The 71,565-nt window shown below is 45.5% G+C and overlaps 2 protein-coding genes and 1 pseudogene across 2 annotated transcripts; all 3 read left to right on the forward strand.

Annotated features, from left to right (window-relative positions):
- Nucleotides 1-6: 6 nt before the first annotated feature.
- On the forward strand, nt 7-7,485 carry LOC144252615 (calcium-binding protein 5-like; the record flags this gene model as incomplete). The annotated part of the gene is made up of 6 exons (XM_077794831.1): nt 7-33; nt 1,334-1,364; nt 1,832-1,975; nt 3,994-4,103; nt 5,549-5,696; nt 7,460-7,485. Coding segments are annotated over 6 exons (486 nt in total), but the record flags the coding sequence as incomplete, so codon positions are not given.
- Nucleotides 7,486-38,053: 30,568 nt separating this feature from the next.
- On the forward strand, nt 38,054-48,566 carry LOC113177326 (sulfotransferase 2A1-like). Its single transcript, XM_077794829.1, has 6 exons — nt 38,054-38,223; nt 39,271-39,479; nt 40,971-41,097; nt 44,370-44,464; nt 46,212-46,389; nt 48,266-48,566. The coding sequence occupies exons 1-6, from the start codon at nt 38,088-38,090 to the stop codon at nt 48,376-48,378; spliced, it is 858 nt and encodes a 285-aa protein (XP_077650955.1). The 5' UTR covers nt 38,054-38,087; the 3' UTR covers nt 48,379-48,566.
- A 13,309-nt stretch (nt 48,567-61,875) lies between these two features.
- LOC144252611 (protein-L-isoaspartate O-methyltransferase domain-containing protein 1 pseudogene) lies at nt 61,876-63,055 on the forward strand (annotated as a pseudogene).
- Nucleotides 63,056-71,565: the final 8,510 nt, after the last annotated feature.

Below are 71,565 nucleotides of genomic sequence, written 5' to 3' on the forward strand. Positions count from 1 at the left end.
TTCCTGAGGAAGGGCATCGCTGAGAAGCAGCGGGTGAGGCCGGGCGACTGGCAGGGCGGGCAGGGAGGTGTGGGGCAGGGGGAGAAGGGGCAGGTGGGCGGCAGGAACCAGGAAGCTCAGAACACAGGAGGGGGCTCTGGGTTCCCGGGGGCCACGGGATGAAGGGGGACAGTAAACTCAGGAGGGGGGCGTTGTGAGGAGAATAAACGGGGGCTGGGATGGTGTCCCTTTCTCTGCTCTGGACACAAGAGGCCGGTGATGGTGACAATGGCAATTTTGGACACTTACCAAGTCCCTGCTGTGTGGCCAGCTCTGTGCAAAGGTCTGCACATTCCTGATGTCATTTAACTCCCAGAACAACTCCGAGGTCCCCGAGACTCTCACTCCCGTGTTACAGGTGAAGAAACCGAGGCGCTGAGACAGGAGTCCTTTGCCATAAGCCCCCAGGGAGGAGGTGGCAGGGCAGGCGGGTCCATTCCTGTGCTTGCGACTGTCAGGAAGGGAAGGAAGGACAGGGCGGACAGAGATGAGACTGCACAGAGGACAGCAAGAGAGACACTGGGGGATGGCCAGGGAGCTAGAGGGTGGAGGCCAGGCTGGTGGAGCCTCTAGGCTCTCTGCAGGTGTCCAGGCCACGTCCAGCAGCCGGTCGGGCAGTGAAGGGCAGACGCTCGCAGAGGTGCAGGCCCTGGTCCTGCTGGCACTCAGTGGCCCTCCTGAACACCACTGAGCTCTGGTCCCACCCCAAGGGACTCTCCCTCTTGGGAGGCAGGGGAGGCAGGTGGGGACAGCAGTGGGATGCCCTGGAAAGACTTCTGACCTGGAGTCGGGAGCCCTGGACTCGAGCCCTGGTGCTGGAGTCTAGTGCCACACGACTTCAAGGGTAACTTCCCCTCCCCTGGTCGGGGACCTGCTGTTTCAGAGCTGTGTGACCTTCAACAGCTTCCTCGACCTCCCTGTTCTTGAGCGTCTTCATGGGTAAGATGGGAATGATACCTGGTCTCCCTCCCAGAGTCGTCCTGAGGTTTCAATGCAAGGAGCCCCAGCAGAGCCAGCCTCTGACACCTGGGCTGGGACAGCAAATCCCACCCTGTCCATCTGGGGAGGCTCGGACTCCACGTGCCATGGAATGTGTGTCTGGGAAAGAGCAGATCCAGGTTCAAGTACAGGACAGAGGAGTGAGGGGATGGGAAGGAGGCAGAGCAGAAGCTGAGGAATGGGAGTTGGGGAGGGAGGAGGAGAGGAGAAGGGAACAGGGGCGTGGAGGACGGGGCCTGCTTGAGGAGCGCAGGACCCTGAAGTCTCTCCACCTTCCCTCCCTGCATTCCCTCAGGAGAGACCCCTGGGGCAGGACGAGATCGAAGGTAACAGCTGCCCCCAATGCCCTCACGCCCCTAGGGACCTGCTCTCAGCTCTGTCTGTGTCACCTCCTCCCCTGCACACCTCACAGCCCTTCCTGTCCCCTCCACTGCACACTGAGGCCTCCCCAGGACAGCTAAGTGCGGGGAGTCCTTAGCGACATGCCCGGCCCACGTCTCAGAAACCCGGGATGAGAGGAGACGGGAGCCTTAAAATGAGGCCAAAGCTGTGGGTCCTTCTCCTGGGGTTCTGAGGGCTCTCCACTGACCCTGAGGATTGGGGGCTCAGTGAGCAGCTCGGAGCCGTCCCCCCTGCGGGCGCCTTTCCCACTCACTGCTGTTCCGCGGTGCTGGGTTTTATGGTGTATTCCCCTTGAGTCTCTGTCACGGCCTCAGCCACAGTTTCAAGGAATGCCACTCTTCCCCCCCGGCTGTTTCAAGTTCCTCCAAAGTTCTTCTCTCTTCACTTTCAGAGCTCCGGGAAGCATTCCTTGAGTTTGACAAGGACAGAGATGGGTTTATCTCCCATAAGGATTTGGGGAATCTCATGAGGACAATGGGTTACATGCCCACGGAGATGGAATTGACCGAACTGGGCCAGCAAGTCCGCATGAACTGTGAGACCCGGGGAGGAAGGCAGGGTTGGGCTCTGCTGAGGGAGAGACTGGGGAGCAGGTGGAGGGGGAGTCTGTGGGGATACAGGGGGCTACGAGGATTGGGGTGTAGAAAAGAGCATCCAGACTGCTCCAGGGAGGTGGCTTTTGAAGTAGTTGGAGGGGCCTTGGAGAGACAGGTCTGGGTGCAAGTCCCAGTTCTATGATTTGTCAATGAAAGTCATTCTGAAAAGTGAAGTTATCTTGGGTCTCAGGTCCCTGGTCTCTGAGAGAAGGCAGGACACTCCTTACCTCATGGTGCCATGGGAAGGAGGGGATGAGGGTACTCAGTCAGGCCAAGTTGTAGTCCCCACAACTTCTGATTAAGTGTGGTTTATCACTGTCACCACTAAAGGTCTATCCGGGGAGTGTGAGGTTGGAGCCTTGCTGGATGTCAGCAATGAGCTTGGATTTGGACCTAATGGTGGTGAATAGAGTTGGAAAAAGAATGATTTGGGGGGCTGCTCTTGGGGATTGAACTCGGGGATCCTCAACCACTGAGCACATCCCAGCCCTAAACTATATTTTATTGAGAGACAGGGTCTCACTGAGTTGCTTAGTGCCTTGCTTTTGCTGTGGCTGGCTTTGAGCTCACCCATCCTCCTGCCTCAGCTTCCCGAGTTGAAAAGGATCAATTTTTAAATGGAGACCAGAGGTGACTTTGAGACTGAAACTGAAGTAAAATTGCTACTGGTTTGCTTCTGGGCATGTAACTGAGTTAAGGTGGAATTCAAAGTGATAATGGTGTGCTCAGCCCTCTGTGTATCTGCAGATTCAAGCAAGTGCAGATGGAAAACATTTGGGAAATAATTGTGTGTGTACTAAACATGTTCAGGCTATTTTTTTCTTGTCATTGTGCCCTGAACAACACAGTATAACACTCAGAGAGCATTTCCACTGTGTCGGGGCCTCTGAGACATGCCCCGCCCACGTCTCAGAAACCTGGGAGTGAGACAGGAGCCAAAGCTGTGGGTCCTTCTCCTGGGGTTCTGAGGACTCTCCACCAACCCTGAGGATTGGGGGCTCTCAGTGAGCAGCTCGGAGCTTAGAGATGAGGTACAGCATATGAGAGGTTTGCGTAGGTTACATGCAAATACCATGACGTTTTGGAGATGGGACTTGACCGTCTGCAGATTTTGGCATCCATGGGGGTTCCTGGAACCACCCCCCAGTGGATGCCAAGGCACGACTGTATTCGTATCTGGAAGAGCCTCAGGTGCACATGTCGCTCACTCCCTCTTTACAGATCCACAGAGGAGGGAACAGGGGTCCTGACCATGCTCAAGGTTGTGCAGTCAGTCAGTCCTGTCCCCATACGTGCCTTGTCCACCAGGTTCAGGTTCGAGGGACACAGGGCTTGAGCTGAGTGAGTGAAAGATAAGGGGGTTCACCCAGCCACAAAGAAGAATGAGACTCGTGCATCTGCTGGTAAATGGATGAACTGGGGAACACCGCGCTCAGTGACAGAAGCCAGACTCGGAAGTCCAGGGGAGAACGTGTTCTCTCACAGGGGAATGTGTGGGGAGGGGATCCCATGAAACAGAGGGGACATCAGTGGGGTAGGGGGTGGAGGGAGGGAGGAGGGACAGGAACAGGGAAGAACCGAGGAATGAAATGACCAGATGATGCGTATGTGCACATCCCACTCTGAACTCCACCTTTATGTGCACCCGTAGAGCACCCACCTAAAAGTCAATAAGCAGAAGGATCCAGGAGAGGAAGGGACCCGGAGGAGGGAGGAGGGCAGGTAGAGAGGAAGCACTGGGGACCGAAAAGGAGCAAACTACAGTCCAGGCATGAGCATGTCGAAACTAACCCACGAGTGTGTGTGGCTGCCATGCACTAATAAAAGTGCAGAACAGAAACCCGTGGACGGCGGGGACCTGGGAGCCGCTCTCTTTCTGCAACTGACTGGAAGGGAGAAGCCAGGGATTGGAAGGTCAGGGCATGGAGTCCCACTAACCCCTCCCTTTCTGCCTCAGTGGGGGGCCGTGTGGACTTTGACGACTTCGTGGAGCTGATGACCCCCAAGTTGCTTGCAGAAACGGCTGGGATGATTGGTGTCCAGGAGATGCGAGACGCCTTCAAGGAGGTCAGTGAAGGGGTCCATGGGGCTGGGGGTGGTCTAGGGACTGTTCACGTCAGCACCATGGACAGGGCCCACCAGAGGGCCACCCCCTGCCTCCTTGTTTTGGCCCAGCCCTAGTGGGATGGAGAGGGCCAGGGCCTCCCGCTTGCTAGGCCTCCACCATGAGCTGCCCCCCAGCCCCTCACCTTTTCTTTAATGTAGCTACTAGGAAACCCAGAATCCCTGAGAGGCTCCCGATGCACTTCCCCCTGGACAGAACTGCTCCAGGAAAGTCCCATCCCAGGAGAGGACACTGCACACACCAGGAGGCAGGACACTGTGTCTGAGGAAGGGTGACAAAAGGGTGACAGCGAGAGCTGGAAAGAGCATAGATGGATGTGGTGGAGACTCAGAGTTGTGGAGGGCAGGGCCCATCACCTGTCGTGGACTGGACAGGAAGCCACCAGGGGGAGTGACAGGATCTGACTTGTCCCCTATGTGACTGTGAACACGGAGCCTGACCTGCAGAGGGGAGACCCTGGCAGAAGCAGGATGGCAGCCAGGGACCCCTGCAGGCTGCCTGGGGAGTGCAGGCCAGAGGGGCCGTGGCTGGAGCCAGGTCAGCAGAGCTGAGGAGCATCCCTGGCCCCTCTGTGTGCGCTGAGGAGAGGGCATAGTAGGCTTTCTGGGAGGTGGTGAAGGAGCAGGGAGAAGTTCTGGAGGTCACTGATTAATTGGGAAACATGTGTCAAGGGCCTGGCCTGTGAACATGCTGGTCCTTGTGTGCCTGGACTATTTCACCAGCATGACGTCCTCTCGGTTCATCCAGGAGACTGCATTTCAGGATTTCCTTCTTAAGGCAGAACCACATTCCACCGTAGTGTGCAGCACACAGGAGAGGTGCACAGGAGTCCAGGAACAGAAGGCCTCCAGAAAAACTCATAGGCACAGACTGCAGCCAGCTGGCTGCCAGGACCTGGGCAGAGGGGCAGGCGGGCTGTCCTTTCATGGGTCTCAAAGTTTCAGTTATGGAGATGACTGAGTTCCACTCACCTACAGACTAACGGTCTGTATTGGGCATCAAAAACTTAATAGAGCAGATCTCATGTTCCACATCCAACAAACTGAAATCTGAGGGGACAGGGAATGCCTTGGAGGCAAGGTGACACATGTTGTGCTGATTGGTGTGGTTTCATGAGGGCATGCCTCTGTCCAACTCATCAGAGGGCACGGGTTAAGCCTGCTTAGCTATCTGCACATCAATTATATCCCAATAATGCTGTCTAAACAGAGGGAGAGGGGTGTGCAAACCTGGGAGGAACCCTTGACCTTGAGGTGCTGATATTCTCCAGTAAGATGTGCCTGAAGCCCTTGGCCTGGCTCTAGTGATCCATGGACACTGTCACCCTGTCACCTTTGCTCTCAAGGTCGGTGCTGCTCATCCAGCCCCCTCTGCTTCTGTTCATCAGTTCGACACCAATGGAGACGGGGAGATCACACTGGCGGAGCTGCAGCAGGCCATGCAGAGGCTTCTGGGAGAGAGGCTCACCCCCCGGGAGATCTCTGAGGTTGTCCACGAGGCCGATGTCAATGGAGACGGCACGGTTGACTTTGAAGGTGACGTACAGGGGTGGGCTCGGCAGGGATCCGTTTCCCGCTCCCCGTGTGGCCTTCCAAGTTGGCCATACTTACACTCCTCTCCGGTGTGGGCTTGGAAGTTTTGCTTGGCTTTGGAACTATTCATTCCATCCCTCTCTGACCACGTCACTCTGAAGTGCCCAATGTCTGTCACTCCTGAGGCTCTGCGAAACCTCTTGTCCAGAGGCCCTTCCCACCATGCTCAGGATTTGCTGCCACCTCTCCTGTTCCTCCCTGGCTCCCTGAGCACCTTGTGGCATGGGGAGGAGGAGGGGCTAGCTGGTAGCAGATACTCCCGGCTCAGACCATGAAATTCAAATTCAGAGTCATGTTTACATCTGGCCTTATCTGGTCTCTGTGCATTTTCACATGTGCAAAATGAAGACGAAAAATCGCTTTCCCTCAAAGTTTTGGAGAAAACCAAAAGAAATCATGCACAAAATGCCACAGTTTTTTTAAAAAAACAATTATTCTGCTTGTCCATCATTGCTCACGCCATTCTTTCTGCCCAGAGCACCACCTCCTCTGTCCCGTGGCTAACTCAGAATTAGGTCCCTGAAAGGTGCCTCCACCTGTCTTGCTGGGCTCAGTGTCCCCCCTCATGCCCCCTCCCGTCACATAGGGTGTAGCCCTCTGTGGTAGCACTGACCCATGACACCTCCGTAGCTCAAGGGAAGTCTCTCCATCTCCTCCTGGGACCGTGCACTAGATCTCTTATGGTTAGCGCCTCAGCTGGTGGCAGGGAGCACAACCTTGTGTCTTGTCATCTGGTAGGTGAGAAGGATCTGAGCCTCACCTGGCTGGGAGGGGACCCTTTCTGTGGAGGGCACCTGGGCTCTGAGTTGGAACAGAAACAATCCCTGGTCCTCAGAGCTCAGAGTCTGTGGGAGAGTCACGTGTCGCTCGCCCCACCCTCCAGCAGCATCCTCCCCACCCACGCTCTGTGCTCTGGAGCAGGTGCAACACCTGTGCTGTGTGCCCGGCTTCTGCTCCTGCGCAGCTGATGCTCCGCCCACGGGCCACACTGTAGTCTCTGTCCCTCTCTGTGGAAGCGCTCATGGTTTCCTTCCGGGCTGTGTTTGCCTCCCTCCAGGAGCCGTGTGTGTGTGTGTGTGTGTGTGTGTGTGGTGGGTGTTGGGTGCTTTTCCCCTCCCCAACTCCGCTCTGTGAGTCTCCAAATGGAAACGTGGTAGATGACATTGAACACCTGCTGGCTCCAAAGAGCCTCGGCGTGCAGCGGACATCAGTAAAAACTGGCACAGGTGGAGGGCGAGGGTGGGAAGCAGATCTGCTGGCCAACTGCAGGCCAACCCCAGGCCAGAGGACAGGGGGACCTCAAAGCAGGGCGGGGCCAGCAAGTTCTGGTGTAGAGTCACAGCGAGGTCACGTGCAAAGGGTGTCCTGTCCAGGGTTCACCAGTCACTGTCCAGCTGACTCAGGCTCAGGGGCTACCTTCACGGCCCAGACTCCTGACCTGTGAAGAGGAATCCCCCTGAGACGGTGGAGAGGGTGACATCAGACCCTAACATCGGCCATTCATGGAACACTGTGTCCCACAAGCCCTGTGTCGTTTAACCATCTTAAAAGCACAGGGGAAAGAGTGAGCCTACGACTCCCGTCTTACAGATGAAAACACGGAGGGTAGAGGGTTAGGTAATTTCTCTAAGGTCAACATAGGAAGTACTCAAAACACTACCGTGGTTTTTTACAATGAGGCACCTCACCTCCCCATTTCCTTGCAGAGTTTGTGAGGATGATATCTCGCTGAAGATGCTCCCCACCTGGTCAACATGGATCCCTTGCTTGCTGAGGACCCAATCCCCATGACCCCTTGAAGGATGGAGTGGGGGGAAGGAGGGTAGTCAATGGCTTTGCAGCTGCATGGATTGAAGTTAGACTGAAAGCAGCAGCTTTGCCAGATGGGGATGGAGTGGGGTGCTTAAGGAATGAGATTCAGGAGGTGTGGAAATGGGAGTGGGACTAAGATCCAGTTGCCATTCCAGAAATTCCAGAGGTTAATGACATCTTTTTCTTACACATAGTCCTAAACCCCTGTGACCTGCCAAAATCTCTTCCCCAGCTAATAGTCTTCTCTCCTGATAGATTGTCACAAAGTCCCACCCCGCCCACCCTCCCCCCCCTCCCTCCCGCCCTTCGGACTTCAATCTCAGACACCCTGGTTCTGTGAGAGGGAGACGCGCCAACCCCATCACGGGGCTAGAAACTGCTCCTAGATGAGGCTGGGCGTGGGCGCCACCCGTGAGGAGCCATTGGGGGTGAATTCCTGATTTCCTGGAAGCCCAGCCTGTGTTTCCCCCTCTGATCGCCCACGTTCCTCTCCTGGTGTAAGATACTCAGGGGAACTGAATTAAATCACAAATCGGGATTATCGGGTTTAGGCAAGCTGATCCCTGGGGAATTAATCCCCCACCAAATATCGAGAGAGAGAGAGGATCCCCCAAATCCCCAGCTCAGCAGGTGACTGCAAAGCCATCCCTGGAAGGCCCCTGCCTCCACGCCGGTTGGCCCAGGCCACTTCCGGAGAATCTCCCTGGTGGGTGGGAGTTGTGCTCCGTCCTGCAAACCCAGCATCCGTCTGTCTGTGACACTGAGAATGTGGTTCCTTCACCTCCCCCGGGGACAGCACGCCTCAGCAGCACAGAGGTCCTCAAAATAAAATGTCACCTCCAGGATTTTCTCTCTTTGTGGTCTGTTGAGCAGATGCATGGAATGGGCTGTTTACAGGCCTCCACTGGCCCATTAAGGAGAAAGCAGAGCCGGTGCTGCTCCCTGCCCCTTACCTGTGCCCTGCCCACCCTCCTGGGCCACGTGACTGTGAAGCCTTCCCCTCTCACTGTCCTTCCCCTGCCCACCCTCCTCCTTTCCTTCCCCCGTCCTTCACTTGGACAGCAGTGTCATCGGTGCTTGCTGTGTGCAGGCTGCCCGTCTAGGCAGGTGGCTAGAGCCGTCGATAAACCAGACACATCTCCACCCCCAGGAGCTCGCCTCATGATGGGAGGAAACAGCCATGCAGAGGGGAGGGCCACCATTTTCTTTGGGGACCTTGGGGCATTCGCTGAGCATAAGGGACATGTCTGAGGGAAGAGTGTTGAAGACACAGTGTGTGGCACAGGCAAAGGCCCGAGGTGGGAACACACTGGAGTGTTGAGGAGCAGCAAGGAGACGAGGGTGACCGCAGGGGTGGGCAGGAAGGGGTCGGAGTGTCAGGGTTAAGTCATGCAAGGGTGCCCCTGGAGACCGCTGTAAGGATCTGGAGTGACAGGACCCTGCTCACCTCCTTCCTCAGCTCCTCCGTCTTCCATTGATACATCCACTCACCTCTCCCTGTTCTAGAAAGGTTTGCTGAGTCCCTCTGTGCCCCCCATTGTCCCTGGTGATGGGATCGGAACAATGACAGGGCTTTGACCCCAGGGGCTTATACCTAGAGGTGTGCAGTGCAACAGGGGCTTCTGCCATGATGGCCATGCTCCAGACCTGCCCCGTCTGTCATGGTGGCCACTAGCCACGTGTGGACACTGAGATTTAAGTGTGGGGCATGAGGCTGAAGAACTGAGTTTCACTTCAGATTTATTTTATTAAGTAAATGCAATTTCATTAATAAATAATTGACCTTATTACTTAATCTTAATCTAAGTAGCCCCCCGTGGCTAGTGGCTAGTCACTGGAAGCTCAGCTTCACGCACTTAGCCTGCATTATTCTTAGGTCCTGGGAAGACCCGAGGACAAGAGCTTTGCTTTCTTGGGGAGTGACATTCCAGTTTGTGGGGAAAAGAAAAAATTAAGTCACTTAAGAGAAGCTCGTGCCTGGACGCACCCTTCCAGGAAGATGGGGGTCGGATATAAGGAGCGTTTGGGGAGGGGAGAGAGTGGCTCAGCGCGGCCAGAAGGGCACGTCTTGGAGACGAGGTGTTTCTAGATGGTTTCCGGGGCTCTCTCCCTGACTGGGGGAGGGTCAGCTGAAGCTCCCTTAGGGGTCTCCTGGGGATCAGCACTGGGAAGGGAAGGGCAGGCGCTCGGGTGGACAGAGGAGAGCTGAGCTTCCGTGCAGGTCCTCAGCTCGGGAGCCACGGGAGCTCTGGACACAGCTCTGCCACGTCTTCACCCCTGGCCTCAGCCACGCTACGGACTGCCCAGGGAAAGGCCTGTCCCTGGATGCGGGGGTCACTTAGAAGCTGAGGACAGCTGATCTGGACTGACATCAAGACTGCACTCCCCAGGGCTGGGCAGAGGTCCTCTCTTAAGAGGGACATGGCCCACCCACCTCCTTCCCCATCACAGAGAGGTTGAAACCAGGACAGGACGCAGCAGGGAGGAGGCTGCGGAAAACCAGGGCAGAGCAGTCCAGCACATGCAAAGGTCCAGAGGCCGGGTGAGCTTGGTGTGTCCAGGAACAGAGGCAGGAAGGAGGGAGGGAAGGACTTAAGGGAGGGCCATGTGGAACCAGGAACAGGAGAAGAGCGCTTACTAAGTTATTCCTTGTGCGGTCAGTGAAGACTTGCCCTCTGCTTGCTCTTGAGAAAGAGAAACAGATCTACCTTTCAATCTGCAGGCTTCTTGTCTGTCTGTGCAAACCACTGTTATCTGAAATCAAATCCGCAGAAAAGGGACTGAACAGCAAAAATGTATCCCTGAAGCCCGGGTACAGTGGGGGGTAGTGGCAGCAGTTGCTCAGGGTACTCTATTTAGAAGGTGGGGAAGAAAGAAGGAGAGGGAGGAGGAAGAGAAGAACAAAAATATTCATTTGCATCTGGGCGTAGAGGGATTTATCCAGATTCTGCAATCTATTTTTTTTAATTTATTTTTTAGTTGTAGTTGGACATAATACGTTTATTTTATTTATTTATATGTGGTGCTAAGGAGCCAACCCAGGGCCTCACACATGCTAGGCAAGCGCTCTACCAGTGATCCACAGCCCCAGCTCTGCAATCAATTATTGATGTCTGCCATGGGCATGGGGAAGGAATAGCAGAGGCATCTGCAATGAAATTCCTTCCCTTTGAACTGAGTCATAGTCTGGTAGGGAGGGGGAGCATGGGAGGAATAGAGGAACAGGCAGAGGGGTGGGAGGGGAAAGAAGGGGGTAGGGGTTAGAAATGATGGTGGAATGTGGTGAACATCATTATCCAAAGCACATTTATGAAGACACAAATTGCTGTGAATATACTTTATATTCAAGCAGAGATATGAAAAAATGTGCTCTATCTGTGTGATATGAATTGTAATGCATTTCGCTGTCATATATATATATATATATATATATATATATATATATATACCAATAAGAAAAAAATTCCTTCCCTTGGTTTACTAGTTTATTTATTAATAATTTAATAAGTGCCTGCAAATGCTGTGCCTAAATCTGTGACTTCTCAGAAAGGGGGAGAAGGCCACAGGTACTTTTAAGGGTCCCTGGACAGAGGATCTGATTCCCCACCAGTGAGATTCACCAACCTCGCCATCAGCTTTTCCTTCCATCAAATTCTCTCATTGAGAAATCAGGAAAGAGAGTCCCCAGGGAGATGCAGGTCCCCTCCTGGGTGGGCTAGGCCACATTTTTCCTCTGTTCTTCATGAAGAGCATGTGATTTAGCAGGATAATGAAGAGGCTGTTGCTAAGGGTGATTATCTAGGTTTGAAAGATGCAGTGGGGAAAAAATGAAGCAGGTTCCAGCCTCAGTGTGGAGTCTGCTTCTGAAGATGCTCTTTGTCTGCTTAAAAATGAAATCAAAGCTTTCCTTTTTTTAAATTAATTAATTAATTAATTAATTTATTTTTGTGGTGATGCTGGGGATTTAACCCAGGGCCTTGTGCATGCAAGACAAGCACTCTACCAACTGAGCTATATGGAGTTGTGGCTCAGTGGTAGAGTACTCCCCTGGCATGCCCAAGGCACTGGGTTTGACTCTCAGCACTACATAAAAATAAAGATATTGTGTCCACTAAAACTAAAACATAAATATTACCAAAAAAATGGCATCAAAGGACCAAGTTCAAGGGATAAGTATGCATTTCAGAAGTAGGTCATGAATAAAAAATGACTTTGCACTGATTTTTTTTGGGGGGTGGGAATACCAGGGATGGAATCCAGGGTGGTTAACCACTGAGCCATATTCCCAACACTTTTTAATATTTTGAGACAGGGTCTCACTGAATTGTTTAGGGCCCTGCAGAGTTGCTGAGGCTGGCTTTGAACTCAAGATCCTCCAGCCTCAGCCTCCTGAGCTGCTGGGATTGCATTGATTTTAAGACTTAGGAAGAAATAAGCATCTTTCAGGCATGAATTACAGTGCTGTTTGTTGTGAGTTCAATGTGAACAATACATATACTAAATAAGGTGTATTCCATCAGCCATACACAGAAACCAAGGTGATGCACTAACTGGTTTAAAAAGTGTTGTAACCAGAGGCCTTCAGGAATCTGACCCTCTGGTGTCCGCTGGGAGCTGTGATCCGGTATTTGCTAATTCAGTGTTCGCGGTGACTATACAACATGACCACAGTGAATAAGGAGATTCAGCCCTGCGAACCACTCTCACTTCTAGGTGACTCACCACCAGAGGGCCACCGTCCACTCACCATGCAAGGCCCTGGACAGGGCTAGGAGACTTGGATAACTTATAAAGACATGGAGGTATAAAGGGAGAGAGCCTTGTTGATAAACAACGTGCTACCCCAGAGGAACCGGAGGACCATGACCAAAACAGAGTGGTGTAGACGCGTCATCAGGTTTCTTATTCTTGGTTTTTTCCCTGATCACCTCATCAAGTTCTGGTTGGCTCTTTCATTATTAAAAAAAAATTAAAAAAAAGTAATTCAAAACTTGAAATAAGGCCAAAATATTGCCACATGGTCTTTGAATGGCAGCCCGGGACATTGTCCAACAAGCCCCTGGGGGTCATCTGATATTCTAGCTCATAGTGGGCAAGCTTTTTCTAGAAGTTCTGGAATTCCTGCAGCATGCCGTTTCTGTCACAAACTGGAAAGCAGCCTCAGCCCATCAGGGAGTAGGTGGGCTGTGTTCCAGGAAAACTTTGCACATGGACCCTGGGAATGGAATTCCAGATCATCCCACCTGTGACAAATATTTGCCTTTTGATTTTTCTTCCCAACCTTACAAAAATGTTAAACACTTCTCTCCGCCTGGGGGCTGCACAAATAGGCCTTAGTCCAGCTCGCTCACAGATAGGATGGGGGTAGTGGACGCTGCCCTGGGAATACAACTGTAAGTGACTCTGTGCTGCTGATTGGAGGCCCAGGCCCAGCGACAACTGGGTGTGACTGGTAGAAGATTCCCAGGTCGTGAATGACTTCTATGCGATAGATGTGAATAATTTCCACTTGGTGTGTGAGGTGCTCTCGAGAGCTTGACTGCCCTTTAGCTGTTCATGGGTTTGTGTGGAACTGAGCAGCTGCGCAGCCAGCCCTCTTCCCCCGGCCCCCCGCCATGTTTGATGGGAGAGAGGCCTTTAACACTCCCAGATCTCAGAGCCTGCTGCAGTCGCACTGCTGGGCCATGTGTTCACCACCAGGAGGGCAGGACCCCGTCCTTCTCACTCACCAATCACCTTTCCCCAGGCCCAGCTCAGAGCCTGGTGTGCACTGGGCTTTCCCAGGGGTCTGCTGAGGCGGTGAATGCAGGACCCACCTCCGCCACCCTGGCCCTTCCCCAGGTGACCACTGTCCACACAGAGGCCCCACCTCCCGTCCTTGTCCAGGTCCCCCGTGGTCGGGCACCAGAGCTCCTGTTCTCACCCTCCAGGCATCGAGACCACGTTATTTCTGCAGACGGAGGGAAGGGGCAGGGCTTGCTGAAGGAACTGCCCCCATACCCTGAAAACCGTCACAGAAAGGCGACCAGTCAAGAAGAGATAACTTGATAAATGACCCATGAAGTGAAGATAAACAGGTTTCTTTAATGACAGACTCAGGGATCAGCTAGTATACAAATGAGCAATGATGGACATGAGGAATGAAGTTGTCCTATTTCCCACCACTCAGTCACCCCTGAGATCAGTGATCCAGAAACACGTGTTAAGAAACGCTGTTCCACAGCTGGGAGCTCAGCCCTACCTCCCAGAGGCTTGGGAGACTGAGGCAGGTGGATTGAAAGTTTGAGGCCAACCTCAGTAACTTAGTGAGTCCCTAAGCAATTTAGTGAGACTCTGTGTCAAAATAAACAATGAAAAGGGCTGGGGATGGGGCTCAGTGGTAAGCACCCTGGGTTCAAACCCTGGTACCAAAAAAAAAAAAAAAAAAAGAAAAAAGAAAAAAGAAAAAAAGAAAAAAGAAAAAAAGAAATGCTCTTCTGGCCCCAAGTCCTCATTCCAAGGAGACCCACCCCCATAAGATGAAGCGAAGTCCTTTCCTGGAGAGGAGCAAGGTCCCAGCTTCTGTTCCACCCGGCCAGGACCTCAGCTTCCTTCTTCCCTCATCCCCTTTATTCTCCTCCTTTCTCTCTCCCTCCAAGACACCCAGGGCACTTCATGAGTAGGATCCCCAATAAGAGATCTGTGCCCGTGGAAATGGTGTTGCCACTCTTGGCTCAAAACAAGTCCCAAGCAACACAACCCTCTGTGTGTGTGTGTGTCTGTGTTATGTATCTGTGTGTGTATGTATCTGTGTGTATCTCTGTGTGTGTATCTGTGTGTGTGTCTATGTGTGTGTGTGTGTGTCTGTGTGTGTGTGTGTGTGTGTGTCTGTGTTTCTGTGTATGTGTCTATGTGTGTGTGTATCTGTGTGTGTCTCGGTGTGTGTGTACCTGTGAGTATATGTATGTGTGTGTGTCTGCGTGTGTATCTGTCTGTGTATCTGTGTGTGTATCTGTGTGTGTATATGTGTATATATGTGTATCTGTGTGTGTGTATCTGTGTTTCTGTGTGTGTGTCTATGTGTGTGTGTATCTGTATGTGTGTATCTGTGTGTGTGTCTGTGTGTAAGTATCTCTGTGTGTATATATCTGTGTGTGTGTATGTGTGTGTGTATCTGTGTGTGTCTGTGTATCTGTGTTGTGTCTGTGTATCTGTGTGTGTGTATCTGTGTTTCTGTATATGTGTCTGTGTGTGTGTGTCTCGGTGTGTGTGTACCTCTGAGTATATGTATGTGTGTGTCTGTGTGTGTATCTGTGTGTGTATATGTGTATCTGTGTGTGTATCTGTGTGTTTCTGTGTTTCTGTGTGTCTATGTGTGTGTCTATCTGTGTGTGTATCTGTGTGTGTGTGCACCTGTGTGTATATGTATGTGTGTGTATCTGTGTGTGTGTGTGTGTGTGTGGTGCTGGGGACTGAACCCAGGGCCTTGTGTGTGCCAGGCCAGCACCCTACCCACTGAGCTACGGCCCAGGCCTCCTCTGTGCTATCTTCTGCCCCTGGATATGAAGCCTGGTTCTCAGGAGAGAAGGAGGCATCAAGGACCCCCCCCCCGGGGTGTCAGAAATGCCTGAAGATGCCTTTGGTGGCACTGGTGTGGACAAGGCTGGAGGCCCCATCTCTGGAGCCTACCAGGCAGAGGACAGAGGTGTTGCTCAAGGGGACAGGGAGCTCTGAGGTCCTGGGGGGTGTGGGGACACACAGAGCAGAAGGGCCTGCTCTCTGCTCCCAGCAAAATGAAGTTTCCCGCTGATGGTTCACGTGGAGGGTTAGAGGGCTGACATGAATCTCTGTCTGTTAAGCCACCAACGTGGTGCATGGTTGTTAGGCAGTTAGCCCTTGGCCACACAGGGGGACAGGACAGTCTCTGCCTCCAGGCCCCCAATCCAGGGCCCATCCCCTGTTCTGGGTCAGATTCTTCCCCTGCAGAAGCTGATGCTGGCCATGCTGGGGATGAGCCTGGGGCTGGCAGAGGGTCAGGGGTGGACTTCCACCCTGCAGCCCCCGCAGGTGGATGGGGGATGGGCGGGTGACTTAGGTCCTGAGCAACACTGCGTTTCCTGCCTCCAAAAAAACGCTGGGTCTCAGCTTAGTGAAGTGTGAGCCAGTTCAAATCTGGACAGCGCTTAGAGAGCACCTGGTGCGTGCCTGTCGATTAATAAGTGGTAGCTGTCACCCCCGAGGACACTGTCATCGTCATGGTCAGGATCATCCTTGTCATCACGGGGGCTTTTCCACAATCCTGTGCTCCCCTGGGTACATGGACACTGTGGCGAGGGGCAGGGCAGAGGCCCCTGGGTGGGGAATTAAGGTTCTCCCTGGGAGCTGTGAGTAAGACTCACCATAATGAGTACTATTAGCCCTCTGCAGAGAAACCCCACAGATGGCCTGGCCTTCTTAGCTGGGTTTCAATCCTCCATAATCCAGCCTCTGGACCAGCCTGTTCTCACTCCCTGATTAACATCTCTGTGTCCTCACCCCAGGCACTGTCTCCTCTAGGGCTTCAGCTCCTGCCCACCCAGAGTGCCCTCCCCCACCCCAGGCCCTTCCTCTCCTGCTGTCCTCACTCCCTGTCCCCAGCCTGAGGACCTGGTGCCCTCTGAGCCAAGCCTCCTCCCCAGGCTGCAGCCCTCAGAGCCAAGCTCAGTCCTTGCACTTACTCTCCAGGCAGCTCTCTGTGTCCTGCCTTCCCACTCCCTGCAGCTCTCTGAGCAGATGCCCCGTGTGATTACAGTTGGGTTCCTGGTCTCTGACAGGGTGCCTGGGACCTAGGGGTCACTTAATAAATGTGGACTGAATAAACTTGTCTGTCAATATGTGCAGAAGCAACTTGGGGATGCAGAACTTCCCCCCAGAACTTAACCTCTTGGGGATTTTATTCTTTTGAGAACAGAGAACATCTCTCTAGGAAAATACTCACATGCTCTTATGCTTGGGAAGGCTCTGAGTTCACCCAAATAAATTTCTTTTTCTTGTCAAGTGCCCTACTAGAACGTATTTCCCAGAGTTGCTTGGACCTGAACAGCACATGCTTTCTGGCCAGCAGAAGAGAGAGGAAATAATGGACGTCACTTCCTAGCCTGGCCAGAAACCAAAGACAACAACAAAAATACCTCTCCTCCAAGAACCTTGACTCCCTTGACCGTTACTGCCTAGTTAAGAACAAAGGAGCCTCAGAGGACCCAAAAGCCCCCCATTGGGAGGAACTTGGACCCCTGAGCAACTGTGTGGAACATGGCCTGCTGACCAGGGGCACCCTCGTTGGACTTCGCAAGAATCTTAGAAGGTTTTTCGTTGCTATAACAAATAGCTGAGATAATCAACTTACTAAGAGAAAAAGTTTGGCTCATAGTTTCAGAGGTTCCACTACCATTGGGCCTGTTGTGAGGCCGCCCATCCTGGCAGGAGCACAAGGCAGAGCAGAGCCACTTACCTTAGGGCCAGGAAGCAAGAGAGAGGGAAGGGCTGAGGTCCTGGGATAACCCTATGGGCCACCCACCATGCCCCACCCCTGACCTGAGGACCGCCCACTGGGCTCCACCTCTCAGAGGCTCCACTGCCTCCCAGTAGCACCCCAGGCTGGAGACCAAGCCTTTATGGAATGGAACCTAAGGTCCAAACTATAACAGGGAGCCAGAAAAAAAATGCTTGGTGTCAAGGTGATAATTTTGAATTTGTGTGTTACAATAACTATCTTCACTATCCTGATAAATACACACATTCAAAAAGACTCATCCAGTGACCCCCAGGTTAGGCACCTCTGGAATAAAAATGTGACCCTTAAATAATCAAAGAGCATGAACAGGCGGTGCTTCCTGAGCCTTGTCCAGGGGAGAAGGACGTGCAGGCAGAGGAGAGTCTCACCGTGGAGAACCTTCAACTGAGCAGACAGTCAGAACCAGGTCTCTCTTTCCTCCGTATTCATGCCTACTCTATAGTATTTTGGTGACTAATTTAGAGCCCTAAAGATGCACTGAGTATAATTAGGGTGTCCAGGTTGGGGTCTGAGGGCTGAATTCATTGCAATAACACAGCCTCTTTTATAAATCAACATATTCACGATCTCCCTGCCATATGCTGAGCATTGTGAGAGACTCTTGTGTTGGTAATTTTATTTAGTCTTCAGTACAACTCCGAGAGATAAATGCTGTTATTTATATTTCACAAGGTGAAAACTGACTTCAAAAAGGTGGCACTGCTTGGCCAAGGTCACAGAGGAAAAGTAGAAGATCTTGGGTCTCAACCCAGGGTCCGTCTGAGATTTCCATTAAGCCATTCCCTCCCTATGTAGACCCAGGAATCCCGACTTTGGCCCATCCAATATTTCCCAGTTCTAAATCCTCTCCAGCATTTCCCAGTGTATTCACATCCACTTGTCTCAGGAATAGAGAAGGAAGGTTGAGCATCCAAATGGGTAACTGGACCATTGATTCATCATGGCTGACCTCTTGTCTCTGAACTGAAAGAAGACAGAAATTATTTGCTCCCACAGGTCTCCGTTCTTTTACAACTAACTTTGAGTTTTGATGTCATGTATGCCATTTTTCTTTCCATCCCCAAATAGTAACATATAATTTATTTTTGGAGGAAAAAAGAATACTGCCATTATGAGAGGAGTATATGATAGAAAGAAGAAATTACCATTGATAGACCCAACCTGATCTTTTCTTAAAATTGGGAGCCATCTCGCCACAAAGCCATGAAAAGATAATTTTAGCTTTACTATAAATTACTGCAAATTCTGAACCTGCTTGGAATGCCTGCCCGTGCCTTGAACTCACCCCTGCCTGGCTCTCTGACCAGACAGCAGCCTTCTCTGAAACTTTAGTGATGCCTCACAAATCTTGGCCTTCCCTGGCCAGATAACGGCCCTCTCTGAGGCTCTAATAACCTTCATAAATCCTGATGTTGGGGCCAGCAAAAATGTAAACTACCATTTGTGTCATGTTCCTCAGAGTTCTGTTATCTGTAACCCCCCTTTGTGTAACTTTCTGTGCTATAAAGCTGGGCTGCGGGAAAGCTGCAGCTGCTGTCTTGTTCCCACGGTTTTGGGTGGGAGAGGCAGCCTGGCCGGTGGAAATAATAAGCTTGCTTCAATTTGATTTTAATTGGATTCAGTGGTCTTTTCTTGCGTCCTGGTCTATCATTTTGGAGGCCCCAGTGAGATGATCCTGCCAGACCAGGCCGCAAGACCAGACTGCTAGAAATTCCAAAGCTGGCCTTTGCTCCAGGGCTCCGGGCTGGAGAGCCACTCTAGGGGGTGCGCACCTTGAGACGTCCCAAGGCCTCGGAGTGAGCCCCAGTCCCTGGAGCACTGCAGTGAACTGCTGCACTAAAACTATTAGCAAGCACCTGGTGGAGGAGGCCTCCATAGGTAAGTGGCGCCTTTATAACATCTGATATCCGGTTAAGGAAGATCTCTTCTGAAGACAGAGAGGTGGCCTGGCGAGGCTCACATATACTCCTGTCCGGGACAGTAACGAGAAATCGTTCTGTCCTCCGTTCTGTTCTCTAGGGAATTCCTCTGGAAGGGTAGAGAGGTGCCGACGGGCATGCACGCACTCCTACCCCGGAGCTTTGGCAAGACGTTGCATTGCTCCTCTGTTTTTCTGTTTTGGCACGGGGTTTCTGTTTTCTTATGCTTTTTTCTTTGTTCTATATGGTATTTGTTTGTTTGTTTTTGTGCCTCTTGTTGTGTGACTTCTGTGGTAAAAACTTAGGGATATTGGACGTGAAAATGGGTAATAAAGCAAGTAAGCCTGACACCCCTTTGTACTGTGTTTTAAGGAACTGCAATGAACTTTACCCCCCTTTGTTAAGCAGGATGAGAGAAACCCCTAGCTGGCTGCTGGAGCACACCCACTGCAGAGGGCAATGCCTGCTGGGGATCTAAGAACTGAGTATCTCCCAGGTTAACAAGTGAAACTCCTTTAAAACCCCTTGTCCCTCCAGACCAAGAGGGTCACAACCTTTGGGGCAGAGTCCCCTGTGATTCTCCTTTGTTAGCAAAGCAATATACCTCCATTTTTCTTTTTCTCAAAACCCTGTCCTCATTATTAAATTGGCATTAATTGGCTTCAAGGTCAGGAACGGAACTTTCAGTTACAAATTTTGACACCTCAGAGAGAACTCTAAAGGAGCCCCAGGGAACTTTTTGAGAGATGACTACTGAAATGTTAGGAGATATGGAGCGTGCCTGGGATGGAACTGAACCAGAGGAGCTAATCCTGTAGGCGGGACTGAGGGACTCCCAGAAGCTGCCGAAGCCCTGTTGCTTCAGAGAATTCCTGTCTTCCTTCCCTGCACTGTAAGTATTATGCCACCTCTGTCTACTTAAAAAAAGAGAGAAAGAAAAAGGGGGACACTAAATGCAATAAAGTCACCACTGAGACCCTTGATTTTTACATTTCAGGTTGCCCCTCGGTGAAAACATCTGGTCCCCTTGTGGGGACATCTATGGTGCCACTGGTGTAGGAGATTTTTCTCTTATCTGCTCTGTTTTAAAGGTTCCTGTCTGTCAGCCATAGTCTGGAGCTCCTCTCTGTCTGTCCTGTGTCTTTGTTTCTGGCCCTTTAAGACATGTGCAATAATGTGTTGATATTATAGATTGTTTCTTGCAAATGATCTTGGCTAAATGTGTGTCTAAAAGATGATGTTTTATTGTAACAATCTGGTATCTGAATGGGTTTTTGAAGCATTGCACAATCTTGCAGTTAAAAGTTGGGTTTATGTAATTGTTTAGTTCATGATTTCAGATAATTCATGCCAGAGAACTTAAATACTTAGGATGGAAAACTAAAGAACTCTACTTCCAAGTTGGAAAGTAACTCCCAATCATTCAGTTTTTTTCACCAATTTTTGAATTGGGTAGCCTGGGATGATTTCACTGTGTGTACCAGTGCATTAACTTGGACAAGGATAGTAAATCATAGTATGGTATCTGTTGACAAAACAAGCTGTAAAGATGTAAAATTTTGTGAATTGTATCTTAAACTTGTATCATAATTTTCAACATTTGAACCTGAAAATTATGACTTATGGTTAAAATGCCTTAGGCCTGAAGTGTCTGCTCAGAATAGTAGTTTTTCCCTGCTCCTTCCAGACCTCAGCCAGGACTTATGCTAAAATGCAAATGAAAAAAACCTGCAAGCTCAGTAGGAGACTGATCTGAGGCCTAAAAAAAAAGTAAATTGTATGGTATTTACTAATTACTGATCAGTCATTTTTTTTCTAGGACTCTTGTTTTTTTTTCTTAGATTCTGTATTTTTTTTGAGCTCATGATTTTGATCCTACAGACCTAGGTTAATGTTTTTCTGATCACTTCTATTTTTGATCAACGGTGGAGTTTTTAAACATTACAATGGAGATTTCACCTGTGAAAAGCTACAAGGCCTTTACTATTGTGTTATGTGTGCATACTTGTGTTGTGTTGTATGTCTGTATGTGCGTATGTCCATATGTCATGCACATGATATGTCAATTGGCAGATATATGGGGAGCCTCATGAAATTTTAAAAATGGATCCAAATATCTTTGATTCACATGATTTAAATGGTTCAATTTAAATTGGGTAAACAGATAAAAATAAAGATGTCTTTAAAATTAAGCTTACAAGTTTTTCTAGGTGTTCAAAAAAAAACTAATTAAATGTTGATGTCTATGAAATGTCTGATATGCTTTGGTTCTAGGACTTTTCTTCAACAAGGAAAAAATGGCTAACACTGTTCAATACACTTGTCTGATGTTTTGATAAAATAAGTAAAGTAAGTTTGACATGGGGTTACTCATTTTTAAGTATATTTGATGGATATCTGATTGATTTACAAGGTTAAAATGCTAAATGTTAAATATACCATTAAGTACTCTTAACTCCTTGAATTGTATTGGGTAACATTATTGATGTTTTTGTACGCAAGTTGGTAAATTAAGACAAAAAAGGTTTAAAGTTGTTTTGTCATCCCTGATACTTAGACATTGTGTTTTCATGAAATGGTAAACAGATATAATTCTATATACAAGGGTTTAAAGAAAATTTGTATATACAAAGGCCCAAAAGTTTCAACTGTTCCAATTAAGAGTACTGTAAGTAAAATCAAGTATTTCTTTTTTTTAAAATGAAATAATCTGCCTAAGTTCAGAAATTTACAAGATTTGTTTCAAAATGTAAACAAAAAAAGGTTAACAGATGGAAAGGAAAATTAGAAGGTTCTAGGTATGGATGTAATTAAAAATATGTGTTTCTGGATAAGAGAGTCTATGTGATTAAGTAAATAAAAGAGTTTAAATAAGTGATAAAGAAGGTCTGTGTAAGTTGGTTATATGTGTAAGTTTTTTTGAGCAAGTAATCTTAAAAAATTAAGAATTATACAACTATGGTTAAACAACAACTTTATTTTGCAATATTGTAATATGTTATTTCTTTAAGAAATAAACTTGGTTAATATAAAAACATCAATGTAATTGTGGTGCTATTAATGTGTTCATATCTTCCAGGTGCACAAGTCTGTAAGGTAGAAGCTTTAAAAGAGCATTATATCAAGCTGGTGTCCTAAAGTTGTATGGTAAAAAATATATTGGGGATTTATTTACCTGTTATCAATAAAAATATGTAAAGTTTTATGTTACTTTTTCAATTGGAAAACAATTTAAATGTATTTTTAAGTTAATGAGAGCCTAATATATGTAAAGGTTAATATTGTAAAGCACAAAGTATTTTGCTACCTTTCCACAAAGGTTAAAAACTTTCAGCCTTTCTTTAATTCATGTTTTAAATGTGATATCATATGGTGTTAGCTAATGTACATGTGACCTCAAACAATTTATCTAAACTTTGTAAAAATGATATTTAAAAAGCAAAGATCAGCTTTGAAACTAGAAAACTTAAGATTTATAAAGAACCCTGTTTTACCTGAGATAAGGCTCTGTGTCCCATCTTACTACATGTGAGAATGACTACAGAAGCAGTAGGCCAGATATTAGTTTATTTAAAGTTATGTTCAAAAGTTTTTTTTTTCTGTCAAGATTACTAGGATCTCAAACAGGGGATATAATGTATAACTCAGCCAAAAATTCAGGGTAGCTATTACACAAACTAAATGATTTTACTCTTGTTAATTTTATTTTATAATTTCCTTATAAGTGATCTAAAGATTCCCTGTCAGTGTTTTACAGAAGTGTTGCTTTAAGGACACAACCCGGGTTAATTTGAGATAATAAGCCATCACCTACAAGACAGATAGGATAATACAGATCCCAATTAATAAAAAGATGAATAATTATAAAGTTATAGACATTAAAGCCCAGTGCTCTTAATATAAGGCTGTTGAAATTTATTTGCTGGATGTTTAAGATTAAGTTTCAAAATTAATGTTAAATTAAAAGGGCAAAAAAACCCAATATTTGGCTGTGGCCCTCTGAGTCAGTCTGAATCCAAGGAACAGGGGACTTCTCTAAAGAGCTTTGCAACTCTGGGCCACATAACCTCCCGATCAGGGAGATTAATGAGACCACTGGAGAACAGAAAGCCAATCAGTGCATTTGCTATGAAGAGGAGGGTCATCAGAGAAGAGAGACATCCCTGATGCTTCCGAGGGAAGCCACATGGTCAAGCAAGACCTAGACCCATCCTAGTGCAAATGGCACCAGCAGAACAGCTGCTCTCAAGTTTCCCCCGGAATCACTCCCATAAAAACTCAGCTGACTGTTAACAATAGATAAAAACAAAAGTCAGTTTGACTGCTTCATCTTAAACACTTAGCAAAGACAGTTAAAACCAAAACACAGCCATTCCTGGGCATTTTAAATAATAATAATAATAATAATAATAATAATAATAATAATAATAATAATTTAAGGTATACATACACCTTATGTTAGCCTGAGATAAGTAAGATAAGTAAGACTGGAGGCTACAAATAAGGATTCTCAGACAAAAATGCCTGATAACTATAAAAAGAGACTATCAAGAGGAACTGCCAGAGTAGTTTTTAGTTTAGGCCTACAGATATTCCTAACCTACACAGGTAGGCTTGGTGTTTGCTAGTATGATTATCCAGCCCTGAGTCACAGAATTAAAGGTTTCTCTAATAGACACAGAGGTCATACTAATAAAAGGATTTTACAGGATCAGATGATATTATTAAACTGTATCTTATGGAAAAGGACATCTGTAACACTAAAAGTTTAATGTTGTGTTTACATTCCTGATAACTTTAAAATTGTTAAAGATTTACTTTTCTATATAAAGGCCTTGTCCACTCTGGCCTTATTATGGAGACAGCTTCTCCCGGTGTGTGTGTGTGTGTGTATATATATAAACTTCTCAGCCCTCACACCTCCTGGTGAGGGAACTTCTATACAGTGACATGTTCCAGCTGTTGCAACACTTATTCAGTACTCATGGTTTTTGTTTCTCTCATAGAAGCACCCATCCCCAGATGACTTTACAACCTGTTCTTCCCCAACCAGACTCCAAACCCAATTGACTTCTAAAAGGAAACTCAGGTCCCTCACGCTGTGCCCCCTCACGTCAACCCCTCTCAGCTCAGAAGAAGCCAAAATGATCCATGCCACTCTTCTTACAACAATGAAGCCAAAAAATAAATAGACTTTCAATATAAGTAATTAATTAAGTCAGATCAAATCACGGAGACTGGTTTTGGGTGAGTTCAAAAAAACGTTGGAGACTGTTACCTGAGAGATTAAAATTCCCTTAGTGCTCTTCCCCCACCCTATCAAAGATTTGAAAGGGACACATAAGAAAAGGGGGGGAATGATAAACCCAACCTGATCTTTTCTTAAAATTGGGAGCCATCTCGCCACAAAGCCATAAAAAGATAATTTCGGCTTTACTATAAATTACTGCAAATTCTGAACCTGCTTGGAATGCCTGCCCGTGCCTTGAACTCACCCATGCCTGGCTCTCTGACCAGACAGCAGCCCTCTCTGAGACTTTAGTGATGACTTACCAATCTTGGCCTTCCCTGGCCAGATAGTGGCCCTCTCTGAGGCTCCAATGATCTTCATAAATTCAGATATCAGGGCCAGCAAAAAAATGTGAACTACCATTTGTGTTATGCTCCTCAGAGTTTTGTTATCTGTAACCCTCCTTTGTGTAACTTTCTGGGCTATAAAGCTGGGCTGCTGTCTTGTTCCCATGGTTTTTGTGGGGAGAGGCAGCCTGGCCGGTCGAAATAATAAGCTTGCTTTAATTTGATTTTAATTGGAGTCAGTGGTCTTTTCTTGTGTCCTGGTCTAACACCATCTGTTGAACAGTTGTGAGATTCCAGGGTAGATGTTCAAGACACTTTAGGCCACTTGGTTCTCATAAATCCAGAGATAGAATTTATTTCAAATATCCATTTTACAGATGAGAAAATCAATGGTCAGAGAGAAGTGGATTGGTTACCCCATGAGGGATGGCCTGGATTCTAAACCCCCATAGATGGCTCCAAGACCATATCCATCACTGGAATCTCAAAAGCCTTCCATTCTCCAATTGGATCAACACCTCTGGATAGCGAAGTCCCTTGATAATAGCATTTTCAATCCCCATCAACTATAATTGCCACCAGCTCTATTTTCCTTCCTGACATTTGCCCCGATGACCCCGGAGCATGCAACAAGAACCCAGAGTTTGGAATGGTGGTCTGGAGCTACCTTGGGGCTGAGCTACTGCTTCCAATCCTGGATCCCCGCTGTTGAGTGCCCACTGCACACCACATGTTTAACTCCTGACAACCCAAGGAGCAGCCGTGGCCGTCTCCACTTGACCTCAGAGGAAAACTGAGGCTGGGGAGGTTCAGTAACTTACCCAGAGACCACACGTGGTAAGTGACACTCTGAGCTCGTGTCCGCCTGTTGGTAACAGTGCCAGAGTCTTCCTCGGGCTGGGCCTTTATTCCTTCATCCACGGAGAGTGGGGGTGATCAGTCCTGCCTCTCAGGGTGGCCAGGAGGGTCCAGCTAGACCCTGATATGAAAATGGTTTTCAATTGTAAATCCTTAAGTTGCTTTTATGAAAGCGACTTACGGGTTCTGGAGTCAGAGCATCGGTGTCAACTACACATTTCACATATTTGTTGATCAACTGTATATTTTCTGAGAAGTGTCTGTTCAGCTCCTTGGCCCATTTATGAGGATATATAACGAACTCAAAAAACTTAACATCAAAAAAGCAAACAACCCAATCAGGGTTTTACAAATGTATTTTTAATGCATCACAATTCTAAGTAATGGCGACGTTCATCCTGACATATTGATAAATGCGCACAACAGAGTTCTCCATTTCAATCCCCTCTACTACTCCTTTCTTTCCCCCTCCCTCTGCTGGATCCCATTCTTCTGCTCGGTTGGATTCCTTCTGTTTATTAATTTATCTTAGTTGACACAGGAGAGTCACATGTAACATTGGAATTGATTTTGGTGGTTTATGAACACACGTGGTGTAACTTGGTCAGTTCATCCCAGTTCCTTCCCTTCCTTCCTCCCGCCTTCTCCCTCCTTCTACTAAACCGACCTCCCTTCCATTTTTGTGAAACCCTCCTTTTGGGTTCTTTTTATGTTTCTTGTTATCTTCTGCAGAGGACAGAACACATTCAACCCGTGATTTTTGGAGTCTGCTTACTTCGTGTCGCAGGACGTCCTCCAGTTCCACCTGCAGCGGGTCCCTCCTGACGCAGGCTCCTGTGGATTCATTCAGAAGGAAGGGGCTCGGGGTGAGGAAGGCACAGCAGAGTGTGGGAGTGTGGCCCCTGCTCCCCGGGCTGAGGCCACCAGGAGACAGACAGGAGGTGAGTGCCCAGGAGCCAGCCTTAACTCTGCTGTGATCGTGGCCACCAAAGGGAGAGCAGAGGCTGAGACAGGGAGGAACTAGGGCAGGCTGACTGCTGGTCGGGTCAGGGGGCTCCTGTGAGAACCCACATACCAACCAAGCAGGAGGAAGAGGAGGAAGAGGAGGAAGTGGGCATGAGGGCAGTGGGGTTGGGGGCTCTGCAGGCAGAAGAAACCCATGTGCAAAGGGCCTGAGGCGGATGCGACGTGTCTGGGGGACAGTGGGAGCAGGGGGCTGAGGAGCCCGAGGGGAGCTTGGCGGGGCCGGGCTGGAGCTGTGGAGCTTCCCGCACTCTAAATGCAACGGGAAGCTACTGGAGGGAGTCCTGGGGAGAGGCGGCGCGTATTAATTCCAAATCCTCCGCCTTTAGAGCGCAATCCATGCACCTTTAGAAGATCCACCCGCGGCCTTCGCCTCGAGGCTCCACGTTCGTCTGCTGCCCTCCTTGACCAGCCCCCACTCACTGGCCCTTTGCAGCCCGCTGCGTGAGTCCAGCTCGCCTACCCCACGGGACTTTTGCTCTTGCTGTCCTCTCCACCTGGACGCTTTCCCCCTACACACGTGCAAGGCTGATGCTTCATGCCACAAAGGAGCTTGAGAGAAACCAGGAAGCCATACTGATGGACAGGCCGGAATGTTCAGGAGATGACCTGGACCAAGTCAGGGACAGCAACAGAAAATGTCTTGGGGTGGCTCAAGGTGATCATTAAGCTGGAAGGCCACCCAGGGAGCCAGACACCGTGTCTGGGACATTCAGGTGAGGACCAAGTTGTTCTTTGACCACTGACACATTCAAACACCTGGAGGACTCTCTGTCCCAAGCCATGGGTACGTAGTACTGGCACCCTGCCACGGCCATCGCAGTGTGTCCTGATGGGTTTGGAGAAAACCACTCAGACACGGGTGCAGCTTTCCCAGGTACCAAGTGACACAGAGTAAACTCCTCGTCAAGATCGAATGATACAGGCAGCAGGTCCTGGACAGCACTTTGTCCGTGGCAAAGGGGAGCCTGCAGACTTGGGGTTGACTACCACCTATGGAGGTGGCAGAGAGACAAATGTCACCCCTTCTTTAAACCCTTTACCACCTACAGCTTCATGCTTATGCTCCTGCCTCATCCCAAGCCCTCATATCCACAGCTTAGTTCATTCACTAACCTCAAACGCTGTTTCTGCCTTTCCTCTCAAGATTCAAATTCAACGAACAACTTTCTGCTTAGGTCCTGAGATCCAGACAGGAAGAACACTGTACTGTTCAGAACCGCCAGCCCCAGAGCAGGGACAGCTCAGTTTTAAGGCTTTGCCTCTTGTTCCTTTTGACCTGAACAAAGTTACTCCATGTTCCAGGTCTCAGTCCCTCATCTGTAGAAAGGAGCTAATGATGGTGACCAGGGCTGGTACCTGGGGATGTTAACAGGAGGGAGCCAAAGGTGCTTCAGGAGGTAGAGTGGAGCCCAGCCCCCACCCTGGACATCCACCCTAATCCCTGGGACCTGTGCACGTGCCTGGTTCCCAGGTAGAAAGGACTTTGCAAGAAGGGACTCAGGACCTGGAGATGGGGAGTGATCCTGGGTTAACTGGGTGGACCTGATGGCAGCACAGGGTCCTCGTGAGAGGGAGGAGAAGATCCAGAGCATCAGGAAACGATGGAGGCAGAGGTTGGAGCTAATGCATGGAAGGGGCCATGGAGACCTTTAGGAGCTGGAGAAGACCCGGCACTGGTTCTCCCCCAGGGTCTGCAGAAGCAACGCAGTCCTGCGGGTACCTTGATCTTAGCCAGGGAGACTGCTGACCTAGAGAGCTGCAGGAGAAGGGTGAGTTACGTCAGGTAAGTGTGTCTCTGTGTGATTTGGCGGGTGCAGGACACAGATGCACACAGAAGTGTCTCTGAACACTGCCTGGCACCTGGAATGTGCTTAATAGACACCAGTCATGACTGTTTCCACCGTCACTGCTCCTGTTTGAGCCAGTCATCCTGAAGGTGTCCAGAAACACAGACCCCAGGTCCTAGGCAGGTCGTGTGGCTCTGAGCAACACAGTTCATGGCTCAGAGTCTCCGTTTCCGTGACTGGTAAACACTGTGTTGTGATGTGAGCCCGAGCCCAGCGGGTTTCAGTGCGCTGACCCGGGCCTTGTCCTTGGTCTGCACGTCCTGGCATCTTCGCACCAGCGTGGGATGCCAGTTGCTGTGACTCAGTCCCCAGGGCTGCTTCCCCCTTCCCCCCTCTGCTCCCTGCCGTGAGCCCCTCTGTCCCCAGTCTTCCTTCTGTGCCCCCTGGTTCTCACATTGATGCTTTAGAGATAGACATACCGATGACACTCTGCCTCCTTACATAGGTACACAGCACGACGGGTCACTTTGATTCTTCAGGTCTTGGCTTTCCTGTCCCCCCTCCCAGCCCCTCTTCTCCCCCTCCCCCCTCCGTTTCCGGGGGACCCCATCTTTCCCTTTATCTTGCTCCGTTTTCCACTCAGGAGGGGAAACCTTCAACCCGGGTCAGTTTTTCTTCTTCTCTCTTCTGTGACGACCACGTCCACGTCATTGACATGTCTTAGCAACACTGTCTCCAAAACCCACATCAAACGCACCTGCCTGAGCCCGGTGGCACTGACATCACCAACATCAAGGGGACAATGACAGTCTCCAAACCAGCTTCCCTGGGTCCACTCAGACCTGTCCAAAGCCCACTCTCCCGGCTGTCAGCCGACCCCTCAGGGTGATGTTTGTACTGTGTCATTTCTGTCCAGAGCTAAAATACCTGAGAACTGCCTTAAGTGAACCTTCAACGCCAGGATGGAAGGTTCTCGCAGCCCTGTCTGTCCCTCATGATGGGCATCTTTCCTCTTTCTCTCTTTTCTTTCCTCCTTCCTCCTTCCCTTTCTGATTGCCTGGGTCCAAAATGTTTGGAACAACCATGCAAAATAGTGAGCTGCATAATCACAATATTGATAAATTCCAAGACCAAGGGCAGTTCAGGTGATAGAGTGAAAGGGGACCCAGTACTGTCCAGCTGCAGGCTGACCCTGCATCACCGAGTGGCTCCCAAACAGCCAAGGAAACAGGAACATGTTGGCTGTCCGTGCGTGACATCGTCCATAATGTCACAGACCTTCTCAAGAGAGGATTTGCAGAGATTCTTTTCACTCCCCGTTGCCGGGATGCTCTATCTTTTATGGGAAACGACTTTTCCCTCCCCCACATTTCTGCTCTGAGAGGTCAGACCTGACAGTGGCTGAGAGACAGCGCATGGAGCTTAGTGACCTGTCACCTCTCCAGACCTGGGTTCTCATGCATAAATGGGCATTTTGTACCAAGACACTGTAGCTGATTCCTTAGGTGGTTATAAAGATGGCCGTGGTCATTGGGTTTACTCAGGGAGGGGCGTGAAGACCTTGCCAGGTTCTACAAAGTGATACAGATCCACAAAAGACCACGTTTTCCTCTTTCCTTCGCTTTGATTCCCCCCCACCTCCCTTTTCCAACCTTGCCATGAAGAGAGGCCGAGAGTGGAGTCCATCATGGTATAAGACACAAGATCACGTCCACTAGGGTGAAAGCAAGACGGGATGGACGGGTGTGAAGGGAACCTGTCCCGAGACTGACCGGTTGAGGAGAAAGCAGAGCCGTGGCTCATCCTGCTGCAGGTGGACAGTCCAACACAGGGCCTGTGAGCTCAGGTTTCTGTTGCTATGACAAAATACCTGAGGGAAGTCACCTCGAAGGAGGAAAACTTTGCTATGGCCCCCTGCTTGGCCCACGGTCCATGGGCTCCTTTGCTTAAGGGCCTGTGGCAGGGAGCCCGGGTGGGGCAAAGCTGGCACCTCAGGCAGCCCGGAAGCAGAGTGACACCAGGCCAGGCCCTAAACCACCCTGCCAAGGGCATGTGCCCAGCCGACCCTCCACCCTCCACCAGGCCCTCTCCTGAGGTCCCACCAGCTCCCACAGCACCCGCCCAGGCTGGAGAACACGGCCTGAGTGAGCCCCTGGGGGACATCTAACATCCAGACCTGACTGTCCTCGGTAACTGCGGCGGCCCCACTCAGAGGCTTCCACCCGTCGTTTCCACTCTGCAGAGGGAGAAGCTCCGACCTCGGCACAAAAGGTGCGTGAGGAGGTCGCGTTGGGTGAGGAGAACCCGCCCAGCGACCCTCAGCTGCACCTGAAGGGTGAAAGGTAAAATGAAAGGAGTCCTAGAAAGAGGCCGAGGGGCTGCTCAGGGACATGAGAAGTGTCCTTGTCACACGTCATGTAGGACAGACGACTTTGGGGACACCAGAACCTCGGAGCACCACCGCACCCCGGATCTGGGGAAAGCTGTGAGCAGACCCAGGTGAGGGGCTGTCCATCATGGCCGCGCAGGCGCTGAGTCGTTGCCAAGTTTCTCCTTCCTAGAGACCTCAGTGCACTAGAATGGGGGACCGCGAGCGGCCTGGCCTTGATTTTCAGTATCTGTTCCATCTGCACAGTGAACCCAGGAGCACGTGCTCGTTTAGACCTGAGCCACAGGGACCAGAGGGAGTGAGGGGGGGTCTTCCTTCTCCTGCTCCTCTTCCTTCCGACTGTCCCCACAGAGGGACACGCAGCCCACACTTCAGGTTGTGTGCTTGCAGGGCTGGTCCACGCCTTGACCCAGACGCCAGCGTTTTGAAGATCTTTTTAAACAGGACCTGATCCCTGGTCCTGTGACCTGATCTTCGTTTAGATAGATATTATGGGGATTTTCTTTGTAAATGCAAAAATCCACCTCACCTCTCACCCTGCTTCCACCAAATGTCACAATTTAGAGAAGGCATTCCCCCTCAAAGTGTCACAATAGCACTAAATGTTTTGCTGTCACCATGAACAAGTGTGTGCCACCCTATGCTGATCTTTGAGGGAGGGTGTGAGTTGTGTGGTTTTCACAGGAATAGCTGAGTACCGTCTCTAGGACACCTGGTATAGGCTGGGTATGTGTGTGAAGTTTTAAATTATTGCAAATTATCCTCCATCAGTGTTAGGAACCTGTTGTGGTGGCGCACGCCTGTGATCCCAGCAGCTGGGAAGGCAGAGTCAGGAGGATCTCGAGTTCAAAGTCAGCCTCAGCAATTTAGCGAGGCACTAACAATGCAGTGAGATTCTGTCTCTAAATAAAAATACAAAATGGGGCTGGGATGTGGCTCAGTGGTTGAGTGCCTCTGAGTTCAATCCCCAACACTAAAAAAAAAAAAAAAAAAAAAAAACCCTGAAAATGATCAATGTGACATGTTGTGCTTAAATAACGGAATGCAGAACTGATGTGGTCTTTAACGTGATCCACAATGATGTACTCTATGACCACGAGAGGAAAACACACCTTCTTACGCTGCCCAGCTCCGAGGCACCTGTGGTTCTCCTGCTCTGGTAACGCACGAGTTAGGTCTTGGGGTACAGCAGACCTCCCGTTAGGGAGGGGAAGGGAGGACTCACCATGGAGGGGAACTGACGGGACTTGGGCGAGTTGGGCTGTGTCCTGACTCTCACTTCTTTGTTTCTGCACAGCTTCTAGATAATTCTTGGTGTTTTCACAGAGACAGAAGTTACATATTCATCAGCTGCTTCCTTTCCAGTCCTGACCATTTCTGATCAATAAAGATCTGATTGCTTTTCCACGTAGATGACTTGTTGTCTTTGGGAGGGGGAAGTCCAGCCAAAGGTCAGCGGTGACAAACAGGCTGCTGTGGGTGGGGACCCAGCCCGGCTACCTGTGGGGAGCAGCTTGCATTCAAATGAAGATGCTGAAGAGCTGCTAAAGCGCAGTCTTGGCCAGGTAACTAGATCCCCACAGAACTCCACGCTCCCTTCACAGAATTAAAAAAAGCTTTTTCAATTGAAATAGAATAGGCATTTCCAAACCGCTGGTGGACTTGACTTGGCATGTGACCATTTTGAATTGAGAACTTCAGCGCCAGGTGATATAATCATGATGTTGTCGACCATCACCTCCGACTCCCACCAGGACCTTTTCACCACCCAGGGGAGACCCTGTACACAGTGGGCCGACTCTCCCCACCTCCCGTCCCTCCAGTCCTCGGTGACCACAGACCAGTGACCACAGACCGGCTTTGCAGACTTGGGATGTTTCCTCTGAAAGGAATCTTACAATGTGCAGCTTTTGTGCCTGGATTTTTCACCCCCTCTAATGGTTTTGGGATTCGCCCACGTGGCAGTGAGTGTGAGCATCTTGCTGTTTTTCACGACTAATTGTGTTCATTGCTGGGACCAAAATACTGTCAGGAACAACTTAGAGGAGGAAGTTCCATTTTGGCCTCATGATTTCAGAGGCTCCATCTACGGCTGGCTGACTCCATTGCTCTGGGCCCAAGGGGAGGAGGGTGGAGGAACCCCATTCTGCTCATTGCATCCAGGAAGCAGAGAGAAAAATTGTGTCCAGCTGTAGGGACGATGAACCCTTCCGGGGCGTGGCCCCAGGGACGCCCTCCTCCATCCGGGCCCCTCCTCTCTACAGTGACCCCCAGTCAGTCCATTCAACCAGGAGGGAGGGATGGGGTCACAGTTTCCTAATCCAGGCACCCCACCTGGGGACATTCCTGCATGAACACAGGAGCTTTCAGAGGACACTTCACGTCCAAACCACCACAGCAGCACTCCACTGTGTGCAGATGGACACACCAAATCCAGTTTTCCTTCTATTTCCTGTTGTGATAGTCGAGAGAGATACTCAAACCCATGCCAGGTCGTGTAAAATTCTCTACTAATCATAAACTAGGCAGGAACTCTGATGCACTTAGTAGGAAGACACTTGGTTTTATTCAAGATTTTTTTCTCAGTTGCCTTTATTTTCTTTCTCTTTTCAAGGGAAAAAAAACCTGCTAAACTTCATGTAGGTCAATACCATTAGAAATATTTTCACTGGCAAAATTAGATTATATCATGGCAGCAAATTTTAAAGTTTATGCTGGGGAGAAATGTGGAAATCAATCCCAAATAGCATGCTTCAGAAATATGCTGCTTAAAAATACCAGGATTCAACGTATTTTCTATGTGTTAGGATCTTTCCAGATGAAGCTAGTTCAAGTTCAGCAGATCAAATGGAAAAGCAAGGAATTCTTCACCTTCAGTTGTAAGTCAGTGGTTTTATTTCCTTTTTCATTCCACAGGCTTCTCCTAACACTGGAGGGAGGGGCTTGTGAGTTCCTTAACCTACAAACTAAAAACCCAGTAAAAACCTGAGGCAGAAGTAATGGATATGAAACTTTAATTTTATTCTGTCTACTTTCTTGGTCCCAACAACTTGGTAACCTTTAGCAATGGTGACATGCTGGGAATGACATGGATTTCTAAGGAACTGTATTTGAAATCCTGGCCACTCATTGGCCATTTTCATCAATAAAGTTATGCCAATTTGTTTTGTATTTTTTGCCTTCTCTGATTAAAATTAATTATAGTGGTATTCTTCTCTTCTATAAAACCTAGTATCATGTTTTTGGAGGTGTTCAAGCAATGTGACCAATTTTTACTGGAACATCACCTAGCAGTCTGGTAAGGCACTTCCTTCACATTAACTTCTGATCCTGATGATTTATTGCGATGAACATCATCAAAATTATATCAAAAACAAGTGTATAGCCACGACTGATGGCACATGCCTGTAAGCCCAGCGGCTCGGGAGGCTGAGACAGGAGGATCCCAGGTTCGTAGCCAGCCTCAGCAACTTAGCGAGGCTGTGGTGGCTGATGTTAGGTGTCAAGTTGACTCGGCTAAGGGACACAGGTAGTTGCAAGCATATTTCTGGGAATATCTGTGTGGTGTTTCTGGAAACCTTGGCATTTGAGCAGTTGGCTGAGTGAGGAAGACCTGCCCTTGATGTGGGTGGGGACCAGCCAGTCAGCTGAGGCCACAGAGAACAACCCACAGAGGAAGGTGACCCCTTGCTTTCTCCGTCTCGTGGAGCTGGGCACCCTCCTTGAACTGCGCTGGGACGTCAGAACTTCATGCTCTCCATCTTTGGACTCAAGAACTTGCACCATCTCCTCCCAGGTCTCAGGACGCTGGCCTTGGACTGAGGGTTACGTTGTGAGATTCAGTGGATCTGAGTCCTTTGGATTTGGACTGAGCCCAGCTGGCAGCTTGCTGAAGGCCTGTTGTGGGAATTCTCCATAGTTAGGTGAACCAAGTCCTCTAGGGACCCCTGTCTCATATATGTATATCTGTGTGTGTGTGTGTGTGTGTGTGTGTGTGTGTGTGTGTGTGTGTATCAGATTTTTCACTGCTCTGACTAGAACAATTGTAGGGGAGGAAAAGTTTATTTGAGGGCTCACGTTTTCCGAGGTCTTAGTCCACAGAAGGCCGGTTCCCTCCCCAGGGCTTGAGCTGAGGCAGAACATCATGGCAGAGCAGCGGCAGAGGAACCAGCTCACGTGCGGATCAGGAAGCAGAGAGAGACTCCACTTTCCAGATACAGATGTCCCCAAAGCCAAGCCCCCATTCCCTCCTCCTCCAGCCGCACCGAAGGCTTCAGTTACCTCTCAGTTGATCCCTATCAGGGGTTACGTCACAGATTGGGCTAAGGCTCTTGTAGCCCAATCATTTCTTCTCTGGACCTTCTTGCACGTGAGCTTTTGGGGGACACCTCACCTCCAAACCATCACTGCGTGTGTCTGTCCCATTATTTCTGTCCTTCTGGAGAACCTTGACTAACTTGTTACCAGGGGCATCTTGCTGATGTGGCTGCATCTGTCAATATTCACTGTATTTCAGCTTAAATCTCAGGACCATTTAAAGCCAGGATTGCCACAAGAACACGTCTCATCAGCCCCCAAGGATGATATCATCGCATGTCAAGTAGCACCAGGGACACTCCACTCAGGCCCAGGAAAGAGCAAAAGTGAGAAGGACAAACAAGCCCTCGTGGGACTGTGACAACCGTGTGGACCTAATGGACCTCAGGGAGAAACTCCCCTCCACGGACCCGGGACCCCACCTGGAAAACTCCCGACAGTGAGAACCATTATCAGGCGGTGGGCCCACCTCCCATCAAGGGTCCACTCTGAACACCTGCATTTCTACAAGGCCCAGCACTTCCTGTGGGGACCCTTCAAAGCCTTGTGCCAGGACAGCAAGAGGCCGGAGTGGGAGAGGAGGCCCCTGCCCTTGCTCTGCTGTTTGGAATTAGAACAACAGGATTAGGGCTTCATAACGAAGTCTCTGGAGAAAAATCGAAGGTCAATAACTGTCAGAGATTCAGAGACGCCGAGAGATTGCGGCAACGTGAAGGGAGGATATAAAGAAATGCCCCTGAGGCCGGCAGTGGCAGAGGTGTCCTGTCACCACGGAGGGAAGGGACAACACAGAGGGAAATGGAAACACTGGACACGTTGGGTCTACAGCTCCTGCGGGGGGAGGTCTGCACCCAGCTGATGTGTAGATGCTCAGTGAGCTGGGGATCCACGTGTGCCCCAGGGGAGGAACTGAGCAGGAGACCCCGTGGGAACCCGAGAGGCCCAGCAAGTACTGCTCTGGCCTCAGGCAGTGCTAAGTGCATGGCCTAAAGGGCCCCAGTCAGATCCCAGTCCCACAAGACACAGGGAACAGAGGACCCAGCAGGTTCACGACAGGGCAAAGAGGAGAATGCTACCTGCTGTCCCTTGGAGGCCCCTGTGCAAGCCACCAGGAAGAAGGGTCAGGGAAACAGATCAGGTGGTGTGGTGGCCTGGGTGACAGGAGAGAGCACCCCATGTTCTTTTGAGATCTCTGGAGGGAACAACCAGCTGAAAATCATATTGTCCTCAGGGAAGTTGATCCCATGGTGTGATTACATTCAGGAACAGAGACTGGGAAATTCATATTTGGTAGGGGAGCAGGGGTCAGGGAACCTGCCATGCAGCATGCACCCCGAGAGGTCTGTCACCATGTCCTGACCAGAAAGCCCCCAGGAGAAGCTAGAACCCCAAATACCTAGCTGAGATTGGCACCTCTTCAGCCTGGGCTGCAGGATTGGATTAATCTGGAATAGATACACAAAACATAGGTCCAAAGTTCTGTTTTTGCTTGTCTCCAGCAGGTAGAACTTCCCAAACAGATCTATGCACCACTACCAGCCAGGAAAAGCCAGCAATCTAAGACACTGGGATGAAACCCAATAGAAGGTTTTTCCAGTTCCATCGCCCTGAGCTGGTGAGCAGGAAAGTGGAGAGCCCTTTCAACCAGCGACACTCCCATCAGCTCCAGCTCACAGAGAGGTGGAAATTACAAAAGGAGTTGGGTTCAGTATCATCCAGCCCTAGCTGGACCTAAGAGGCACAAAACCCAAGAAGCAAGGGACAGAGCATGACCTGGAAGGGTACAAATACTCAATTTAGCTCCCTCTGTGGAAAAATTCAAGCCTTTTAATTTAAGAATTTTCATTTCTCTTTCTCTTTCTTTTTATGATTAATATTTTTGGACGTTGCTCTGGCTACAGGTGCTGACTGACTCAGGGTACACATGCACACGTTTCTGGGGTTTTTCCTTTCATCATTGATTTTCCTTATACATTTCATTGCATTCTTTTTAAGAGGTAGTGGTTTCCTGAGTGTTTTTTAAGGGTCTCTTTCTGTTTCATGATGGGGGGTGGTTCCTGGTGTTGTTTTCTCTGCTGGTCTCCTCTCGCCCTCTGATATAAAACAGCTTGTTCTCTTGCTGACACTCCCTCACTTCCTCCCTCTTGAGCCCCTTCATGAGCTACCTTGCTTCCATTTTCTCTCCTCTCTCCTCTTGAATATTCCCACCCTCACACCCCAACTTCTTTACTCTTAATGAACTACAGTTTTAAACATCCTTTCCATCCATGCAGTTTACCCCTTTGGTGGATGGAATGAGGTGGTTCAGGGAAAACCACACCCTCATGGCAAATCCCCAAGGGTCACTCTGAAGAACAATTCAGCACCTGCAAAGAGATTCCGCAAAGCTGAGAAGACTGAGGATGCTTTGCCTGAAACAGGTTGTTTGAGCCACAGGAAAAGGAGCCAAGATGACAGCAGAGGAGGCACAGAGAACTGAGACCACTTAAATTGTGACAAAATCTGGTGATCCCTGAGTCATCTCTTCCACGCCTAGTCAGGGCAGGAGAAGAAACTGGCGCTTTCCACTCTTCCCCAGGGCACAGGGTCTGTGCGTGAGTCAGAGCTGCCGGTCAGAGAGTCAGTGAGACCTGCAGTGGAACTCTGCCTCCAGACTTCTGAAGCAGGTTCTTGTCCTTTAGAGTCAAGGAGTCTTCCACCCACAGATCCACAGAGTCCTTCCAGGCTATTATTTTTACACTGTATCTATTGATTTCATGAAAGATTTCTATATTGAAAACTCTTCAAAACACATATAAACAACAACAAAAATGGCTTTCTTCAGGCCCCAGACATTCCTCAGTGGGGTTATTTTGCAGCACTTGCTATGGGGTCCTGCCCATGAACTCATGCTCACATCCTGATCCTTCCGTTCCCTGAATGATTGCTAAATTGCTCAATGCAAAGAAACTTTGATCACCAGTCACAATTTCGTTTTATCACCCAGTTAATTTGACAACCAGAAAAGTTAATGATTCTTTTGACTTTACTGCAAAGTCCAGCCTCCCAATACCTCCCCCAACATCCAGTGGTGGCTACAGCAGGAACCCCTGCACCTCGCACAGAGAGCTCATCACCATGACAGACGGCTACTTGTGGTTTGAAGGGATACCTTTCTCTGTGGTTGGTTTTAGTTCTGAAGTTTTGAAAGAAGCATGTGCTCAGTTTGTGATAAAGGATGAAGACACAGTATTGGTGACCTACCCCAAATCAGGTAAGGAAACAGGACAGGGACCATCAATGGGACAGGTGATGGCTGCATTCCTCGCTTACTCAGCAGATGGAGGCCCTGACCTCTCCATGCCAGTGAGCCCTGCTTTGGGGAAGAAGGGGCAGTGGCCCAGGCCACTTGTATCCAGACTAGAACAGAGTGACTAAGTGCTCAGCAGGGTCATCTGCGGTATGAGAGGGAGATATAGGAGTGAATCGTAAGCAGATTTGGGCATTTGTGTGGTGGCACAGGAGAAGGGGGTGGAAGAGGTTGGCCTGTGAAGACCTACTGTTGAAATACCAGCTCAACAGGAATGAAAAGTTGGAATGGAGGTCATGTGGTGGAGGGGTACTGTAGAGCAGGAGGGTCAGCGTGGACTTGGAATCAGAAAGAGCCTGGAAAATTCAAGGGACTGAAAGGACAGGTGTCATGCACCTACAGGAGAGGGGCTGGGGCTGGAGCACTGCAAACTGGGCGAGGATTGGGACCAATGACCTTTGAAGGGACACGAGGCTGGAAAATCAAGGGAAGTTGGGACAAATTAGAGAGATCTCAGCCAAGAGCAAAGGGTTGGAAGCATCCAAAAATCCACTTGTAGTTTAACATGTAAACAAAACGTGGGGAGTTGATACAATGGAGTAAGATTCAGCCTTAACCAGGACGACAGGCTGACTCCTTCTACAATGTAGTCAATACTGGGACCCATGCTAAGTGCAGTCTGATGGGCACAAAAGGACAAATAGTACAGGAATCCATGGGGCAAAGTGTAGTCAAGTTCACAGAAACAGAGCCCCATGGTGGGTTCCAGGGCCTGAAAGATGGAATTAGTAGGGAAATGTTATTAACGAGCAGAGAGTTTCAGTTTTTCAAGACAAAAAGCTTCTGGACATCGGCTGAGCAACATCAGGAACATGCTGAACACTGCTCAGTACCACCCCATGGCATGCTTAAAATGGGCAGATGGTAAAGTGCATATTATGTATTTTATCAGAAGTTTTGTTCACAAGGCAGGATGAAGTGAGTGACCATCACTTTTCCTTTTTTATCTAGGAACCAACTGGATGATTGAAATTCTCTGCCTGATTCACTCCCATGGTGATACCAAGTGGATTCGATCTGTGCCCACCTGGGATCGCTCACCCTGGATAGAGACAGATATGGGTTACAATCTTTTAAATGAGAGAGAGGGCCCAAGGCTCATGTCCTCTCACCTCCCCTTCCATCTCTTCCCCAAGTCTCTATTCACTTCCAAGGCCAAGGTCAGTGCCTAATGTTCAATCCATGCTTTCCCCTTGCATGTGCCTAGGTTAACCCTGCAGATCTGCTGGGGTGAGTGCTCACTGGGTAGATTGGTGAGACTGTGATTCCCAGATATTATTTAGGTTCATGTGGCCACAACCAGACCACCCTTGAGTGCAAGGATGTGGACCATTGAGCAGATTAGCCTCAGCTGAATTCAGGGGTAATATGACTGGCTAAAGTTAGAATCTTAGAAAACCACATTCCATGTGTAACCAGAATTATAACTACATCTACACTCGTGTCCCAGCATACAGCTCTTACAGATGTCCGCCAATACTCCCTCAATCACAGCCTCCTGCCAGGTAAGAGGAAGCACCCAAGTCACTGTTTCCCATATGTGGGGAGCAGACCTGCATACCTTGATGAATGCTCACATCCAGGGGACTGCTAGGAGTCTTGGCTAGCTAGGTAATGACGCCAGCCCTCTGCACGTCACTGTGCTCTGTGATCAGCAGCCTCTCCAGCCTCCACATGGCTGATGGGTGATCAGCACAGACAGTGGATATCCAAGATCTAACATGCCAAAGACTACATTTAGGAAGATCCTTTCTTAAACTTGACTTCTAAATTCTTTCATGTATTAAGTTTAATTGATGTCAAGATCCTAGAATAATGACCAAGTGTCTTGGAAATGTCACGAAGTGCCTAATAGTGAGTCCCATTTGCATGTCTCCTGTTGGATTCCATTGGCCTCTGCCTGAGTAAACTGAGGCCTGTGAAGACGTAAGTCCTCCAATAAGAACTCCAAGAAAGTTGGTGCAAATAGAAAGTTAGTTTCGAATGATTAAGTACCAAGTGGGGTGTGTGTGTGTGTGTGTGTTCAGTAATCTTAAACAAGAGCCTCCTCATGTGAACAAACATACACAGTTGGTCAACTATCATGCAGAGCAGGTGTACAACATTTCTATAATCCAAAAATTCTCCCTAGTCCCTGTCTACCACCAGTGCCCACCACCTGAGGGCAATACTCTCTAGACTTACAGCCACAGATTACTTTTGCTTATTCCTGAATTTTCTATAATGCATGCATGCTGTCTGGATGTCATACATGTGAGACTCATCGATGGTCTAGAGTGTGAGAATGCTGTATGTGCTATGAATCTGAATGTTCCATAATTTATTAATCCAGTGTGCTGTTAGTGATCATTGTGGGAAAGCACATACACCCCTCACCACTTACCATTTAACACTTTCCAGCAGCTTCCCAGGAAGAGTAGACAAGTATCCCAGAAAGAAGAGACAAGGTCTTCCTCCTCTACTCCTGGATATGACCATGTAATAGGAACTAAGATGTGCATTTGGTGAATGAACGCTGTAGCTAATTTATTAAAGGAACCCACAGGTTTAATAAAGATTAAGGAAGAACTGCCCAGGGAAAGATCAAGATCAAGGTGGGAAATGACTGACTGAGACTGATTTTTATTTTTCTCATTTTCCCTAAATTTAAGGTGATATATATCATGAGAAATCCCAAAGATGTTCTTGTGTCAGGTTATTATCATCGGACTATGATGAAACTATGTAAGCAACCAGAGTCACTGGAACAGTATTTTCAATGGTTCATCCAAGGAAACAGTGAGTGTTTTTCCCATATAGGTCTGTGTCCTGTACTCTGCTGGCCTTTTTCCTATTTTGTGGTATACCTATTTTATTCATCTTCTGCACACTTTCCACATATGAGAGAAAGCAGACAACCCTTGACTCTGGGAGTCTGGCTTATTTCCATCAGCATGCTGGTCTCCAGTTCCATCCATTTTCCTGTAAATGACATAATTTAGTTCTTCTTTATGACTGAGTGATATCCATTATGTGTATGAACCACATTCTCTGTATCCATTCATCAGTGGACACCAAGGCTGTCCCAGAGCTCAGCTGCGGGGAGTTGAACTGCTATCCACCTGGGGGGCATGTGTTGCTATAGTGTGCTGACTTTGTTTTGATGGATCCAAGGAGCTCTATGATTAGGGCACATGCTGGCTCCATTCCTAGTCTTTTGAGGAAACTTCAGAGTGATTTCCATGGTGTTGTACTAGTATCCAATCCCAAGAGTGTGTAAGTGCTCCTTTTCACTCAGTCCCTCCCAGTGTTTATTACTATTTGTGTTCTTGAAGATTTCCATTGCAACTGGAATGAGACATGATCTTTGTGTGGTTTCTATTTGATTTTCTCTGGTTGTTAAAAATGTTGAAATTATTTTCATAAAATTGTTGGCCATTTTATTTCTTCTTTTGAGAAATGATTGTCATTGGCCCATTTCTTGATTTGATATTTGGTTTTTGGTGTTAAGGTTTTGTTCCTTATCCAAATCAATAAATTGGCTAAGAAACTGAACAGGAACTTCTCAGTGGAAGATATACAAACAATGAACAAATACATAAAAAAGTTCAACATCTCCAGTAACAGAGAAATGCAAATTAAAACTACTCTAAGATTCCATCTCACTCCAGTCAGAATGTCAATTTTCAAAAATACAAGCAACAAGAAGTGTGGTAGGATGTGGTAAGGGGAAATGGCACACTCATACATTGCTGGTGGCACTGCAACTTGGTGCAACCACTCTGGAAAGCAGTATGGAGATTCCTTAGAAGACTTGGAGTGGAACCACATTCGACCCAGCTATTCCACTCCTTGGTCTTTACCCAGAGGAGTTAAAATCAGCAGAATCTAGTGACACAGCCACACCAGTATGTATACCAGCTCAATTCACAATAGCTAAACTTGGAAGCAACCTAGATGCCCTTCAATAGATGAATGGACAAAGAAGCAGTGGCACTTATACACAATGGACTCTTACTCAGCATTAAGAGAGAATAAAATCATAGCATTTGCAGGTAAATGGATGGAGGTTTAGAATATCATGCTATGCAAAGAAAGCCAATCCTAAAAAACAGAGGCCAAATGTTCTCTGTGATAAGTGGACCCTGAACCAAAAGGGACAAGGGCAGTGGTCAAGGGAAGAATAGAGGTACTTTGATTGGGCAAAGTGGAGGAAGAGACATGGGGGCAGGAAAGACGGTGGAATGAGATGGATATCATTACCCTAATTCCATGTGGAGTGCAGATGTGGTGGGACTCTACATGATGCACAACCAGGGAAATGAAATGTTGGGCTCCGTTTGTGTACAATGAATCAAAATGCATTCTACTGTATGTATAACTAATTAGAAGAAATAAATAGTAATAATAATAACATTATTTTTGAGTTCTTTTTATGCTCTGGATGTTAATCTTCTGTCAGAAAATCAGCTGGAAAAGGTTTTGCTTCCTCCTGTGAGCCCTCTCTCTCTGTCTCGCCTCCTCACTGTGTGGAAGCTTTTCAACTTGAGTCTCTCCATTTATCAACTCCTGGTTTCTTTACTGAACACTAGGAGTCTTATAGAAGTAATGCTTGCTCCTACAGAACGGAGGATAGTCACCATGATTTCCACTAGTGGTTACAGTGTTTATGGTCTAATTCCTGATTTTTGATCCACTTGGAGTTGATTTTTCTGCAGGATTTGGCTTCATTCTTCTACCTGTAGATGTTCAGTTTTCCAAGCAGAATTTATTAAATAGGCTTTGTTTTCTCCAACATTTGCTTTTGGTGTCTTTCTTAAGGGTCATTTGACTCTATCTGTGTGGGTCTGTCTCTGAGTCTTTATTCTAATCTACTGATCTCCGTGAATATTTTGATATTAGCACACATTTTTTTACTATACCTTTTCTGTATAACTTGAGACTGGATAGACTTTAAAACATGATAGCTTCAGCATTATTATTATTATTCTTATTATTATTCTTATTATTATTCTATGGCACTGGGGATTAGACCCAGGGCTCTGCAGGTTCTAGTCAAGTGCTCTACGACTGAGCCACATCCCCAGCCCCTTTTCATACTTTATCTAGAAAGAGGGCCTCCCTAAGTTGCTGAGGCTGGCTTTGAACTCTCAATCCTCCTGCTTCAGCCTCCTGAGTATCTGGGATACAGGTTTGCACCATCACATTCCTCGACCTGGGGATTTGTTGAAACTTTTGTTAATGGAATTGCATTCTTGAATTCTTCCTCAGCAGATTCATTCTCGTGTTGAAGAAAAGTGCTTGTTTTTTTCATGTTGATTTTGTATGTTGCTATTTTCCTCAATTGATCAGTTTTAGGAGTTTTGGGGGAAAGGTCTTGGGTGTTCACAGCAGAGCCTCCTATCACCTGCAAACAGTGACCTCGCGGCTTCTTTCTTTCCCACTGGTGAGGTTTTGATTCCCTTCTCTGCCAACATCTCTGGCTGGAGTCTCTAGCGCTCTATTGAAAGGCAGTGGTGAAAGTGGACATCCTTGCCTTGTTCCTGATGTTAGGAGAGATGATTCCCGTTTTTCCCTGATTAACATGATGTTGGCTTGGGGTTTGTCACATACAGCCCTCATGATGCTCAGCCAAGTTCCTCTGTCAAGGCAAATTCTATTGATGTGGTGAACCTTTATGGATTTGCCTGTGTTGACCAACCTTACATCCCTGGATTGAAATCAGCATCTCGTGATGTACAGTCTTAAAGTGTGAACACAGCATGTCCTGAGTATAATCTTAATGCTGAATAGGATTTGCTGAAATTTTAGTAAGCTGTTCTGTATCTGTGTTCAGCAGGAATATGGGTCTGTTATTTTCTTACTTGATCTGTGTTTCCCAGTTGGGTATCAGTATGCGACAAGTTCCATAGAATGAATTCAGGAAAGATCCCCCTCTCTATTCCATTACCTAGTTTGAGCAGCATTGGTCAATAATATGTGAATCAAGCTGTCAGTGTGTGTAGATTGATATGGATGGCACAGCCCTGTTTTGGCAGTGTGTAACCTGCACCCATGTGCCTGCCCCACAGTGCCCTATGGATCATGGTTTGAGCACATTCGTGGCTGGATGTCCATGAGACACAGGGAGAACGTCCTGCTGCTGAGTTATGAAGAGCTGCAGAAGGTGAGCCCCCTCTCATTGTCGGTGCCTACAGCACCCCAACATCCTCACTCTCCCCGAAGTCCCTGGTCCTAAGTGTCTCCCTTCCACGTTCCCTGTCAAAGCATAGGCTGTGGAGGTCACTGAGAGGAGATGAGCCTTTGCCCTCCACTTCCCTGCTTCTGTGAGACCCTCCCCAAGCCCAAGCCCTTTCTTCATATGTTCCAAACTACTGCATCCTGAAATATCTGAGCAGCCCTCCCACAAACTCTTGATCCTCCTGCCTCAGCCTCCCGAGTATCTGGGAAACAGGCAGGCACCATCAGACTCCTCGACCAAGTGCCACGACTTATGCCACCCACTAGGGCTGCCAGGATCTCTGCCTGCAGGACCCCCTCTGTACCCAGAAACCTAGCCATCAGAAGGGGTGGGCATGAAGCACTAATCCCAGAGTTAGGTCCACCTTTCTGGCTTCCCCCTTGACTGACAAAGTGACATGAATGAGAGGTGACACTTTGGGTGACTATTGTGAGGGGTCAGGGGCTGGAGTAACAGGCAGGGCCTGTGGATGAGCTCAGCCCTGGTGGGTGGGTGCAGGGTACAGCTGGGAACAGCAATGACTTCCCGTGATCTGAGGCACAGGATGGGACTGTGGAGAAGAGTAACTAAGTATATATTTTAAAATAGAAAATGGAGAGGATTTTGAATGTTCTCAACTAAATAAATACTGTCATCTGAGTTTGCAGATGTGCCACTTACACTGATTGGATCGTCACACGTTGAGCAGGTACTTAGCCTAACGCTATTTTCTGCTGGTGCAGAGAAAACTGCCCATGAACAGCACAGAGATGCACAGGGCTCTGAGGGAGGCTCACAGTTCAAGAGGGAACAGAAAGCTTTAAAATATTTAGAAGCATTTTCAGAAGTGGTCAAAAATGAACAAAATGTAAAGGAGTGAGCAGACCTTAGAAAACACTTCTCCTGTGGGTGTGTCTTGGGGACAGAGAAGGTGGCACAGGCCCAGGCATCTGTTTCCCCTGGAGAAGGGACCCTGGTCACCTTCCTGCAGCTGCTTCCTGTTCTGCTGTGTCCTCAGCATGAGGTCGGTCCTCAGGGAGGAGCCTTGGTGCCACCTTCAGCCACCTCAGCAGCAAGCTGCACACTCCCTGTGATACTCCTCTCCAACCAACAACATGTTCTTACATCATTGCCACCGTGGGGTCTTCTTGTCACTCAGTGACTGGGGCTCCTGAAAACATCACTCTAATAAAGGACTATGGTGCTGACAGGAGGTCTAGGTCCCCAAGGAAATCCTCTCTTCTCATAATGACCTGTTCCCTTGCTGCGATCTCCCAGGAAAACCCATCGATAACCATGGGGTCAAGTTAAGGAGATATTGTAAAGCCCCGTGTGTTATTAAGTGTCAGTCAAGGGACGTAGGGTCACTTGGGGTGAGGATTAGCCTTTGGGGACTTTGTCTCCTTGCCTTATCTTGAAATCTCAAGATTCTCCTTAGAAACCTCAGCCCCTGCCTTTGGGGTGTCCTGACTCAGCCTCCTGGGAAGCCCCTGTGATCTTCATGTCACCACATGCCTCACGCCCTCTGCTGGCCCTGTCTCTGTCTCCCTCCTCTGGTGTCCCCAGCAGGCTTCTCCCATCCTGATGTCATTCCCCTCCTCTTCCTCCCCACAGCCCTCCTAACACCCCTTCCCATCCTCCAGGTCCTGCTCTCCTGCCCGCTCATAGCTTCCCTCTTCATGTTCACATGTAGGACCCAAGAAGCACCATAGAGAGGATCTGTCAGTTCCTGGGAAAGAAGTTGACTCCAGAAGAACTGGACTCTGTCCTCAAGAACAGCTCCTTCCAAGTCATGAAACAAAACAAGATGTCCAACTTTGAAATGTTGCCTGAAGCTTTATTTACTAGGCCTTTCCTAATTACAAGAAAAGGTAAATGCCCTGGTTTCAGAATGGTTTAGACCACGTGGGCATCTTGTGTTTATCCCTGGCACTAAGAATGCAGGTGTTGGGACATTTCAACTTGAATCCTTCATGGCCCAGAGCCTCTCGTTTCCTTCAGGAAAGCTGTGTTCATGGGACTGGGGTGGGCTGCAGGTACCTGGAGAAGGCTGACTCAGTCTTGGGGAGGAGGGGGTTCTGGAGATGGTGGTGTCTGGGACTCTCCACTGGTGACTTACCACAGAGCACTGCCCTAAAGAGAGAGAGACACAAAGAAAGACACGATTGAAGAGAGTAGAGAGGAGGGCATTTGCCACGAGACATTGTAAGGCCTCCTTCCTGTGAGGAAAGACGAATCATGTCCCCACCTGGCATTCAGGCCTATTGAAAATGTCTGTTCCAAGTAGTGGCAGGACCTGTTTTGCAAAGTTCCTCCAGTTCACATGGATCTGAAATGGTGACCCATGGAATCAATATAATAAATGCTTCAAGGGATATTCAGGAGGTCAGGATTCCTGCCACCTAGTGAGCCGGAACCCAGAGCCATAAAACAGAGATGGGGATGGGACTCGGGGAAGAGCCCAGGCCTAGCAGAAGAAATCAGTAAAGACTGTTCTACTAATGAAGATAAGTATGAGTCCTGTGTGGTATTAGGACAGCCATGACCTATGACATAGCCTGCTACTTTATATTCATCTGAGTGTATTGTTTACATGCCTATCTTACATTGGTTTAGCTATTGTTATGTTTTTATTAATTAATTAGATCTGTCTGCTATGTGAAAATTAATTTATAGGATGCATAATAGTCTAATCACATAAGTAAAGGGTAAGAATCATGTCCATATCTTTAGCACCCATTCCACCACCGCCACTCTGTCAGTGGGTAACCCCTCCAGGGTGTTTTTAAAACCCTTGTCTAAAGCTAGTCTATTCCTCATTTTGTATCAATCCTTTCAAAAAATATTTATTGAGCATATATGGTGTAATTCCTTTAAGCAGTAATTCTTAGGCAATTTGTGAAAATGATTTCATACCTTAATATGTTAGAAATGCGTACCTTATGCACATTCAAAAAGGAAGTACACAGAACATCTCATGTTTGATCATTGCTTTCAACGAGGATAGAGCTGTAGGATTCTGAGCTGAGAGCCCCACTGAGTCACTGCACTGGAGTAAACATATGAGTGAGGCCAATGGACAGAGGTGGAGGTGTCTGCTAGGACAGCACTCTGGGGTAAGGAGCAGGAAAGGTAAACACCCTGAGGAGGGGGCAGCCTGGCATGTCTGAAGCTGAATCAGGAGACTGTGTCATGGAGCCGAGAGAGCAAATGGGCATTCCCAGGGATGGAGTCCCAACCAACAAGGACCCTACAGCTAGAGCCTCAAAGCACCAGGGAACTTGGCTGAAGGAGACTGGACGTCCTGGGAGACTCTGAGCCACAAGGGACTGGAGCCACTGGATCTGGCAAGGTGTCAACATGGGTTCCTTGTGCAGAAGAACTGATCACAGGGATTGGCCAAAGCAGAGACTAGGTGTGACCTGCTCTCATCACCCAGGTCAGAAATGTTGTTAGCTTGGGCCAAAGGGCTCAAAAAACAAGTGGTCAGACTTAGTTCCAGTCCAGATGTTCTGATTTATAGCCAGGATCGCTGCCTGTGGATTCTGTGCAGGATGGTTTGGGAGAGCAGGGCAGTCAGGACACACTTTCCAGACAGGAAGAAGGGGAAATGCACATGGTGGCCAGGCAGGAGGAGGCCTCACCAATGACCCAGGGGTCACTCTGCTGTCTACACAGAGCAGGGAGGAGGTAGCCATCTTAAGACCTCTCCCTAGATCTGACCTGCGTCTACTTCATGTTTTCCAGGCATCTCTGGGGACTGGAAGAATCACCTCACAGTGGCCCAAGCTGAAGCCTTTGATAAAGTTTACCAGGAGAAGATGTTGGGTTTCCCCAAAGAGCTGTTCCCATGGGAGTAACCTCTGACAGATCCAGGATCTTCCATGGACACTGTGATGGTTTTCCTGTCCTGGACAAGTACAAGACTGAGAGATTCTCCACATAAAAACCACTTCTACACAAAAGGGGGTGGGAGGATAGGATAACATAGAGAACCAATGAAATATAAGATGACCAAGAAGCAAAAGGAATTCTAGTTGGTTAGAGGAGGAGAATGGAGGGGGAGGGGCATGGGGGGAAGGGGGATCAGGAAGGGAAATAAACTTCCACACATGGGTGGGTTTCTCTGCATGAATCCAACTCCTATGTGTACCTACAAAGCTCCGACAGAATTTAAAACCTGTTCCTTCATTCTGAGCCTGTATTTTGCTTCTCTCATCACTTGTTTATAAAAATGACTGGAATTTCCCTATTCACTTTGTCACATCCCAGCATTTAAAAAGTCATGTATGATTTTAAACAGACAGAAGTCTACCAATGTAAGATGAATATCACCCACAATTGTGTCTCCTTTTTAAAACAAGAAATAAAATGTAGCCACACTTAGGTTCCTTTTCTTTACGTGCATCTCCAGACTGTGTTGTGATGAGGATCTGGAGGAGTGTAATTTCCAGAGTAGTTTTATTTTCCTTCCTGGTGGTGTTTACAACATAAATAACAATTGCTCTGTCTGGGACTTTTAAAACTTACATCAGTGGTGAAAGGAAGGATATATTCTGAGCTCTCTTTTCTACTCACATTTACCCCATGGTTTTACCTGAGCTGAGGTGTAATGAGTGGTTAGGAATTGACTGAGACTTGGGACACAGTGTCCTCTTCTCCTATAAGTGACCCTGGGTTTCCCCCTGACCAGTTTCCCCATATTTTTTTTTTCATTTGAAATTATTTTTATTTGATAGATGAATTACAAAGATAGCACAGGAGGTTCATGTATGGTATTTACCCAGATCCCTGAAAGTGTGACTATAACACACTTACAAAAATGAAGAACCGACATTGGTACAATAATAATAAGTAAACTATAGACTTTATTTAGTTTTCCGAAGTTTTTTCACTGATGTTCTTTTTCTGTTCTAGGATCCAATCCTGATTGCTTTCTGGGGTTATCCTTTATGGTGTAGAGGCCTATGGATCTTAAAAAAATGGCGGGGGTTATGTATGTGCCATCCTGGTGCCATTTAGTACATTTCTGACACTTGTAGAACACCATCATGGTCAACTCCTCTCCCATCCCTACACCCTGGCAACTAATACTATGTTAATAACCTCTATAGTCTGCTTTTCTACAGTCTGGCTAATCATCTCTCAGAATGCCCTATAAATGGAACCATAGAATACATAGTCATTAAGTCTGGTTTCCTTCATTTAATAAAATGTATTGGATATTTATCCTTGTCGTTGCATCAATCGGTTGTTTGTTCCTCTGTATTGTTGAGTATGATTCTGTCTTAAAGATGGGTGACAACAGGGTTATGCACAAGTCTGTTGAAAACTTCTGACTTATTTCCCATTTTTTTGTTTATCAGGAGCAAAGCTACTTTTAACATCCAGGTAAAGGTTTTGGTGTGGATATAAGTTTTTAATTCATTTGGATAAGTAACTAGGACTAATAGTGTTGAATTTGATAGTACATCTAGGTTTATGGGAAGCCACCATGCTGTTTTCCCAAGTGGCGTGGATGGCACTTGCATTCCTCCCAGCCTTGAGTGACAGATTTGGTGCTTTGCATGGGATGCCTCAGCTTGCTATTACTTCTGTAGAAATCAGCTTATTTTATTTTTCTAATGGGTGTGCAATGGTATTGGATTGCTAATTTAACTCCTCTTTCCTTAATGATTAATGATGCTGAATATCTTTTCATAAGCTTGTAGGCTGTCCACGTACCTTTTTTAGTGAAATGTCTGTTCAGAATCTTGAATTTTATTATTATTTTTTTATTGGTCGTTCATAACATTACATAGTTCTTAATACATCATATTACACGGTTGATTCACGTGGATTATGAACTCCCGCTTTTACCCCGTATACAAATTGCTGTATCACATCAGTTTCCCTTCCATTGATTGACATATTGCCTTTCTAGTGTCTGATGTATTCTGCTGTCTGTCCTATTCTCTACTATCCCCCCTCCCCTCCCCTCCCCTCCCCTCCCCTTTTCTCTCTCTACCCCTTCTACTGTAAATCATTACTTCCATTTGTATTATCTTGTCTTGCCCCTCCTTTCCTCTTATATGACATTTTGTATAACCCTGAGGATCGCCTTCCATTTCCATGCAATTTCCCTTCTCACTCCCTTTCCCTCCCACCTCTCATCCCTGTTTAATGTAAATCTTCTTCTCAAGCTCTTCGTCCCTACCCTGTCCTTGTTTACTCCCCTTATATCAAAGGAGTCATTTGGTATTTGTTTTTTAAAGATTGACTAGCTTCACTTAGCATAATCTGCTCTAATGCCATCCATTTCCCTCCAAATTCTATGATTTTGTCATTTTTTAATGCAGAGTAATACTCCATAGTGTATAAATGCCACATTTTTTTTATCCATTCATCTATTGAAGGGCATCTAGGCTGGTTCCACAGTCTTGCTATCGTGAATTGAGCTGCTATGAACATCGATGTAGCAGTGTCCCTGTAGCATGCTCTTGTTAGGGCTTTAGGGAATAGACCGAGAAGGGGAATAGCTGGGTCAAATGGTGGTTCCATTCCCAGCTTTCCAAGAAATCTCCATACTGCTTTCCAAATTGGCTGCACCAATTTGCAGTCCCACCAGCAATGAACAAGAGTGCCCTTTTCCCCGAATCCTCTCCAGCACTTATTGTTGTTTGACTTCCTAATGGCTGCCAGTCTTACTGGAGTGAGATGGTATCTTAGGGTAGTTTTGATTTGCATTTCTCTGACTGCTAGCGATGGTGAGCATTTTTTCATGTACTTGTTGATTGATTGTATGTCCTCCTCTGAGAAGTGTCTGTTCAGGTCCTTGGTCCATTTATTGATTGGGTTATTTGTTATCTTATTGTCTAATTTTTTGAGTTCTTTGTATATTCTGGTTATTAGGGCTCTATCTGAAGTGTGTGGAGTAAAGATTTGTTCCCAGGATGTAGGCTCCCTGTTTATCTCTCTTATTGTTTCTTTTGCTGAGAAAAAACTTTTTAGTTTGAGTAAGTCCCATTTGTTGATTCTATTTGTTAACTCTAGCGCTATGGGTGTCCTATTGAGGAATTTGGAGCCCGATCCCACAGCGTGTAGATCATAACCAACTTTTTCTTCTATCAGATGCCGTGTCTCTGATTTAATATCAAGCTCCTTGATCCATTTTGAGTTAACTTTTGTGCACGGCGAGAGATAGGGATTCAGATTCATTTTGGTGCAAATGGATTTCCAGTTTTCCCAGCACCATTTGTTGAAGATGCTATCCTTCCTCCATTGCATGCTTTTAGCCCCTTTATCAAAAATAAGATAGTTGTAGTTTTGTGGATTGGTTACTGTGTCCTCTATTCTGTACCATTGGTCCACCCTCCTGTTTTGGTACCAGTACCATGCTGTTTTTGTTACTATTGCTCTGTAGTATAGTTTGAAGTCTGGTATCGCTATACCGCCTGATTCACACTTCCTGCTTAGTATTGGTTTTGCTATTCTGGGTCTTTTATTATTCCATATGAATTTCATGATTCTTTTATCGATTTCTACAAGATATGCTGTTGGGATTTTGATTGGCATTGCATTGAACTTATATAGGACTTTTGGTAATATCGCCATTTTGATGATGTTAGTTCTGCCTATCCATGAGCAGGGTATATTTTTCCATCTTCTAAAGTCTTCTTCTATGTCTTTCTTTAGGGTTCTGTAATTTTCATTGTATAAATCTTTCACCTCTTTTGTTAGGTTGATTCCCAAGTATTTTATTTTTTGGGGGGATATTGTGAATGGAGTAGTTGTCCTCATTTCCGTTTCAGAGGATTTGTCGCTGATATACAGGAATGCCTTTGATTTATGCGTGTTGATCTTATATCCTGCCACTTTGCTGAATTCATTTATTAGCTCTAATAGCTTCTTTGTAGACCCTTTTGGGTCTGCTAGGTATAGAATCATATCATCTGCAAATAGTGATAATTTAAGTTCTTCTTTTCCTATTTTTATTCCTTTAATTTCTTTCGTCTGCCTAATTGCTCTGGCCAGTGTTTCGAGGACTATGTTGAACAGAAGTGGTGAGAGAGGGCATCCCTGTCTTGTACCAGATCTTAGAGGGAATGCCTTCAATTTTTCTCCATTCAGAATGATGCTGGCCTGTGGCTTATCATAGATTGCTTTTACAATGTTGAGGTATGATCCAGTTATCCCTAATTTTTCTAGAGTTTTGAACATAAAGGGATGCTGTACTTTGTCGAAAGCTTTTTCTGCATCTATCGAGATGATCATATGGTTCTTATTTTTAAGTCTATTGATGTGGTGGATAACATTTATTGATTTCCATATATTGAACCAACCTTGCATACCAGGGATGAATCCTACTTGATCATGGTGTATAATTTTTTTGATATGTATTTGAATCCGATTCGCCAGAATTTTATTGAGGATTTTTGCATCAAGGTTCATTAGAGATATTGGTCTGTAGTTTTCTTTCTTTGACGTGTCTTTGTCTGGTTTCGGAATCAGGGTGATGTTGGCCTCGTAGAACGAATTTGGAAGTTCTCCCTCTTTTTCTATTTCCTGAAATAGCTTGAAAAGTATTGGTGTTAGTTCCTCTTTAAAGGTTTTGTAAAACTCTGCTGTATACCCATCCGGTCCTGGGCTTTTCTTAGTTGGTAGTCTTTTGATGGTTTCTTCTATTTCCTCTATTGTTATTGGTCTGTTTAGGTTGTCTATATCCTCCTGGCTCAATCTGGGCAGATCCTAAGACTCAAGGAATTTATCTATGCCTTCACTATCTTCTATTTTATTGGAGTATAAGGATTCAAAGTAATTTCTGATTATCTTCTGTATTTCTGAAGTGTCTGTTGTGATATTGCCTTTTTCATCCCGTATGCTAGTAATTTGGGTTCTCTCTCTTCTTCTCTTCGTTAGCATGGCTAAGGGTCTGTCAATTTTATTTATTTTTTTCAAAGAACCAGCTTTTAGTTTTGTCAATTTTTTCAATTGTTTCTTTTGTTTCAATTTCATTAATTTCAGCTCTGATTTTAATTATTTCTTGCCTTCTACTTCTTTTGCTGTTGTTTTGCTCTTCTTTTTCTAGGATTTTGAGATGAAGTATGAGATCATTTATTTGTTGGTTTTTTCTTTTTTTGAGGAATGAACTCCAAGCAATGAATTTTCCTCTTAGAACTGCTTTCAATGTGTCCCATAGATTCCGATATGTTGTGTCTGTGTTTTCATTTAACTCTAGGAATTTTTTAATTTCCTCCTTGATGTCTTCTAAAACCCATTGATCACTCAGCAACCTATTGTTCATTCTCCAGGTGATGCTTGATTTTTCCTTCCTTCTTTTATCATTGATTTTCAGTTTCATTCCATTATGATCAGACAATATGCATGGTATTATCTCTACCTCTTTGTATTGTCTAAGAGTTGCCCTGTGACATAGTATATGGTCTATTTTTGAGAAGGTTCCATGTGCTGCTGAGAAAAAAGTGTAGCTACTTGATGTTGGGTGGTATAGTCTATATATGTCAATTAAGTCTAGGTTGTTAATTGTGTTATTGAGTTCTATAGTTTCCTTATTTAACTTTTGTTTGGAAGATCTGTCCAGTGGTGAGAGAGGTGTGTTGAAGTCTCCCATGATTATTGTATGTTGGTCTATTAGACTCTTGAACTTGAGAAGAGTTTGCTTGATGAACACAGCTGCACCATTATTTGGGGCATATATATTTATGATTGTTATGTCTTGTTGGTGTATGGTTCCCTTGAGCAGTATGAAGTGTCCTTCTTTGTCCCTTTTGATTAGCTTTGGCTTGAAATCTATTTTATTAGATATGAGTATGGACACTCCTGCTTGTTTCCGCGGTCCATATGAGTGATATGATTTTTCCCAACCTTTCACCTTCAGTCTATGTATATCTTTTCCTATCAAATGCGTCTCCTGTAGACAGCATATTGTTGGGTCTTGTTTTTTGATCCATTCTACTAGCCTGTGTCTCTTAATTGGTGAGTTTAAGCCATTAACATTTAGGGTTATTATTGAGATATGGTTTGTTCTTCTATCCATGTTTGTTTATTGATGTTACTAAACCTGATTTGTTATCCTCTTTGACTACTTTCCCCCCTTTACTGTCCTACCTCCCATTGTTGGTTTTCAATGTTATTTTCCATTTCCTCTTCCTGTAATGTTTTGCCAAGGATTTTTTGAAGAGATGGTTTTCTAGCTGCGAATTCTTTTAACTTTTGTTTATCGTGGAAGGTTTTAATTTCATCTTCTAACCTGAAGCTTAATTTCGCCGGATACAAGATTCTTGGTTGGAATCCATTTTCTTTAAGCGTTTGAAATATGTTATTCCAGGATCTTCTAGCTTTTAGAGTCTGTGTTGAGAGATCAGCTGTTATTCTGATTGGTTTACCCCTAAATGTAATCTGCTTCCTTTCCCTTGTAGCTTTTAAAATTCTCTCCTTATTCTGTATGTTGGACATCTTCATTATAATGTGTCTAGGTGTGGATCTCTTATGATTTTGCACATTCGGCGTCCTGTAGGCTTCTAGGATTTGGGATTCTGTCTCATTCTTCAAGTCTGGGAAGTTTTCTTGTATTATTTCACTGAATAGATTGCTTAATCCTTTGGTTTGGAGCTCTGTGCCTTCCTGTATCCCAATGACTCTTAAGTTTGGTCTTTTGATATTATCCCATAGCTCTTGAATGTTCTGCTCATGGTTTCTTAGTAGACTTGTTGAGCTATCTATGTTCTTTTCAAGTTGAAATACTCTGTCTTCATTGTCTGATGTTCTATCTTCTAAGTGATCCACTCTGCTGGTAGTATTCTCAATTGAGTTTTTAAGTTGGTTTATTGTTTCCTGCATTTCTAGTATTTCTATTTGTTTGTTTTTTATTACCTCTATCTCCCTGTGAAATTGATCTTTTACTTCCTGGATTTGTTTGTCAATGTGATCTTTCATTGTCTGATTTTGCTGTCTCATGTCTTCCTTGAGACTCCAGATCATCTGAAGCATGTATGTCCTGAGCTCTCTATCTGACATTCCATCTGTTGCAGCTATTACCTCTTCTAAAGTTGAGTTGACCTGCATTGCCTGTGGTCCTTTCTTTCCTTGTCGTTTCATACTGCTGGCGTTTCTTTCTGCTTGGTGAAATTGTTGTGTCTTTGATATTTTCCCCCTCTATTTATTTATATTGCTCTTGTATAGTTGAAAAATCACCCTTGCAGGGCAGGTAGTGGCTGTGATCCTCCTCCAATTAGTGTGATCCGTCTACCATGCTGGCAGGCCCTAGGTCTGCTTTGCTGGTTGGTCAAAGGTCCACCTACCCAGCAGGCGCCAGGGGCACCTGTGTCACTCCATAGGTTGCTGGGCCTAACCTCCCGATGGGTTGCAGGTTGGCCTAGCTTGCAGGCACTGGGGGAGGGGCCGGTTCTGCCCCTCAGCAGGCTTTGGGCCCGCTCTGCTGGTGTTCACAGTCCCCCGCCTACCTGCAGACACTGGGGGAGGGGATGGGCCTAGCCCTCAGCTGTCCACCGGACCTGTCCTAGTGGGTCCAGTCCGCGTTCCCCGCCGGCGCGTGTAGCTGCTGTCACTTGGCTGGTTGCTGGGCCTGACCCGCCCGCCCGTGGCTTGCAGGTTCGCCTGGCTTGCAGGCACTGGGGGAGGGGCCGGTTCCGCCCCTCAGCAGGCTTTGGGCCCGCTCTGCTGGTGTTCACAGTCCCCCTCCTACCTGCAGACACTGGGGGAGGGGACGGGCCTAGCCCTCAGCCGTCCACCGGACCTGTCCTTGTGGGTCCGGTCTGCGTTCCCCGCCGGCGCGTGTAGTTGCTGTCACTTGGCTGGTTGCTGGTCCTGACCCGCCCGCCCGTGGCTTGCAGGTTCCCCTCTCTTGCCAATTTCCCCATATTTAAAGCACTATTTGGCAAGCGTGACACAAACAAAGGTATGAGTTTTCCTAGGATACATTTAGAACTGAACTGGACTGTTCTCTCATTGGCCCCTGGTAGGTGTTATGAAAATTTTCTCCATAATCTTGTAATGAAGGTAAAGTCCAAATAAACTCTACCTCTGACTGCTTTTAGTTCGCTGTACCATTCACTATATTGGAGGTCATATATAGTATTTGTCTCCTGCACTTACTCCTCGGTCTATACTCAAAAGACTTGAAATCTACCTAAGATAGTGACAAGCCACATCAATGTTCAAGCTCACCCTGACAGAGTCCCAGGGTTTTCTATCAAACCAAACATAATCTAAACACAATAAGTGTATTTTATTTATGTTTTTTCATGAGCAATTTGTAAATCCCACCCCCAATCTGTGAACACAAAGGCCTTGGTAAGGGTTATCCCACCGCCCACCAACAAGGCTGTTCACACTGTTATCAGTGCAGCAGAGTTGGGCAACTGGACATCTCGGGCATCATTTCCAGCAAGGCCTAACCTTGGCTCTCAAGTCTTCAGAACCAGACGTTCTAATGGGAAGAAGTAACTGGTGAAAACACACGGTCATGAAGGTTAGCCACAGAAAAGAGGTTGGACATCATTCTCCCCTACTCTCTGGCAGGTGTGAACATCAGACATTACTTATGAGGATCACAGAGCAGGTCAGGGGCACTAGGCTCAGGGCAGCAACAGTCATTCTTCTTCACAGCTCCCCAGCTGCTCTGTTTGGGCCTGAATGTTCTCTCCACATAGAGTCCCAAGTTCCTCACACCAAATCTCTGAGGAAGGCCTGGCCTGTGAACTCAGCCAATGGCCACTGGTCATGTGCCCATTTTCAGGGAGTGTCTTGTCTGACTGGAGGTGGATTGTTAAAGCCAAGTCCCCCCATCCTAGAGTATGCAGTGCCGATGAGGAGAAAGATAATAACCCCACATTCACAGAAATGTAGGTCGGATCAAATGTAGAGTGTGGAGTCAGGCAGAGACCCCCACTGTGGAGTATCACGTCACGGTGAGGGGAGAGACGGAGTCATCAGAGTCACCATTTTAGATAGTGATATGAAGGGCCATTCAGAGCTGGTGACAGGGCTTTCCTAAGACATGAGGAATGGAGAGAGGGAGAGAGAACCACCTGCCATCTTTCAGGAACAGTTGTGGCAGACAGAGCCAAAATGTAAGTGACCTGAAATGGAGACAATTTCAGGCTGTTTGAGGAACGGCAGGACGGCCACCTGGGTTGCATGAGGGTGGCTTCTCCTCAGTTTTGGAGGAAATTTGAGAGGAAGGTCCACTCAAAAATTCAAATACACGGAGTTTCAGGAATTCCTGTGTGTTGTATGTTCAGTTGTTCCACCCTCAATGTCAATAAGTAAATTCAGGCCTGGGTTGTAGCTACTATATGACTGAGGCAAGTGGATTGAATTTTAGAGGTCACTCTGGGCAGTTTTAAAGACTCCATCTCAGAATATGGAATACTCAGTGCTTGGGATGTAACGCAGGGGTAGAGCTCTTACCTACCTCACATGACGCCCCAAGGCAGTCCCCATGAACATCACAGAAAAATCAACACACACCCATCAATGTTGAGTACCTACATTCATTCAATGCTGTCCATCTATGAAACATGGGTATCAAACAACCCTTGTGACAGATAAAATGGGGGCATTTAGATAAGGTGCCCAGTAGCACAGAAGGATCTCCAGGATTGGCACCTTGCTCTACCTGAGGACGATGCTCACATGTCTCCACTGGATTGACAGCTTCACTGAACTGTGTTCTAAATGCAAACTGGGAACAACATCTTCACTTCTGTAATAGATAAAAACTGACCCACAGCTCCCTCCATCTCTGGGAGAATCAATGGCAGTTTTCACTGAGCTGTGATTCATTGTTTCCTATGGAAGACGGGAACCAAGTGCAGCTCTGCCACTTGGTGGAGTATTGACCTTCAGTAAGATTCTGTTTCCTTTTTACATTACTATGTTATTGGTGCATGAAGTACAAAGGAAGAGATGGGTTCGTGGTGGCACACACATGCACACAGCATAATCAGGTCTGTTTCACTGCTGGACACCCCTCCCCCTTCCCCTTCCCTCCTTCTTCCCTCTTCTGGTTTATTTTTAAGACTCCACTGTCTCATCTATTTCCTTTTTTCTTTCCAGCTTCTGCATATGAGATAAAATGTACAACCCTTGACCTTCTGAGTCTTATTTATTTCACATCACGATGTTCTCCATTTGAATTCATTTGCCTGAAAAATGACATAATTTTGTAATTCTTTATGGCTGAATAAAGCTTCCTGGTGTATATATACCACATTTTGTATCCACTCATCATTTGACAGGTTGTTTCCCTTAACTTGGTTATTGTGAGTGTCACTGGCATAACCAGGGTGTGCATGTACTGGTGTTTACTATGCTGACTGGAATTATTTTGAGTAAATACCAAGCTGTGACAGAGCTGGGGCAAGTGATGGCTTTATTCTTAATGCTGAAGAATCTCCATTCCTAGCTCCATAGTCCTTGTGCTGAGTTATAATTCCATCAACAGTGCAACGGTGCTCCTTTCTCCCGTGCCCTCACCAAATTTATTATTACACTTCACTCTTGACTTTCTAATTAGAGTGAGATAAAATCTATTTGCATTTCTGATTTACATTTTCCTGATTGCTAAGGATATTGAACATTTTTTGACACATTTGTTGACCATCTGTATTTCTTCTTCTGGAAGATCTCTATTTAGTTCATTTTCCCACTTATTGTCTGGTGTATTTGGGTTTTTGGAGATAACTTTCTTTAAGCTATTTCTATGTTCTGTCAGAAGGGTAGCTATTGAAGATTCTCTCCCATAATTTAGCATCTTTCTTCAGATACTTGCTTCTGTTTCTGTTCAGAACCCTTTTAATTTAATGTCTTTCCATTTGCTAATTTCTTGTTTTATTTCCTAAATTTTAGGAGTCTTATGGAGGAAGCCTGTGACTCTATGTTGGAGACTTGACCCTCTGATTTTCGTAGCAGTTATAAAGTTTCTGGTCTTACTGTAGGTCTTTGGCCCACTCTGTGTGAATTTTCTATTAAGATGAAGTGCAGGCATCTACTTCATCATGTTCCTGTGGAAACTCCTGGGTGACATGTTTGGAGAGTCCCAACAAAGGGACTAGACAGGAAGAACAGATTGTAGCCATACAGTCAGAGTCTCCTTGCCACCAGGGAGAACTGCAGACCTTACACAGCAGGCACTCAAGGGCACTGGGATAACTGTGGTGAGCACAGCACTGTCTCAGGGATCACCCAGTGTTCTCCATTTATACAACAGGAACTTGGTTATCACCAGGAACAGGGTATTGCAATGCATAGATCACAGTAGGCCAGTGGGTGCTGGACTCTACTGTCCCTCAGTCATAGCACTGGTCTAGGACAGGGCATGGACTGAAGTTCAGAACTGAGAATGGGTTTGGGTGACACTGTGCGATCCAGCAGAGAGCATGACTGGGTCACACCTGGTGACACATTTTGGACAGTGCTTCAGAGAAAATATATGTAAGTGTCACTACAATCCTGACACAGGGACTCACTTTAATAGAGTAACCATTTTACCAAAAGAACTGAAAAGACACTTCTGAGAAGAGCAAATAGAAATGGACAACACATATATAAAAAAATGTTCAGCATCCCTAGCAATCTCAGAAATGGAAACCAAAATGACATTGAGATTTCATCTCACTCTGCTCAGAAAGACAGTCATCAAGAACACAAATAATAAATGTTGGGGAGGATGTGGGGAAAGGGCACACTCACACTTTGTGGGTGGAACTGCAACTTAGTACAACCACTCAGGAAAGAACTATGGAGATTCCCCCAAAGACTAGGAATGGAACCCCCATGTGACCCAGCAATCCCACTCCTTGGCATTTATCCATCTCTAAAGTCAGAATACTGTAGTGATGCAGCCACATCAATGTATACACCAGCAGAACTCACAAGAACCCAGTTTTGGAACTAGCTCAGGTACCCATCAACAGGTAAACAGGTTAAGGAAATGTGGTGTATACACACAGAGGAGTATTACTAAGTCATAACAAAAGATGAAATTATGGCATTTACAGGAATTAGATGGAACTGGAGAATGTCATGCTGAGTGAAATCAGACAACTGAGAAAGTGAAGGGTGAAAAGTTTTGGCTCATATGGAGAACCAAGATCAAAGTAGAGTTGAGAAGTATATGTGTGGCAGGTGCTCTGGTATCATAAAGATAGAGGGAATATCAGTGGAGAAGAAGAAAAAGATGAGGGGGCAGGAGGGACCGGAGATGAGAAAATGGAGACTAGAGTGGACAAAATCATGCAGTGTGCATTATAAATACAGCACAGTGGGCTCCACCTCAATGCATCTCTATAAAGCATAAGTGCATAAATACTAGTGGATAGAGGAGGGAAAAGTGGGGGAGGAACATCACAGCCACTGGGGACGGAAGTGGATCAAATTATATTCCATGCATGTGAGGAACTAATGTGACTCCATTTTTGAAAAACAAGCCTTTACCTCCAAAACCCTGTCCAAGGAAGGTGACATGACCCTTATCCTTGGAGAAACCAAAAGAGCCTCTCTAGGCACATACCCACTCTGCTGAGTTGTTGGTCTCTAAATAATAGGAGAGGTCTGAGGCGCCAGGTGTCCCTGACTCATTTAGGGTAGATGAGGACCCATAGCAACCCCCTAGCAACCACCAATCAGCATGAGACAGGGAACATACCTGGGATGCCAGGTGACCCCCAATGGTTTATGGGGGTTGATAACATGTTGGGAAACCATGTAGTTTAGCACATCCACTATTGTGGCTTAAACCAATCAGTTCAAAGGAATCCCCCTGTTGTACTAACCAATCAACCCTACCCAACTTGTTCCCGCCAGTGAATGTGCTAATCAATGTTAAGAGTTGTTGTTTGAGTTTCCCATGGTATGGAATGATTTGCTGTGTGATGTTGTGATACATAGAATACCCCCCAAATGCTGTAAAATCTCACTGAACAAAGGACGGGGGCTCACTCCATGCGACTGTTGTGTCGGGAAGTGTGTGATTCCAGGCTGGAGCTTGCAATAAAGACTCTTGTGGGATTGCATTGTATTCAGCTCCTGGAGTTCTATTTGGGTCCCATGAATCTGGCATTTCACGTGCATGATTGTGTCAAAATGAAGCCACCTGAGAGCTTTCCGCATGCCCAACTCTCTGGGGGTACTGGAGGCTGGGACAGTCTGGATGCCCTGGTGCAGGTCCGAGCCCCGCCCCCCCCCCAGGCGGTGGTGGTGGCTGGTGGTGGTGGTGGCGGCCGGCGGACTGGGAGCTTGCAGAGTCCTAGTGCCTGGCTCCTGCGCCACAGGATCAGTTTATTTTTGGAAATCAAGTGCAGTATTAAAAAGAAAACAAACCATACTACATTATTGGAAACCATTTCTACTGATCTTATTACATTTTTAAATTTATGATTTGATTTGAATATTATCATGGGAGGAGCTGTGAGTGCTGGGGAAGATAATGATGACTTAATTGATAACCTTAAAGAAGCTCAGTATAGCCTTCAGAGCAATTGATCGTGGAGATTACTATTTGGAAGGCTACAGAGACAATGCTGACAAAGACTTAGCCTGGAAGCATGGAAACATACACTTGTCAGCACCTTGCATTTATTCTGAAGTTATGGAAGCATTGAAACTTCAACCAGGATTATCTTTTCTTAACCTGGGAAGTGGAACCGGATATTTAAGTACAATGGTGGGCTTAATTTTAGGTCCTTTTGGAATAAATCATGGGATTGAGCTTCATTCAGATGTGGTGGAATATGCCAAGGAAAACCTGGAGAGCTTCATCAAAAATAGTGATAGCTTTGATAAATCTGAGTTCTGTGAACCTGCATTTGTGGTTGGTAATTGCCTCCAGATAGCATCTGACAGTCATCAGGATGATCGATTTATTGTGGAGCTGGAGTTCAGAAAGACCGTGAAAATTACATGAAAATATCACTAAAAGTTGGAGGCATGCTAGTTATGCCTATAGAGGATCAGTTAACACAGATTATGCGAACTGGACAAAATACTTGGGAAAGTAAAAATATTCTTGCTGTTTCATTTGCTCCACTTGTACAACCGAGTAAGAATGATAATGGCGAACCAGACTCTGTGGGACTCCCTCCCTGTGCTGTCAGGAATCTAGAGGACTTGGCTCCTCTTTACATTCGGCGCACACTTAGAAATTTCATAAATGATGAGATGCAGGCCAAGGGGATTCCTCAAAGGGCTCCACCTAAGAGGAAAAGAAAGCAAGTTAAACAGAGAATCAACACTTGTGTGTTTGTGGGTAATCAGCTCATTCCTCAGCCTTTAGACAGTGAGGAGGATGAAAAAATGGAAGAAGATAACAAAGAGGAGGATGAGAAAGATCATAATGAAGCCATGAAGCCAGAGGAGCCACCACAGAATTTACTGAGGGAAAAAATCATGAAGCTGCCCCTCCCTGAGTCTTTGAAAGCTTACTTGACATATTTTAGAGACAAAAAACTTATATCAAAAAGAATGCCTACTGATGATTCCTTTAGTCTTGAAAAGGTAGTGTTTATTAGGAGTTAAAAGAAAGAGAATTATTTGTTTCATCAGAGTGAATCATAGTGGGAAAAAATATAACTTGTTTCTCTTAGTAACAAAGATGATGTATTCAGTGATGAAAAAGAAACTCTTTTATAAAATCTATTTTTCTTTAAATCTTGGGAAAATGCTGTTTTAACTCAGTGATTTCAAAGAGGAATGCAGCAATAGTCAAGACTTTGTGTAATATAAGTCCTTTTCTGATTCCCTACAGATTTGTAGAGGTGAGGGTTAGATTTAATTTTATATAAGTAATTGTTAAGCATATATAATCTGATTTGAATTGCAGTTGTTTGCATTTCCTCTATGAAAACTTTCTTATCTAATAAGGAAATCAAATGCTTTGTAGACCTATTTACCTTACTTTTGTTGCAATCACTGTTGCTGAGTTGCTGTAGATATGTTCCTGGCAATATATGAGTGCAATAATAATACAAGATATTGAGCAATTTAGCTTTAAAAAACCCACACATTTCATGAAATTTTACAGCCCTGCAGCTTTTACTTTTGAATTTATTGCCAAAAGACTTGGGGAAAATACCTGCTTCTCTTATAGAGATTTTAAGAGCACAGCAAGTGAATATTAAAGTAGAAAGTATATACTTAATACAACTCAATTTGTATGGACCCTTTACATTTTCAGTATTTAAAAATAATGAGGTTATCTTAACTCAGAATTTTCAAAGGTAGTATATTTAGGATTGTTTTTCTCTAGTTCACTGTACAAAGTATTTGGTTTTTTTAAAAAAATCTATCATCCTCTCTGACTATAATAGCATAGAGAAAAGAGTGAATAAATAAGCATGAGTGATCACCACTTTCTCAGCTCCAAAAAGCAGGGCCAGAGCAGATATGGCCAGCTGATGCACTTTAGCAAATGGGACTTCTAGCCTATCTGTATATTTAACTTTACAAGATAGGGATAAACTTGCCTACATTTGCTTTGGATCTTTCTAGTGTAAGAAATATTCACAGAACTTGTATGTAGACACATTTGTATTAAAAATCTGGTTCAGAATCATAGTGTAATCTTTGGGACCTACACCATGTGCAGTCAACTTGTTCCCATATTTTTCTGTTTCTTTGGTAAAATTATATATTCATTTTTGCTTAATGTTGCATACTTAAGCTACATAGTGTATTAGTGACAAAACAGGTAATGCCGTTATTAGGATTTTTTTTCCTCTTAAGGCTAGGAAACACTCATTCCTTGTTAAAATGTACAATGTAATATATTTACTACGTAGTGTTAACATGGATCATGTATTTTTTAATGGGAAAAATTTGAAATTACCATTTATTACCACCAGCATCATATTAAAACAGTTGCTCAGATTTTCTTATGGAAACTCAAATCATTGTACAGTGAAAGACTGTTATCTGTTTACTAAGATTCAAATATTGTTTCAAAAATCTCAGCTCTAGTAATTCCACATATCTAAAACACTTGTTTGGAGTGGGCACCTAACTCATTGGTGGACCCCTTGACTAGCATGTGTGAAGCCCTGGGTTCTGTGCTCAGAACGACAAAGACAATAACAAGCAATTGTTTGAAATGATCTAGACACGAAATTGCCCCCAATCATATTAGTAATGTGAAAGAAAATTTCTTGGAAGGTATTTGTTTTATACTCATGGCTGGGAAATGGAATGGGGGACTCTAAATTTTTTCTTAGATAATTATTAACCTTTTATTAAGAAATTCCCCATCTCATTTCTAAGAAAAAAAAATCAGTTTTATGCTTTTGTTATCTGTTACAAATATTCATTTAATTCTTGAGTTGTTTCGAAGTTTAATCATGAATTCCTGGTACCCACATATTTTTATCTAGAAAACCTAGGAGGAGTTTTCATCTTGTCTGATTCCCCACTCCCATTTTTTAAAAAAAATTGTTGTTATTTGAGCTGGTGCCAGATGCATAAAAATACACATTTTTTTTGTTGATGCTCTTACCCATTTAGTAAAATTTTTGTTAAGGATATATTTGAAGATGGACATTTTCATATTGTCTTTCATTCTGTTGACCTTAGCAAAATATATAGTAGATTTTCAAGATCACTGCTTATTTTTTTTTTTGCCATTGAACTGTATCTTTTGTGTTCTTAAATGCATTTATTTTACAGGTATGACTTTTATCGTTGACTTTAAATAAAGAGGTAGAAATAAAATATGAAAATTCAAGTGAGAGCCTTCTTATCTATTATGCAAATATATTGGAATAAGAATATTTTGGGTTTGTGTTTTTAATGAACTCATATTTACTTGATTATAGAAAATTATGCTTTTATCAGTAGAGAAGTAGCAAATGAAGATGAAATAGAAGTAAATGAATGTAATGGGGAATATCACGGAATTTTATAGATAGATACAACATTAGATATCATCGAATTGAGGCATTTGATTTTGCAAATAAGAAAGTAGGCCTAGAGTGGTGGCATGTTTTGCTAGTTATATAGCTAGTTGGAGAAAGGGCTTGAAATAGTATTCAGCATTAGCGAAATCCCAAGAATCTGGCAATGATACCATAACTACTGAGAAGCTAATTTAAATCTGTACGGCTTACTGGTTGATACACGTGGTTCTGATATTAATAAAAAAATTAAAATAGCATACATAGTGATTACAATAAAATACAGAGCGCGTATTGATTTCTAGCTGTTTTAGATAATAAAATTGAAACAAAGCCTGTTGAATCATTGGAAGACTTGGAAAGTCATTTTAAATAAAAAATCACATATAATTAAGCATCAAAAAAAAAAAATGAAGGCACCTATTACGTGTCACCACAATGCTCCAGTAAACCATCAGAAAGCTCACCATTTTACTCTGTCGCCTGGGTGGTGTCCACACTCCCTCATTGAACTCATGGGATTGGTGGGATGATGCAACTGGCGACACGTATTAAGTGTGCACAGTGCTTTAGACACATGTCACCACTCCATAACTACTGAGCGCTCACAGGGTCACGTGATTGCCATAACTCTCGAGAATTTCTTGGCAATCCTGTAATGAAACAAAACTCAGGAAACAGTTTCCCCTTTTATAAAAGGTAGCTCTTTTGTCTTTTTTAAATTAGTTGTTCAAAACATTACAAAGCTCTTGACATATTATATTTCATGCATTAGATTCAAGTGGGTTATGAACTCCCATTTTTACCCCGTATGCAATTTGCAGTATCACATCGGTTACACATCCACGTTTTTACATATTGCCATACTAGTGACTGTTGTATCCTGCTGCCTTTCCTATCCCCTACTATCCGCCCTCCCCTCCCCTACCCTCCCATCTTCTCTCTCTACCCCATCTACTGTAATTCATTTCTATCCCTTGTTTTGTTTTGTTTCGTTTTTCCTTTCCCTCACATCCTCTTATATGTAACAATGAGGGTCTCCTTCCATTTCCATGCAATTTCCCTTCTCTCTCCCTTTCCCTCCCACCTCTCATCCCTGTTTAAAGTTAATCTTTTTCTCATGCTCTTCCTCTCTGCTCTGTTCTTAGTTGCTCTCCTTATATCAAAGAAGACATTTTGCATTTGTTTTTTAGGGATTGGCTAGCTTCACTTAGCATAATCTGAATTAATGCCATCCACTTCCCTGCAAATGCCATGATTTTGTCATTTTTTAGTGCTGAGTAATACTCCATTGTGTATAAATGCCACTTTTTTATTTATTTATTTATTTTTTTTTAAAATAAATGATTTATTGAGGCATAAATGAAATAAAAGAAATTGCACATATTTAAAATGTACAACTTATGAGCTTGTGGGGGACATTTCAGATCAAAGCTACAACAGTAATATTCCTTTATTATTCCATAACGTCTAGGTTCTTTTTTTTTTTTTTTTATTGGTCGTTCATAACATTACATAGTTCTTAATACATCATATTACACGGTTTGATTCAAGTGGATTATGAACTCCCCCTTTTACCCCGTATACAAATTGCTGTATCACATCAGTTACCCTTCCATTGATTGACATATTGCCTTTCTAGTGTCTGATGTATTCTGCTGTCTGTCCTATTCTCTACTATCCCCCCTCCCCTCCCCTTCCCTCCCCTCCCCCCTCCCCTTTTCTCTCTCTACCCCTTTTACTGTAAATCATTTCTTCCATTTGTATTATCTTGTCTTACCCCTCCATTCCTCTTATATGACATTTTGTATAACCCTGAGGATCGCCTTCCATTTCCATGCACTTTCCCTTCTCACTCCCTTTCCCTCCCACCTCTCATCCCTGTTTAATGTAAATATTCTTCTCAAGCTCTTCGTCCCTACCCTGTCTTTGTTAACTCCCCTTATATCAAAGGAGTCATTTGGTATTTGTTTTTTAAAGATTGACTAGCTTCACTTAGCATAATCTGCTCTAATGCCATCCATTTCCCTCCAAATTCTATGATTTTGTCATTTTTTAATGCAGAATAATACTCCATTGTATATAAATGCCACATTTTTTTTATCCATTCATCTATTGAAGGGCATCTAGGCTGGTTCCACAGTCTTGCTATCGTGAATTGAGCTGCTATGAACATCGATGTAGCAGTGTCCCTGTAGCATGCTCTTGTTAGGGCTTTAGGGAATAGACCGAGAAGGGGAATAGCTGGGTCAAATGGTGGTTCCATTCCCAGCTTTCCGAGAAATCTCCATACTGCTTTCCAAATTGGCTGCACCAATTTGCAGTCCCACCAGCAATGAACAAGAGTGCCCTTTTCCCCGCATCCTCTCCAGCAGTTATTGTTGTTTGACTTCCTAATGGCTGCCAGACTTACTGGAGTGAGATGGTATCTTAGGGTAGTTTTGATTTGCATTTCTCTGACTGCTAGCGATGGTGAGCAATTTTTCATGTACTTGTTGATTGATTGTATGTCCTCCTCTGAGAAGTGTCTGTTCAGGTCCTTGGCCCATTTATTGATTGGGTTGTTATCTTATTGTCTAATTTTTTGAGTTCTTTGTATATTCTGGTTATTAGGGCTCTATCTGAAGTGTGTGGAGTAAAGATTTGTTCCCAGGATGTAGGCTCCCTGTTTATCTCTCTTATTGTTTCTTTTGCTGAGAAAAAACTTTTTAGTTTGAGTAAGTCCCATTTGTTGATTCTATTTGTTAACTCTAGCGCTATGGGTGTCCTATTGAGGAATTTGGAGCCCGATCCCACAGCGTGTAGATCATAACCAACTTTTTCTTCTATCAGATGCCGTGTCTCTGATTTAATATCAAGCTCCTTGATCCATTTTGAGTTAACTTTTGTGCACGGCGAGAGATAGGGATTCAGATTCATTTTGGTGCAAATGGATTTCCAGTTTTCCCAGCACCATTTGTTGAAGATGCTATCCTTCCTCCATTGCATGCTTTTAGCCCCTTTATCAAAAATAAGATAGTTGTAGTTTTGTGGATTGGTTACTGTGTCCTCTATTCTGTACCATTGGTCCACCCGCCTGTTTTGGTACCAGTACCATGCTGTTTTTGTTACTATTGCTCTGTAGTATAGTTTGAAGTCTGGTATCGCTATACCGCCTGATTCACACTTCCTGCTTAGTATTGGTTTTGCTATTCTGGGTCTTTTATTATTCCATATGAATTTCATGATTCTTTTATCGATTTCTACAAGATATGCTGTTGGGATTTTGATTGGCATTGCATTGAACTTATAGAGAACTTTTGGTAATATCGCCATTTTGATGATGTTAGTTCTGCCTATCCATGAGCAGGGTATATTTTTCCATCTTCTAAGGTCTTCTTCTATGTCTTTCTTTAGGGTTCTGTAATTTTCATTGTATAAATCTTTCACCTCTTTTGTTAGGTTGATTCCCAAGTATTTTATTTTTTGGGGGGATATTGTGAATGGAGTAGTTGTCCTCATTTCCGTTTCAGAGGATTTGTCGCTGATATACAGGAATGCCTTTGATTTATGCGTGTTGATCTTATATCCTGCCACTTTGCTGAATTCATTTATTAGCTCTAATAGCTTCTTTGTAGACCCTTTTGGGTCTGCTAGGTATAGAATCATATCATCTGCAAATAGTGATAATTTAAGTTCTTCTTTTCCTATTTTTATGCCTTTAATTTCTTTTGTCTGTCTAATTGCTCTAGCCAGTGTTTCGAGGACTATGTTGAACAGAAGTGGTGAGAGAGGGCATCCCTGTCTTGTACCAGATCTTAGAGGGAATGCCTTCAATTTTTCTCCATTCAGAATGATGCTGGCCTGTGGCTTATCATAGATTGCTTTTACAATGTTGAGGTATGATCCTGTTATCCCTAATTTTTCTAGCGTTTTGAACATAAAGGGATGCTGTACTTTGTCAAATGCTTTTTCTGCATCTATTGAGATGATCATATGGTTCTTATTTTTAAGTCTGTTGATGTGGTGAATAACATTTATTGATTTCCGTATATTAAACCAGCCTTGCATCCCAGGGATGAATCCTACTTGATCATGATGTATAATTTTTTTGATATGTATTTGAATCCGATTCGCCAGAATTTTATTGAGGATTTTTGCGTCAAGGTTCATTAGAGATATTGGTCTGTAGTTTTCCTTCTTTGACGTGTCTTTGTCTGGTTTCGGAATCAGGGTGATGTTGGCCTCGTAGAATGAATTTGGAAGTTCTCCCTCTTTTTCTATTTCCTGAAATAGCTTGAAAAGTATTGGTGTTAGTTCCTCTTTAAAGGTTTTGTAAAACTCTGCTGTATACCCATCCGGTCCTGGGCTTTTCTTAGTTGGTAGTCTTTTGATGGTTTCTTCTATTTCCTCTATTGTTATTGGTCTGTTTAGGTTGTCTATATCCTCCTGGCTCAATCTGGGCAGATCATAGGACTCAAGGAATTTATCTATGCCTTCAGTATCTTCTATTTTATTGGAGTATAAGGATTCAAAGTAATTTCTGATTATCTTCTGTATTTCTGAAGTGTCTGTTGTGATATTGCCTTTTTCATCCCGTATGCTAGTAATTTGGGTTCTCTCTCTTCTTCTCTTCGTTAGCATGGCTAAGGGTCTGTCAATTTTATTTATTTTTTCAAAGAACCAGCTTTTAGTTTTGTCAATTTTTTCAATTGTTTCTTTTGTTTCAATTTCATTAATTTCAGCTCTGATTTTAATTATTTCTTGCCTTCTACTTCTTTTGCTGTTGTTTTGCTCTTCTTTTTCTAGGATTTTGAGATGAAGTATGAGATCATTTATTTGTTGGTTTTTTCTTTTTTTGAGGAATGAACTCCAAGCAATGAATTTTCCTCTTAGAACTGCTTTCAATGTGTCCCATAGATTCCGATATGTTGTGTCTGTGTTTTCATTTAACTCTAGGAATTTTTTAATTTCCTCCTTGATGTCTTCTAAAACCCATTGATCACTCAGCAACCTATTGTTCATTCTCCAGGTGATGCTTGATTTTTCCTTTCTTCTTTTATCATTGATTTTCAGTTTCATTCCATTATGATCAGATAAGATGCATGGTATTATCTCTACCCCTTTGTATTGTCTAAGAGTTGCCCTGTGACATAGTATATGGTCTATTTTTGAGAAGGTTCCATGTGCTGCTGAGAAAAAAGTGTAGCTACTTGATGTTGGGTGGTATAGTCTATATATGTCAATTAAGTCTAGGTTGTTAATTGTGTTATTGAGTTCTATAGTTTCCTTATTTAACTTTTGTTTGGAAGATCTGTCCAGTGGTGAGAGAGGTGTGTTGAAGTCTCCCATGATTATTGTATGTTGGTCTATTAGACTCTTGAACTTGAGAAGAGTTTGCTTGATGAACACAGCTGCACCATTATTTGGGGCATATATATTTATGATTGTTATGTCTTGTTGGTGTATGGTTCCCTTGAGCAGTATGAAGTGTCCTTCTATATCCCTTTTGATTAGCTTTGGCTTGAAATCTATTTTATTAGATATGAGTATGGACACTCCTGCTTGTTTCCGCGGTCCATATGAGTGATATGATTTTTCCCAACCTTTCACCTTCAGTCTATGTATATCTTTTCCTATCAAATGCGTCTCCTGTAGACAGCATATTGTTGGGTCTTGTTTTTTGATCCATTCTACTAGCCTGTGTCTCTTAATTGGTGAGTTTAAGCCATTAACATTTAGGGTTATTATTGAGATATGGTTTGTTCTTCTATCCATATTTGTTTATTGATGTTACTAAACCTGATTTGTTATCCTCTTTGACTACTTTCCCCCCTTTACTGTCCTACCTCCCATTGTTGGTTTTCAAAGTTATTTTCCATTTCCTCTTCCTGTAATGTTTTGCCAAGGATTTTTTGAAGAGATGGTTTTCTAGCTGCGAATTCTTTTAACTTTTGTTTATCGTGGAAGGTTTTAATTTCATCTTCTAATCTGAAGCTTAATTTCGCCGGATACACGATTCTTGGTTGGAACCCATTTTCTTTCAGTGTTTGAAATATGTTATTCCAGGATCTTCTAGCTTTCAGAGTCTGTGTTGAGAGATCAGCTGTTATCCTGATTGGTTTACCCCTAAATGTAATCTGCTTTCTTTCTCTTGCAGCTTTT

This window comes from Urocitellus parryii, unplaced genomic scaffold, assembly GCF_045843805.1.
Source record: "Urocitellus parryii isolate mUroPar1 unplaced genomic scaffold, mUroPar1.hap1 Scaffold_488, whole genome shotgun sequence".
NCBI classification, from domain to species: domain Eukaryota; kingdom Metazoa; phylum Chordata; class Mammalia; order Rodentia; family Sciuridae; genus Urocitellus; species Urocitellus parryii.

What these genes read in the sequence shown, in the direction of transcription:
- LOC113177326 (XM_077794829.1), top strand. Translation starts at nt 38,088, where the DNA reads ATGACAGACGGCTACTTGTGGTTTGAAGGGATACCTTTCTCTGTGGTT. An exon ending in GGTGACCTACCCCAAATCAG is followed by an intron (nt 38,224 to 39,270) that starts GTAAGGAAACAG and finishes TTTTTTATCTAG; the next exon opens with GAACCAACTGGATGATTGAA. An exon ending in TTTCCTAATTACAAGAAAAG is followed by an intron (nt 46,390 to 48,265) that starts GTAAATGCCCTG and finishes CATGTTTTCCAG; the next exon opens with GCATCTCTGGGGACTGGAAG.